General features: G+C 36.5%; 1 pseudogene; it reads right to left on the bottom strand.

The window, feature by feature from the left end:
* Positions 1–56,114: 56,114 nt before the first annotated feature.
* LOC127557163 (E2F-associated phosphoprotein-like) lies at positions 56,115–70,248 on the bottom strand (annotated as a pseudogene).
* Positions 70,249–72,089: the final 1,841 nt, after the last annotated feature.

The following is a 72,089-nucleotide window of genomic DNA, read 5'->3' as shown; positions in this document are numbered from 1 at the left end:
ATTCTTGGAACTTGAAAACTGGGGAAACCTGAACCCCAGGATTATTTGTTAGATATTGAGAAAATAATAATTACCTATTAAGATTTATAGTCTAACCTTCAAAGTTTAAAATTGGGAGGTATATAAAAATTGCTCATCAATCTGTATGGGACAGGTGCTAGACCCCCTTTCCCAAATTAACTAATCAGAGACATCTTCAAGTACAAAGAGAAAGTATTTAATCTCTGCAGGGAAAGGCCCAGACACAAACCTGGGAGTCATCCCAGTTCTTTCCATGTGCTAATGAACCTGACCAACTGGAAGTAGAACATCTGGTTAAATAGGAAAAGACCCAAGCCTTTTCATTGGATAGACTAAAAAAGATGTAACCATCCTTGACCAATGATCACCAATGTTGTCCGCTTCCCACAGGTTACATCACTCCCTGTAACTTCCTGTCACTTCCTGTAGAGATCATGTGACTTTCTAGGGTCCTTCTTGGACCCAGAGTCCAAGGCTTGATCTCCCAGATCTGGGAATAGGGATCATGTGACTTAGTCTCATAAACTGAGAAAGCTTCTTCCAATCAGTCACATTCAATTTTAACCGAGAATTCCCTCAGAATTCTACTAGAGAAATTCAGCCTCTGACATAGAAATCTAAACCTCTAGACCAGAAAGAAGAGTTCAAAGAAAAGAGTAAGCTTGAGGGCCTTATTTAGTTTAGAAGATCCAATCTTGGCTCTAAAGCAGTTGACTCAGCATAATGAAGATTTTAGGCTGGAGAAATGAAAAGTTTGGTGCCCAAGGCTCCATGTGAACAAGCAGAGACCAAGTGAGCACCAAGAGAGCAAGTGAGAAGATCAGGGGAGGCCTCTTTTTGGTTGACAAGGATTTCTGCATTTTTCTAAGAGAGATGGGGAAAATACATGGTATTTATGTTAAAAACAAAAGAACAAAATAAAACAACAAAACATGGCAGTAACAGCTCTTCCCTAAGGAAGAGCAAACCAAGGATTTCAGCTGAGTCAGAAGTTGGAGGCAATAGAAATCCTGTCTGAATGCAGTCAGAGAAGAAGCATCTGGCAATCTTTTTCCAGTGAAAGAAGGTCTGGCAGAAGGGCATCCAGAAGAGCCATGTCACACTTCCATATAAAAAGTGTCTTGTCCAGTGGAGAATAAAAGACCAGTGGGAAGCAGTGTGTTGCTAACATTAAAACACGTCAGTGGCAACACTGGAATTATTTGTTCCTCTTTCCACATGGCCTGCCCACACATATTCCCTAATGTGTATCACTAAACAATTGAACTCTAGTTATCTGTGTTATCTGTGTGTATACCTTCACATATCTGCTTTGTCCCCACATGTTCCTTATGTGTATGTTCTACTACATATGTTCCCTAAATGTGCCCACTCTTCTTACAGATGCCATGGAGTTTTATGGGAGAGTGCCTTTTAGAAGCAAGAGGGATGTAAAGGGCTAAAACTCTTGAGTTGATGCACTGGGGTTGAACAACTGAGTACATAAGGCTAATTATCTATTGGACAATACTCTATTAGCATATGCTTGGAAAATGGCCCTTCTCACTATTCTGTGCTGATTAGATCTTTTAGTATATACCTAGAATTGTGGGAAGGATTAGAGGGTGGAGTAAGACAAACCAGAGTCACTTTGGTGGTGGATGAAGAGAAGAAAGGTTGTGGACATCCTGAGTCCATTACCTCCACTTCTACCCCTAAAGACCAAGAATAAAGACCAAGGATTTTTGCTTATGCTGACTCCAGCTGATTCTAAGACATCCAGGAAGCTAACTCAGTCTTCACAGAGGGACAAATGTTTTGGTTTTTATTTTTTTATTGTCATTTCATTAAGTGCTTCTGTATAGAACTAATAATATATTATGGGATGATTATTAAAAGCAAGTATAGCAGTGGGGGCTCATGATTTAGGGAACAGAGATCCCAAGTGTATCTTGAACCCAGGGCAGTCACCTCTAAACTATTTTCCTTGATGATTAGAGTGACCCAAGACAATATATGTGGGAACTCATCTGGGATGTAAGAGACAAGTTTATTTCCAATTAAAACAAAGTGCTTAATTCTCTCTCTCTCTCTCTCTCTCTCTCTCTCTCTCTCTCTCTCTCTCTCTCTCTCTCTCTCTCTTTCTCTTTCTCTGTCTCTCTCTCTTTTTTTTCCCAAATTTTATACATCTTTGGGGTTTGTCTGTTTGGTTTTCTTTTCTTTTGAATTAAACAAGTTCTCCTAATATGGTGATGAGACAGAATTACTCCTTTGTACTTCCATTTGAAATACTTTATTACTGCATCTATCCTTTGAAGAAATTTTGTCTGGAATTCCATTTTGATTATTTTGTGTCTTGCAGAAATCCATTGGAATAATTTTTACACAGGACAGTTTGCTTTCCCACCTGAGGGTAAAAAAATCTCATGTTCCAAATTCTTAGTTGAGAGAATGCCAAGTACTTGGAGAGCTCATTTGGGACTATACTCCTTCTCTTGGGGAAAGGGAGGAGAATGGGGGAAAAGAACAGTCCTTCCTTTCCTTTTAAAAAATCTTTTATTGTGTTATTGTTATTTACATTTTTAATTTTTTTCCCCTTTCCTAATTATTCTGGATTAGGACAGACTCTTATATGAACCTAAATAGGCATTAACATATGGGAATTAAAAAAAAAAGACATCATTAGCTTGTTGAATTTGATAGTGTTCATAAATTCCAGACCTATAAGGTATGGGAGGTCAGGTACTTCAGAAAAGACAATGTTTAGGATTGTCTAAGAGTTATTCCTATTGAATAACTGCTGGAGCCTCCTTAGGCCCCCAGAGCACTATAAATAACTAGGGATATTGAGTAATTATCCCTCCAAAGCCCAGATTTCATTTGGTAGAAAAGCAAATATTCATAGAGGAAGAAAGAGTAAAAAGAGTGATCAAGGAATCCCTGGAAAATCTGATGATTTCTTCCAATTAAATAAATAATATTATAGTGCATAGATCTAAGTAGAAGGCTACCTTCTATAGAAAGACAACACTCCATTATCCCTTGCTGAGAAGACATACTTAACTCTTTGATTAGTTTCCAGTGGCTAGATTTTTTTCTCCTATGTTTGGTAACTGGTTCATAAGAGTAAGCTGCAAAATGCCTCACTTCTTTCTTTTCTTGGATTTTTTTTTTTTTCACTTTTAAACTTCCTGATTGGAAAGCAGCAAAAAAAGAGGGTAAAGATGAGAATGTTTTTCCTTTCCAATTCTCTCTTCCTCATTCCCCCATCTTCAAGTGTATAAAATATGGTGACTTTCAGGAGAAGCTCATGGTAAGTGGGTGATGCTGCTTCCTGACTGCTGTGAGCCCTCACTGCAAGCAAGTTCTCCCCACTGCAGTCCTTTTTCTAGCTTAGCCATCTCATCTCTATAGTCCTTATTTTGGATTTTTTTTTTTTAACATTTTGATTGCATTTTGTTTTCCTAAATACATGTAAAGGTATTTTTCAACATTCATTTTTGTAAAATTTTGTGTTCCAAATTTTTCTGTCTCCCTCTCTTAACTCCTTCCTCCCTAATTATTTTGGAATTCTTTTTCCATGCTTTTTCCAAGTGACCCCCACTGAAATACTCTGTGCATCATCCCCTTGGGATCTTGTTCTCACTTATCTGCTAGAGTTGGAAAACTAAACAATAAACTAATCCCCAGTGGTTTTGCCAAGCCGATCTTTACCATGATTGAGAATCCATGCATGAGGTCTTTAAAATCAATACCAGTAATGGCTGGGTTTCCATTGTGAAAGGTTTCACACATGTTTATTCTTTGTCTGGTTCTGATAGCAGACAGAGTTAGAAGTTAGGAACTTTGTGAATCAATTCATAATTTTTATCTGTGAGTCCCAATTGCTACTATTTTTATTTTTTTAAAATAAAAAAGTTTTTTTTTTTTTTATTATCTAAGCGGTAGTTCCCAAATCTTTATTTATATATACATATATATGTGTGTGTATATGTATATGTATATGTGTGTGTGTGTGTGCGCACACACACACAAAGTGCCTAAACTTGTCTTTGTAACCTCAGAACCTAGCACAATATTAGGTATACACAATAAGTGTTTAATAAGTGGTTGGTGAATATTCACTTAATGAAAATGCATGCATCAGAATCTTTACCTACTAATTGTTCCTGAATAGTCTTGGCAGGACTATTCTCTAAAGCACTATCATATTTTCTAGGTGAATTAGGTTTGTCTTAACTGGTTTTATATGTTTATGCTATATTTGTTGACAAAATATTTTATAGCAGAAAATGGAAACAGCTGCCATCATATTATCATACCACATTAGATATAGCAAGCCCCCATTAGCTAAAAATCTCTGGATTCTTTTCAATCCACAATGTAGACAGAGAAGGAATTAACAATAAGAAAAGCAGTGTGTTTTCATTCTCATTCACACCTGTCTAAGATACCAGTCATATGGAACTGATAAAGTTTATTGGGAGAGAAAATTCTTGGAAAAAAACTTGGAAAAAACTATGGAAAAGTTAAAAGAACAACAGATTTTGAATAAAACTTCTCTGGGCCTCAGTATCCTTATGTATAAAATGATAAAGCAGACTACATGACCTCTTAGATACTTTCCCACTCTAAATCTAATATCAGTTTCTAGGGTTCTCTAATTTTTTAAAGTATGCTTCCAACTACCAGGTACCTTATACTACTGCTTGCTATAGGCTAGGACTGATCAAAATGATCCCCGGGTACTTTAGGTTTAATATTAGAACAAAATGAGATATCTGTAGTCCATATGGAAGTTAACAAAAAGATTTACTAGACATTTCAGGGGAAGGATATTCAATAAGGATATACATCAGGAACATGATGTTCAGCTGAGTTTAGCTCTGAGTCTGTTTCCCATGGAAGTGTAGAGATTAATTAATAGAGGGAAGTTAGAGCTCCTCCTCTTAGTGTTTTTTCCCCCCTTAAGTAACCAGGAATCAGTATCAACAGCCAGAATTTTTAAGAGTATTGAGCCAATTAAATCTCAAGGATAGCTTCACTGCCCTTTAAGGAAAATAACTAGTCCAGCCCAAATGATAAGGTATTATTGAACTAAAACTCATACCACAACTTCCATATTTCCCATTTTCTTCTATCATAGTGGATTCACTTAATTGCATATTAGAGTGTCCTGAATTGGATTTTTGAATGAAACCCATCAAAAACGGTAAATTCTGTGTTTGTCTACTTGAGAAATGGTGGGACTGATGTCAAGCTAAGAATGAGTTTGGCTGAAGAATAGTTGGGTAGGGTCTATATTGAATCTAATATACATTCAAATTTTGACTCTGCTACACACTATCTACCTGTGTAACTTTGGACAAGTCTTTCAAATTCTTTAGATCTCAATTGTCTCATCTGTAATTTAGGAAAATTAGATTGGATAATGTCTAAAATCTCTTCCAACACTAGTTCTTATGATTCTCTAGTTAGCCTTGGTCTTCACTTCCCACCTTGCCTCTTTTCCTCAGGCGTACAAATATAGACACATTTAATACAGCAAAGACTCCTCTCTCACATAACCTTTCCCAGTGCATTCATAATTATTTATTAATGTGTCATTGATCAAGGAAAAGTTCAGTTGTATGGGGCAATGCTAGATAGAAAAGCCTCGATTTAAATCTCACTCGCTACTTGTGTAACTATAAGCAGATTGCTCTGGACCTCAGTTTCCTAACTTGTAAAGGGAGATGGTTGGATTACAAGACCTCCAAGGTCCTTTCAGCTCCAATTCTATGGTCTTATGATCCCTTCTTCTGTACACTTGGACAGTTGTTCTCCCTCCCACAGCTTGCTCCCAGCTGGTAATCTATCAAGGTCAGTCCCTCCACAAAGTTACAAAGTTCCTGACAAAGCAGAAACTTTCTGCTAATCGGTGACTATGATGTATCTATTCAATGTACTTCAAGCAGTCCTCTGTGATTACTTTATAGCTAAACTTCCCCTACATTTGTGATACTTGCATAGTATCTCTGTCATAGTATCTCATAGTATCACTATCCTGATTCCATTTCAGCACAATATTGGAGGAGGAAGCCTGACTCACTTTCTGAAGGATTAGTCTAGTAGTCACTCAAAACTCTTTTCATACACTTAAAAAAGTCCTACTTTTAAAAATTTTCTTAACTCTAGAATGGGAAATAGATGTGTAGACAGCAAGTCAGCAGTGTGAGAGAAAAGAGCCAATGATTAAAAGACAGTGACATTCCAAATGGCTACTTAAACCACTCTGTTTCTGAGATTCTATTTTACTTACAAATAAGATTGTGATTGTCAGGGAGAAGCTCACTTTCACCCTTGTCTCCTCACTGTTATTCATTTCTACTATAGCTATAGAGAGCACCGAAGGCTAGAAACAAAGGGGTTCCTTGCTCCACCATCTGAAGAGTGTCAGGAGAGGAAGGAAGGGAATTTGGAGTTAGAAGCATGAAATTGTAAAATCCTTTTTGATTTAATCCCTCCTTTCCCTTATCTTTACTGTTTTACCCTTACTTATTCTCATGTTCATTCTCTTTTATTCTCTTTCCTTTGTCTCTCCTCTCTGCTGTATTGTCATTCTTCCTTAGAAGACTTTTCTTTCATACTGGGGGTTCTAAATAGATTTTTATGTAACAGAGATACAAAGAGAGGGTGTGTGCATGTGTGTGTGTGTGTGTGTGTGTGTGTGTGTGTATGTGGTTGTGTGCATGCGTAAGTGTTCATGAATTCATGTGTTTGGGTATGTCTATGAGCATGTGTGTGCACATGTGTGCATATATGAGTTTGAATATGTATTTTGTACTTGAGTATGTGAGTATATATATGAGCATGTGTGTGTCTCTATGTGTGCATGTGCACAATATGAATGTATGAGCTCGTGTGTTTGCATATGTATATGACTCTGTGTGTGTGTGTGTGTGTGTGTGTGTGTGTGTGTGTTCATGGGCAGACATCTGAGAAGTCAGCTACCTCAGACCTATGGAAATGCTCCAGACAGAATAGCTCTCAGCTTCTGACATTTCTTAGACAGGCGATCAATAAGTGGGCAGATCCTGAAAAGCAGATGATGTCCTGAAAAGTCCCTGGGGAAACCTTGGGGACTGTCATAGCAAGGAAAGAACATCTAGGGAGGGTAAAGAGAAGAAAGCACAGATATCCTCATTATAGAAGAGGAGCGGAACTAAACTCTCTGGGAAAAAAATAGAGAAATACATATTCTCTGCCCCTCTTTCCCCACCACCTTCATTAACAATACCACTTACAAAATACTTTTAATGTGTGAATATCCATGTTTTGAGGCTGGATATTTTTGATGGGACCCCTGACACAGTATTTATAATCAAAATAACAATTGAGACAGTAATCAGAAGGGCCCACCATACATAGCATAATCATTCTCAGAGATGCCTCCTATCTCTTTTGTCTCCCAAATTGACCAAAATTGAAGGAATGAAAATACATGGTAAGCATGTACTAGCCCAAGTATTTCTCTGAAAGTGTAAATTTTCCTTAAATCAAACTGTAAGCTGCTTCTAGATAACCTTCCCCTGATGCTTTTAGTTCTATTCTCTGGAGCCAAACAGAAACTAATCTGCCATAAACTCAATCGTTTTTTTCAAATGTTCAAAATTTCCCTAACCCTGTTAAGTCTTCTCCATATTCAACACTCCCATTTCTTCAACTAAAGTTTGCATGACTTAATTTTGAAGCTACTCATCATCATATTTGCCCAACTTATTAAATGCTCTCCAAGTTGTCAAATGTCCTTCCTAAAATGGTTCTCACGTCAAACACAATACTCAATATATTATAGCCAAGGCAATGTATAGCAGGTCCATAACTTCTTTAGTCCTTCTTTTAGTTATACATTTCTAAATGCAATCTAAGTTTCCATTATTTCTTTGGGAAGTGGGGAAGAGGGGAGCTACCATATCATATTTTAAGCCACATTAAGCTTCTTCTTGTTCAGTCATTTCAGTCATTCAGTCAAACCCCATTTGGGGTTTTCTTGGCAAAAATACTGAAGTGTTTTGCCATTTCCTTCTTGAGATCTTTTTACAGATGAGAAAACTGAGGCAAATAGTGTGAAGTGATTTGGTCAGGGTTAATAATTGTCTGAGGCCAGGGACTCAAGGAGATGAATCTTCCTGACTCAAGGACTGGCAAGCTATCCACTGCAACACCTAGCTTGAAGTCCACTAAATGTCAAATCTGAAGTTGCAGGTTTTTTCAAATGAATTTCCCTCAAGTCGTGCTTCCCCTATCTTGTACCTGTAGTTTTTTTTTTTTAACTCAAGTAAATGAATTTATATTCATTTCTGTTACATTTTATTTTAATAGAATTTGAACCAAATTTTTAGTTTATTAAGATATTATGGATCTCACATGTAACCTATCCTTCCTTGCTTTGTATTATCAGCAAGCTTAGTAATCATACTATGATTTTATCTAATTCACTGTTAAAAATGTTAAATAGCATTGAACCTAGGACAAATCCCTGGAATATTCCATTAAATATTCTATTGGACATCTCTTTCCAACTTGGCTTCAGAAACCATTAATGGCTATTCTCTGGATCCAATTCCTCAATCTATTCCAAATCTATCTAACTATACTATTGTCTAATCCATATACCTCCAAATATGTATAGAATATACATATAGAATAGCATGAGATATTTTATCAAAATGCTTTTGTAAAATTTATGTAAGTTATATATGATTATATGTGTATAACATGTAAAGGAAAGAGAAAGAGAGGTATGCAGAAAAGGAAAGGAGGCTAGTCTGCTGTGATCTATTCCATACTGGGTCTTTATTCATTTGCAGTTCTGTGGAACCTACCATTTTTCACAATTAATACATGGGTTATATTTGTGAAGGCTCATCAAAAATTTTTTCTGTTGTAGCAGGAAATGGACTATGCCTCTTAGTAAAACTTTACAATATTAGGCTAAATTGATATTTGGAGGTAGTTAACCTTCATTGATGATGTGGGATCAAGATACTTTTTACTATCACTCACTAGCTTGCTACATCATTAGCAGTATGCTAATCAGTATAGATCTTGGGCCCCATACAATGGACTGTCCATCATTGGACCTTGCCTACCAGATGATGATGATGATGGTGATGATAATAATTATTGCTATTATAATTCTAACAATTAGAAACCACGCCTGGGGCCAAGAGGCTGGAAGTATCTAGCAAGTAACTAGGTTTTCTGCACTAGGTAAATCGGACAATTTTGGAAGTTTTTGAGTACCAGGCTAAAGTTTTAATTTTATAGAGCATTGAGGGGAGAGTAGAGATTGAAAGTATTTCCACAGGAAAGTAACAAAATGAAAACAGTGTTTTAGGATTAATCAGTGTAAGGAATGGATTAAGAGGAGAACACCTTATGAGAGGATATTATAATTATCCATAGATGAAGTCATGAAGACTTTGACTAAAGAAGCAGCAATGGAAATACAAAGAAGAAAATTCATGAAGGACATTACCAAAGTAAAATATGATAGTCCTTACTAATTGAGTAGATTTGTTGAATGGGGAAGAGAAAGCAGCTAGACATTTATTTAAGGTCTTCAGCTTTATAAACCTTAGAGGATCAGGGTATCCAAGTAGAATAAAGAACTTTAAAAGGAAAAACATTAAGAGTATGAATTATGATCCTGAGATATAATCAAAACCAGAAGTAGGGCGATGTGTTTGCTTATCACTACTTTAGAAGTCAACAGCACAGACTGTGCTGGTGTCCTATATCTCTCAATGATTCTGTAACACTATCACAAACAGATGCCTCATACTCATGCATGTTTACTTGTTTCATTTTACAGACAATTACACTATGTTTTTTATCATGGAGAATATAATTGGAAAAGGCATAGTTAAAATAAAAATTTTGCCTAATTTCAACATCAGCCAACTTAACAAGTCATAAATGTGTAGCTACTGTTCTAACTTAATTTCCACTATTCATTTACATAAATCTGCTGTTTTAGCCAGCATAGTATAATGGAAAAACACTGGACAGGCAGTTAAGGAACCAGGATTCTAGTCCTAAATCTGCTATTAATTAGTTGTGTTGTAGACAGTAGACATCAAAGAATAAATGAATGATAAAAAAAAAACCCTTATTAAAAGCTAAGTGGTGGGAATATCAATAGAAAAGTGGAGACAGCTCTTGTTCTCAGGGAGCTTAAATGGGCAAGACACCCAGTAGGCTCTTAGTAAGTGCTTATTGATTGATTGATTGACATATAAGAGATTTCAACTGCAACTCTATTAGAAATGAACCATTTTCTGTAGGGTACAGCAGCAAATCATAGGGTAATTAACTTGCTTTAATGTCATTTCCACCAAGAAAAACTATGTCTATTTCTAATATTGAACCAGTTGACAATACCAAGGAGTTTGGTGATTAGAACTTTCTTTTCCAAATTTTCAGTAGCTGTGGCTGTTGAGGAGGTGGAACAGAAGTAGTAATTGTATCATGGATGAAGTCCCAGGTTCCATGCAGTTGTATAGTTGGATTGGAGTTTAGATTACAAATTAGACTATAAATAAGTATAGACAACAAATTCCATATTATTCACTATAGAGATAAATTCTATGAAACTTAGTTTGGTTGAAAAGTATAGAGTGTGTTCAGTTATATAGTTTGATTGTGGCTTGGTCTATAAGCTCCATGTTATTCACTATGAAGGTAGATAATATAAAATAAGACTGTAAAAGAATACTGTTGCTAGGCCTCCAAAGGCTTTGAATACTAGGCAGAAAAATTTAAACTTTACTCAATAGGTGATAGGGAGCCACTGAAGATTTTTTAGAAGAATGATATAATTAAATGTGAGCATGGCAAGGAGTATTCTAGTGGTTGAATGATGCAGGGAGAATAGAAGCAAAAAGGCCTTATTGGAAGCAAGTACAACAGACGAAGCAAGTGATCATTAGGATATGTTATAGAATAGTAATTGAGGGGAGGGGATGTGAGAAACTCTGGAGAAGTAGAATTGACCCACATTTTGTAGAAACAGGTCAGAGATATTGGCCATTATGTTTGGATTTCGAGAAAATAAATGTTTCTAACTTGCAGACAACAAAGCTTTCTTCCCTGTGGGCTTTCTGATAAGACTGTGGGTGTCTGTGGGGAGAACACCAACCCTCACGGAGCTAAACTTGAGGCTCTTTGGCCTAGAGATTTTTTATTGTCAAAGGCTATCTCCAGTTTTATAAAAGAGAACATTAGAAAAAATAACAACAACAACCCAGAAAACCAATTTTAACCTCCTCGGTCTCCCCTTTAGCAAAAATATTCTGGAATAATTCAGGCTGGTTTAAAAACAACAGGGAAAACAAAAACAGCCTATCACTGTACTTCTCTGAATCTCCTCCAAACCTTGCACATGTTGACCTCAGCAGACAATCTTCCCTATTTCTGAACCCCGTTTCCCCCTTGTCCTTCTATTTCAGGGCCAGTATAGAATGCTGACTGCTGACTGATTGTGCCAGGAGAACAGAGCCACTCCAAGAGATACGGGCTCTGTTCATTTGAATCCTGCAGCCCCGATGTTTAAAATACCATCACTATTAACCTGGTGTGTGTGTGTGTGTGTGTGTGTGTGTGTGTGTGTGTGTGTACATTTTACTTTTCAAGGAACCCCCCTTCCCCCCATTCTCTTCCATATTTTTATTAGCTAGGGAGAGAATTAGACCAAAATGACCATCTTTTTTCTGCTCTAGCTCTAGCTCCCAGAATGTGTGACCCACACCTGCAGTCCAATAAGCACTTACCTCACCAAGGCACAGTAAAGATGCATTAGTCAATGCTTGCTAAATGCCTAGAAACCAAGAACCGCAATGTAATTATTGTCCTGGGCATTTCACTGAGTGAAAAGTAGGCTCTCGCTTATGACATCATGCTATTCAAACTGGGCTTTGGATGATTATTTGTTTTTCATGGGAACTGAGATTGCTTTTCCCTTCCCAATCAGAAGCTGCCATATACTTTCAGAAACTGCATATGAGAGCTTTGGGAAGGGAAGGGAAAGGGGAGAATTGGGGTGTGTGGTAAGAAAGAGGGGGGGATTTAGAGAGTTGGAGGGGAAACCTTCAAGTATTGCTAGAAGCAGAGGGTTTTTTTTTTTTTAACTACTTTTACCACACATCATCATTTGAATCCCATTATTTCTCTCTATTCCAACAACCATCACCTTAATTAAGGTCTTTATCAGCTTTCCTTTGGCCTATTACAATAATTTCCTATTTAATCTGTCTACCTTAAGTCTTTCTAACTTTCCTCTACACAGCTGTCAAAATTATTGTCCTTAAGAGGAGATTATGTGATGTCTTCCCAAGAGAATGGGAGCTCCTTAAAGGCAGAGAGACTGACTTTTGATCCTTTTCTTTCCCTCTTTCCCTCCCTTCCTCTTCTTCCTTTCCTCCCTTTTTCTCTCCCTCCCTCCTTCCCTCCCTCCTTCTCTTCCTCTTTTTCTCCTTCTCTCTCTCCCTCCCTCCCTCCCTCCCTCCCTCCCTCCTTCCTTCCTTCTTTCCTTCCTTCCTTCCTTCCTCTCTTCCTCTTTTCTCCCTCCTTCTTTCTTTCCTTCTCTCTCTCCCTCCCTCCCTGCTTACCTCCCTCCCTTCTTTTTTTCTTCCTTCATTCCTCCCATTCTTCCTTCCTCTTTTCTTCTCTCCCTTCTTCTCTCCTTTCCTTCCTCCCTCTCTCTTCCCCCCTCTGTCTCTATCTTTCCCTTTGTACCTTCATTTTTTTTTGTACCTGCTTGAGCACATGGGAAGCTTTTAATAAATATTCATTGACTATGGGGGTAGGAGGGGAAAAGTAGAGCTATCTCACTCTTCTACTTAATAAAATCCAGAATAAAATATAAACTCATCTTTTTGACTTTTAAAAGCCTTTTACAACTTGCCCCAACCCATCTTTCCCACTTCTAGTAATTACTCTCCTTTACCCAGATGTATAGTCCAAGCAAACTGTACTTCTCTCCATTCCATATACACAAACACTCCATTGCAGCCTGTGTACAGATTATCAGCCATACCTGGAATATGCTTCTACCCTCACTTCCTTCAAGATGCAGCTCAAATTGTGCATGAGATTTGCCTAGTATCATATAGCTAGTTAGTGTCTGAGACTAAACTTGCACTCAGGTCTTCTTAATTCCCAGCCCAGAACTCTATCCATGGCTTCCACAGTTCAGATACCATATTCTAAATGAAATCTTTTCTGTTTCTTCCAGCTATTAGTATCCCTCTTACCAATCTCCCTTGGACTAGTTTGTATTTATTCTGTATATGAATAAGTGAATGAATGAATCATTTATTAAATGCATTCTAGGGCCAAAGCATAGTGCTAGGAAAATTTTAAAAACAAGACAGCACCTGCTCTCAAGGATCCCACATTCTAATGTGGAAGACAACATATATAAGGGAAGGTTCAGACTCCAATTGGATGGGAATGATTCAGTAACAAAACAAAATATATTATTTCTTTTTTAGTGTCATTTTCACTGATAAAAATATATCAGTTTCTGATGTTGAATCTTTCAACAATGAGCTAGAAACACTGCTATTCCCAAGTCTCTTGGTTTCAAAGTCTTGGGCTATCTCCATCAGAGTCATATATAGATACATGCTACAACTTTTTGGAGCCATATGTGTAGAGAGAGAGATAGAGAGATAATTATAAAGATATGTAGATACACAAATGTATATATGTCTCTCTATATGTATACTATGTATAAATTATGTATAAATACACATGTATGTGTTGGATTCACACATAAATGTATAATAATATACTGGCATATTCTTATACCAATATACCAGTATATTATACTGGTAACATCTGGATATATCTAGGTATCCTGATGGAAAGACAGGAGGTATAATGGGCCACCACCATCATCTTGACCATGCTCTCCCCTCAGACTCTGATGGAGGAAGCCCAAAACTGAACCCAAGAGATTTGGAATTGCACAAAGCTGATGACTCTGTCTCCCTTAAATCCAATTCATGCACAAGTTAAGACATCACTCATCACATCATGATATCCTTCAAAAATGGAGAACAACAATGTACACATCATGTATATCACACATACACATATATGTTGAAAACTGTGCAAAGACTTTAGGTGCATCCTATATATGTTGTCTACCTCAATAGAATGTAAGCTCTTTAAGAGCACAGATTTTTTCCTTTCTTTTTTGGTTTTTATCATCTCAGTGCCTAGCACCATGCGTAACATATTGTGGGCATTAATAAATGTTTGTTAATGAATACATCAAGAATTGTCTGCTACTTTCTTTTGACAGATGTGTGAAATCTGTTGAAACATAGGAAAGCATAGGAAAAGAAGGCTTGTGTGAAGAAAAAATAAAATTTGCCATGAAAATAATAGTAATAACTATTTACTATATGATTTACTATATGCCAAGCACTGTGCTAAACACTACCAATATTGACACATGGGATCCTCAGAAAAAATATGGGGGGTAGGTATTATTATTATCCCTGTTTTATAATGGAAGAAACTGAGGCTGAGGGAGGTGTGTTTAACTTCCCTCAGCCTCAATTTCCTCAATATAAAATATAAATTTTATATTTTTATAAATAATAAAATATAAATAAATATAATATAAAAATATAAAACACACTCAGGCTCATCTAGCTATAAAGTGTCTAAGATTTAATTTGAACTCTAGCACTATCTGCTGTACTAACTGCTTCCTGACCTAAAGGGAAATTACCAATAAAAATTGCCTTTTGGTACAGCTTAGACAATTAAAAGTAAAATAAAATGATGATGGCTGATATTTATATGACACTTAAAAGCTTACAAAGCTCTTTATATAAAGAGTTAAACTCGTGTGATTCTTTCTATATGAGGATCTGGTTGAATAGGGGAGAGGGAATAGATGTGGAAATACTATTTTTAAGTTCAACCAAAAAGTGATTTCTCTTTTGGTTTTATCAGCAATGTCTTTTATTTTGTTCAAAATACAACTTATCATTTGTTGTTATAAGAAAATAAATTCTACTCTTTAGAGATAGAGTGAAGGTCTGATATTGGGCCCTTTTTCTATCTTCCATTGGCTTTCAACAGTGTGTGCTTCCCAGAACACTAACAGGATTCTGAATTCCATTTCAAGTTCTTGGGGGGAGGAAGGGGAGCATCAAAGACTTGCTCATACTGGGAAGTCAGGAAGGATTTTCTGTTTAATCACTTCTGTATGTGGGAACAGGGAGATGGGACACCCCAAAGGTGTTGAAGGTAATATAAGTCAATGGTCTGATGGCAAAGACTGACAAAGAAATAACTGTGAGCATATCACTCCATACTTTTACATTTGGGAGTTTGCTATCCTAGTTATAATCAGAACCAGCCCTAGTAAGAGGGGAGGGATGGGAGAGGGGGCAGGGATAATTACTTGTCCAACTTGTTGTAGAGGAGATGTTTGTTTCCGTTGTTGTTGTTTTTAAGAAGACCAATGAATGAAGGAGTGATGTCTTGACTTGTGGATGAATTGGATTTAATTCTGTGAGTATAGGGAGTCTCAAAGGGACCATCCCTTTGAAGGGGATAGCATTCATATGGAGAGAACTTTCACTTTTTTGTTTTGTTTTTTGCAAGACAATTAAGTGCCCAGGGTCACACAACTAGTAAGTATCAAGAAAGGAGTTTGTTTTTGAACTCAGGTTCTCCTATCCACTGCACAACCTATTTGCTTCCACATGGAGTTTTAAAGTCTATTCTGTGATCCTATGAAGTAGTTGACACCTCCAGCACCATTCTAATCCTACATATAAATGAGGTCTTGTTATTGATCATTCATAAGGTCACTTCTGTCTATTCTTTGTCCCAAAATTCCCAGCATTAGTCAATTCTTTGGATTATAGGGAAAAAGTGTCTCTACAAGGCTGTGGTTAAAATTCAATTAGAGATTCATTTGGGTTAACAACCAGACTCCTTTTAAATGCAAATACCCATGGGATGGTGGAGAAGATCTATAAGTCATTTACTTCAATACTACTAGTTTAATCAAATCACTTTCCTCTTAGCACCTAGAAAAGAAGTCCCACTCAGGAAATGGAATTGTTGATTGAAGAGTGGGAAGGAGAGAAGGAAAAGAGCTAAGGTTCCTAACCTGAATTCTTAAAACTTGTGGATTTTTAATTTTTTCTGATATTTCAAAGTGATTAATCTCCTTTGTAATCCTATGTGTTTTATTTGATGCATTTGAAAATGTTCTGAGAAAATGTTCATAGGCTTCACAAAAAGGGCTACATGACACCAAAATGATTAAGAACCTAAGCAAGGAGAGAGGTGTTATGGTGCAGAGCACAAGATGCAGGTCAGGAGACTTGAAGCTTGCCTCTAACACCTCATTGGCAAGTCATTTAACTCTGTTTGTTTCAGTTTCCTGATTTATAAAATGAGCTGGAGAAGGAAATGTGTAAACCACTCTAATATGTCATGAAGGAAGGAAAGAAGGAAGGAAGGAAGGACGGACGGAAGGAAGAAAGGTAGAAAAAAGAAGACAGGAAAGAAAGAATACATATGCATATATATGTATGTATATATTTTAGATACATAACATGAATATATTTTGATATTTGATATATGCACATATATCAAATATATTTATATCATTATATAATAGATATATGTATATGTATAGATATGTGTATAAATATATACATATATATGTGATATGATATATAAATTTCAATTTTGAATATTTTAGACGAGGGGATCCTTTTATAGTCAGTGTGAGTCTTAGGCCGCCAGAGGGCAGCATGAGGCTATTGAGTGTCCAGGGAAGCTTGGGAGTAGGGACTCCCAGAGATCGGAAAGAAGGACAGAAAGGGAGGTGAGAGGGCCCCAAGGACAAGGCTTTACAAACTTGCTGATTCTCTTCAAGACTCAGTCCCCTTGTCATTCCTAGGAAGCAGCTACTAAAAGTCAACCATCTTTAAAGTAGCTCCAGGAAGGTCTCAGGTCATCATGAGGTCTCTCTTCAAAGAATAGAGACTGTAGAAGAAAGGAAGAATTAATGTATGTATGTATGTATTTATGTATGAACGAATGAATGAATGAATGACACAGAATCATAATATTTGAATCTAGAAGAAAACCTTTGAAAGCATCTAGTGACTCCACCCTTTATTTAATGGATGAAGAAATAGGCTCAAAGTACTTAACTAGCTTGTTTTGGAGCCCATACCTAGTAAATAGTAGATGTAGAATTCAAACCCAAATCTCTACTCCTTAGATTAATTTCATGTACTAATTGTATGACCTTGGACAAGTAAGTGACTCACTTGCCTCAGTTCCTCATCTGTAAAATGAGCTGGAGAAGGAAATGGTAAACCACTCCAGTAGCTTTGCCAAAAAACCCAAAATAGAGTCACGAAGAGTTGGATATGACTGAAAAATGATGGAACAATATCTCTTTTTCTAGTGCATCATTATCCCAACTGTTGAAAGATTTGGTTCCTTTTGGAGTGGAAAGACGTGTTCATTGCTCACATAGGGAGCAAACCTTCTCTCCTTCAACTTCTCAAACTTCTTCCTGACCCCCCAACAAAAGGTCTCCATCACCTGCACCTGGTCCTACATGTTTTTTCCCCCTCATCTCTACTTTCTTCTGCTTCCTTCAAAAAGTCTCCTGCAAAAGTCTTGCCTTATGCAAGAAGCCTTTCTCAGTCTTCTTTAATCTGAATATCTTTTTTCTGAGATCACTTCCAATTTATCCAGTATATGTCTTATTTGTACAGAGTTATTGGTATGTTGTTTATCCCCTTAGACTGAGCTTCTTGAGAAAAGAGACTTTTTTCCCTTGGCCTTCTTTGTATCCTCAGTGCTTAACAGAGTACCTGGCATATGGTAGTCACTTAATTAATGCTAGATGACTGATTGACTATCCTGTGAATATTACATAGGTAAAAGTTCAGTGTTAGTTGTACATGGTAAACATAAAACATATGCACAGATGTTTGGAGTTACTTGTAGTAACAAAAATAATTTTTGTTGTTCAGTCATTTTTGACTCTTCCTGACCCAATTTGGGATTTTCTTGCCATAGATACTGGAGTGGTTTACCCTTATCTTTTCCAGCTCATTTTAACTGAGGTAAACAGGATTAAGTGACTTTCTCAGAATCACATAGTTGGTAAGTCTTAGTCTTCTTCCTGACTTCTGGCCAGGTACTAGCATTTATAGAGTACTTTATATTTGCTAGCATTTATATTTATAGAATTTATTTATATTTACTAGCATTTATAAAGTGCTTTAAAATTTGTAAAGCACTTTACAAATATCAATTCATTTTAGCATTATAACAATAATGGTATTATCATTGGCATTATTATCAAGACCAATTTACAGACAAGAAAACAGAGGCACATAGCAGGTAAATGAGTTGATTAAGATCATCCAGTTAAGGAAGTGTCTGACACTGGATTTGAACTCAGTCTTCCTGAATCCAAATTCAGCTACATAGATGTGCAGCTTTGAGACAGTATTTGTGTTGAATATTTTACAATGATTCAAAAAGCGTTTATTTCTATCCCAACCTGTGATCTCCTTGGTGTAGAGAGCTGAGAAACTATCCCTGAAGATGGAAATTGTTACTCATTGTTTTAGACAAGCGCAATGAAAGCTTACTTGATTTGCTCAGGGCATAGAGTCAGTATTTATGGCAAAATTTGAACCCAGGGCCTGACTCTGAGACCAATTCTACATCCACTAGGTCATGTTATCTCTCGTGACTTAAAATATTCATGAAAATACACAGAGCCTAAAAAAATTAGAGAAATTGAACAGTAGACCTTGAAAAACCTGGCACTTGAAATAAAACAAATTCAGAGACTTAGTGTCATTGGGAGTTGTTTGGTTTGTTCCAAGGGAATTTGTCTGGAGGAGACTGAGGGTGTTTTCAAAAGGAATCCAGTGCTTCCGCCTGCTCAGACAAATGTCCTGTACAGTACGACGACGGGGTAGGGAGGGCAGTGAGAAATGGGAGCAGTCCCATTGAGCCTGTGGTGAACCAAATTCAATTTTTATAGATCTAACAATTCACTCCTATGCATCATCTCAGGGCTGAGCTGAGCCGAGCCTGGCTTCCTGAAGACTTTGCCAGCAGAGCCCCAGCGCTGGCAGATCCCATCAGGCTGGAAACTCTCCAAGTACAAGCCCAATGACAGACTGTGTGTCTGGTGTCTAAGGACCAGCCTTGATAAGTGTGGAGAAACTCATCACCAGAAGGGGAACTACCAGGTGAGGAATTTTTTGGCCACAACAGCCCATAAAATAAACTTCTAAAGCTTGCAAGCATTGGGTCAGGGAAGGGAGTGCCCCCATTAATGAAATATTGGGCCCTTGGAACTAAGGATGGAAGGAATGTTTTTTCTAAGGTAATTCAATTAATTGTGATCTTTTGAAATGAGGACAAGATTATGGATCTGGATTTTCTATCTATCTCTGCTACTATTTTGCTGGCTATTGTTTAGTCAAATAATCTTATAATAACAATAATAATAATAATAATTGTGAATCATTTAATACATTTCCCTATTTTCAGGCTGGACTTAATGATTCCAGCCCATTCATCTCCCTCTGAGATTTCTGAATACATCAATCTACCAGCAAAAGGAAGAAGATGATGACATCTTAGTAGGGAAATTCAACTAAGCTACTCTGTCTGCATTTGCTAGGACAGATGCAGTACGTAGACACATTGTATTTTAAATAAGAGGGAAACTTCCACAAACCTTCCTTAACCTGAACACAGATCTTGAGTATCACATACATGCTAAACGTCTGATCTTCTTGGTCCTCACTTCCTTGCTTTGTATAATTTATAAGAACCCAGGGAGAAATGACCTCCTTAAATTAATATTTGATTCAGCCCACTTTCTTTCTACATCACCCTTCAATGCAATTGCAATAGCCAAATTAATCATTTTGGTTCTGAGTCAAAAATCAAACATCCTATTCTTCATCTGTATTTGATAGAGGCAAGCTCCTGGTTATTGTAAGGAGGTCCAAGAGGGATTTACAGATGTAAACGCAATCTGGTTGGGACAGCTTTCACCCCAATGATCACCAGGGCTGAGTCAGCAAGTCTGGCTGACTAAGACAGGTGTCCCCAGCCTCCTTCATGGCTTCCAATGCTATGTGCTTATTTGGAGATCATGGCCCTCCTTCCTTCCCCGCCTCCCCTTCCCAGCCCCATTGAGGGGCATCATCCTTCAGTCAAGCGCAAAGATGCTTTGGCAGCACAAATTCATCAAGGATGACAACAAGGAATACCCTTGGGCTCTGGGATGCAGACACTTGGTGGGAAGTAAACAAACCTCCACACACTTGATGGGAGCCATGCCTACTAAAGAATAATGGACAGCTGAACTAGCTGTCAATATGAAGAAATAGAAACCAAGGACAAAGGAACAGCAGGACAAAGAGGAGCTCTGCAGACGGATCAGTGGGAGCATGCTGCCATCCGCTATAGTTCTCATTGGAGGTAGTCAGCCTGATCCAAAAGGACCAGTGCTTGGGTCTTTGGACCTCTGACACAGACATGCTTTGCAGAAGAGGAAAGGTTTTGGAATGGGAGAAAGATGCTCATAGATATCTCTTCAGTATCCTCTTAGCACAACGCTTTAGGAAGCTTAGTACTCAAGATCCTCTAAGAGACCCTTCATAGCACATCTCCCTACTTTGCTGCAACAATGTACCAATCGCCTTTTTCTTTTGTAAGCTTCTCCAAGCCTTGCACAGTTCTGACCAGACATCTCCTTGCCAAATGCCAGGGGCAGAAGCCCTCTCTCTATATTAGCTGACTGCCGGTAACCACAGAGAAGCCAGGTCATCCCTCCCGGGTATTGGCAGCAGCTACTGCCTTCTTGCCCCAACAGTTCAACGGCATTGAGTTTCTTGCCGTTCTCTCACTGTCAAAGGCTACTCTTGCTGCTGGCAAGCTGCCTGGCAATCTTTCTTAGCCTTGCTGAAGAGGGCTATAATAAAAGAAAAAGCTCTGTGTGATGATGCAGAATACTTAGAGAGAACGACAGAAACCTGCAGGATCCACGATCCCTCCTCCATTTGACTCATTCTATGTGCTTGCATTCCCTTTTTTGGTCAGCCCATTTGGGATTTATATAGGGAAGCTACTTCTTTGTCTTTTTTTCAATCAATCAATATTCATTTATGAATTGCTTCCGATGTGCTAGGCACTTGCTAAAAAGGGAGATGTGAAAACAAAAATGAAATAATCTCTGCCCTCAAGGAAGGAAAAAATAAGGTCACATATAACTAGAGAGGGTTTATGATTTTACTGGTATAGGAAACTCCCTGGGGAGGGAACTCCCTTAACCAATGAAGGACAACACCCTTTCTGCAACTTACAATCTCAATGTAGTGGCCTAATGAAAAATGCTATCCCCACTATAGAACTGATGGACTAAGTGCATTTTGAAGCATTTTTTTCACTTTTTTTTGAGTTGTGTGTATGTGGGTGTGTGGGTGTATGTACATGCCTGTACGTGTGTTTTCTTTAGCAACACAGCTAATATGAAAACATGTTTTGCATGATTTCACATGGATGATCGATATATCACTTGCCCTCTTACAGAGTGGGGGATGGAGAGAATTTGGATATCAAAATGTTTTTAAAAATGAAAGTTTAATTTTTAAAAAATGTATTGGGAAATGTTTAAGTAAGATAAATAAAAATATGTTTAAAAAATAAAAGAATGGCTTAGAACACTGAAATGTTAATTGATTTGTTCATGATTACATGGTCAATATTTCAGAGATGATGGATAAATACAAAAATATACATATTAATAAAAAATAATTTTAGCCAGAGGAGTCACTAGTAGCTGAGACTTCAGAAAAAGCTTCATAAAGAAGAATGTCATTTGAGCTAGATTTTTAAATGTACAGAGGTGGAGGTCAGGAGAAAAGGAATTTCTGGCAGGAGAGAGCCAATGGAAAGTGTAGAGATGGCATTTCCTGTGTGAGAGATAGCAGTATGGCTGCAAAGGTAGTTTGGGATTGAGTTGGGAAGGTTTTTCAATGATAAAAAAGAAGAGTTTGGATATTATTTTGGAGACAGTAGGAGAGGAATATACATGGTCAAACCTTCTCTTTAGTATAAATCCTTTGGCTACTATGTTTTTGCAGAGTAGAGATCCCAAGGTGTAGATACTACTGGATTGTGCTTATATGTGTGGAGCAGGAGTTGGTATGATTGCTAACTGATGAGTACTGGTTTTGATTATGCTAAGTAAGTGCCTGTCTTCAAATGTATTATTGGGGCTTCTCTGCATCTACTGTGATGAGCAGTACCCTGGAAAGAGGACAATATCTCTGGGCATGGAAGGGGTCTCTTTCCTAGAACCATCTTAGATTCTATAAGACAATGCCTCCCCCTGCTCTCCCCCCCTCTCCAACTCCTTTGTCTGCTGATTTTTCATTAGAATTTCCAATTCTTGGGACTGTCTCCCTTCCTCCATCTGGCTGAGCAGCTTTGGGGGGTTGCTCAGCAGCTGGGATACCCTTCAAGGGCTTGCTGAAAGTGTCACAGCATTGGAATAATTTCTTGAAAATGCGTTTTAAATTTTTTGTGGGTAGGAACTCAGTCTTCATCCAGAAAATCCCTTAGCACAATGGATGCCCCTTCTATGTCTGCCAGTGTGAAGGGACTGGAGAAGTAAAGGGGAGACTTTGAGGGCAAAATGTTGGTATCATCTTTGTAAAACATTTGCCAGGAAGCTTAAAAAACCTTGGCTGGCCAGATGTGCTAACAAGCAGCTTGGAACCATTCCCCAGATTTGTGGCAGTCTTTCTGGATTCCTCCTTTGAACTGACAGCTCCCAATTTGGGTAATTTTGCTGCAATTTTACAAATGCACTTGGTCATCTGGGCCTAGGTCTTAAACTCATTCATTTTGTTTACTCTTCCCCTCCCTTTTTGCCTTTTAGTCAAAAACTGACTAGCTTGAGAGCTCTCATTAAATTTTTTAAAAAGCTGCTTGAGTTTTTTTTTTTTTCTTTATTTTTTTTAGAGGTTCTCACAGGGTTAGAAAATAACAACAACCCCCAGCCAAACTGAAAACCTCCCGGTGTCTTACTTGCCAAGTTCTTCACAAGCCCACGATTGCCTCAATTCTGAGTTCCAGCAGCATGAGAGCATGCTCTGAGTGGGCAAAGACATAATGTGAGTTCTCATGCCAAGCTTCCCCTTTGCTCTGGGAAGCTTTGGGGAGCTATTGTTCTAAAAGGGAGGACTGAGAGGTACTTCACAAAGAGACCTCTTGATCCGACCTTCTGATCTCACACTCACTTTGAGAAAGAAGTCATCCAGAACTCATAAGACAAGGGCACACTCAGGGGGCTGCTGGTAATATTTAACAATCAGGTAAGGGGACAGGGAAACAGTCATGAGACACACTTTTAAATTTAATCTGCATTATTAACATTATCCTCATTACTTTCTTAAGTCTAGACAACTAATAAAACACTAAATCAAGTTTTGATATATAGTCTGCTAATTTCTGAGGTATAAATGCTTATCGTGAAAATTTAACAATTGGTTCTGAGAACTGATTCCAGCACCTCATCTCCAGCCTTACTTCATTAGATCATAGATATGGAGCTAGTTGTAGATTGCAGAGATCATCTGATTAAACTGTCCATTTTACAGTCTATTGAAACCCCCCTATCAGCTCAATAGTGATCTTTGCACTAAATCAAACAGGTAATATGTTGTCAAGTAAGAATTCAAACTCAGGTCTTCTAGATGAACACTAGCTTCCGCCGTATCTCTATCAAGGACCTGAATATTAAGAGTTGTGGATTTTTCATTCTCTTAGAATAGGGAAAAAGTTCATTTCAACAAGACCAATTCACAAGGCAGCTTTCAGATTCCAACTGTCAAAATGTACTATTTTCAAAATCCAAGTTTTCCTGTCAGTCACTGGAAAAAGCACTAGCTGACCTTTGGAATAAACTGACCCTCTCCCCATGTCAAGAGGGAAACTTGTGATGAAGCAAAGTATGTGCCTTCCTAAGAGATTGGGGCTACCTAACTACTCTTGCTGTCAAGATCATCAATTTATTCAAAGTCAAATTGAAATATACTGAGATTCGATATGAAACCCAGGGGTTTGATTGACATCACTTTCCTTACTGTATAGAATCATAGAATTGTGGGAGGAACCTCAGAGGTCACCTAGCTCTGCTTCTCTCTAAGTCCCTCTAGAAAGTCCCAGCCACTAACTTCTTGAAAACCCCTAGTGATTGTGAATGCATTCCCCCATCTGCCTTTCTATAGTTTCTACTGGCCCTTATTTTAACTTCTGAAGTCAAGAATGCATTTCATATCAGTGTTTAAAAAATACTTGCAGATTAACACTGAGAACTACCTTTCTTGGCTCAAAAGGTCAGAAGTAGGACCAGTGGGTAAAATGTGTAAGAATACTGCTTGTTTTCAATTAAAAAAAAAAAAGTCTATATGAGAATCCCAGATCTACAATTTACTAACCATGTGACCTCCAACAAGTCTATTAAAGCAGTGATGTCAAACTCAATAAATGGATTCCTGTGAGCTGCATATTAACTTAGAAAAACACAAATTAATATTATCTATGTTATAGAAAGAGAAAGTAAGTGGTACAGAGAATAGAATGTTAGGATTGATGTCAAGAAAACTTGAGTTAAATTCCAGCCACAGGGAGTTACTAGTTATGTGATCCTGAACAAGTCACTTAACTCTGTCTCAGTTTTCTTATCTGTAAAATGAGCTGGAGCAAGAAATGGCAAACAATTCCAGTGTCTTTGCCAAGCAAACATAAGTGGGGTCAGAGAAGACTGAAATGACTGAACAGAAATAAATGCTTTATTATATTTTTATTTATTTTCTTAAACATTTCCTAATTATATTTTTAATCTGATTCAGGTGACACTTTTGAGTTTTGCTTAAAAACTCATGGGATCTAGGAGGTCATCTAGGTCAAATCCCTCATTTTAGATGAGAAAGCTGTAGAGAAAGTCTAGCGAGTTTTTCTAGAGATCACATAGAATCAATATTCAAACCCAAGACCTTAGATTCTAAATCTAGGATTCCTTGACTTCTCTTAATCTCAGTCCCCTCATTTATATAATGGACTTGATTTCCAAGGCCTCCTTTAACTCCAACATTCTAGGATTTTATCATTCTGGGGTAGAATCACCAGGGAAGACTTCCCAGTGCTAGTGCTTCTTTCTCTGGGGAAAATAGCATGGGACCCATGACCTGACAGAGGTGAAAGGGACTGTGCAGGGTCTACTTTATTGCCTATTCTAGCCTAAGGAAGTCAGAACCATCATCCCAATCCCCACACCCAATATATACATTGCACAGTCTTTAATAAACAGAGAAACTGAGATATAAGCCCTGAGGAAGGAGCCTATTCATTCAGAAAGCTACCCTATAAGACATTTAAAAAATGAGTCTTTCCTTGACAATCTGCCCCCACCCCCACTCCTGAGACATATGGAAGAATGAAGTATGTTGGTCCAAGAAAATGTCCAGGTGGCAGCCCAGCCTGAGAGAGGCCTTAATTTCCTTTCTCAATGTCATTAGATAATCGAGGGACTCACTGGGTTACCAAACAGAAAAGCCATGTGCCATCTGCATTAATGGTTCCATGAATAATATATGAAATCTGTGCAAAAAGTTCTCGTCTTTCCCTTGGCAACATGTGCCAGAACGTCTGTAGTGGAGACAGTTTATAAGGAGGGGTGGGAACACTCTCCGCCTGCCTTGCAGAGTAGTTAAGAAAAAGGTGAAGCATCTCAGGCAAAAAGGGTATCTCTGGGCACTATCCAGAATCAACCCCTCAGCTCAGTAGGGAGCTGCTCACATCCCAGATCTGTTTTTCAATGAGGTCAGAAAATACTTTGTAAAGTATTACAAGCCTGTCCAATGTCAGCTAGTATCACTGGGACATCAGCCTAAATAAGTTTGTTTCATCTTCTGATTATCTGTATGTCTTGCTCTGGGGTTAGAATTATTAAGTTGTTGTCTCTTCTTGAGTTATGACTTCATTAGCTCTAAATATTTGATAGAATACCTCTTCTTCCTCCTCCATGCCTTGGAATTTTGAAGCTTTTAATGAAACAGGCTAACGACTATTATTCTCTATTTGACCAGGGAAGAACTGGACATTGCAGGGTGTATTTGTCATCATAGAAAAAGAGGCAAAGGAGAAAGTTGGGGAAAAAGAAAGAAAGACAAGAAGAGAGCTAAATAGATGTTGGCTCAAGTTCTATAGTGAAACAATCTGATATATACTCTTGGTGACTAATAACAATAATAGTTGCCACCATGCACATATCCATGTATGTATATACATGTATATACGCATGAAATATATACTTGATTTTCACAAGAGCCCTATGAGGCAGATGTTATTATCCCCATTTTACAAATCAGGAAACAGGTTGAGAAAAGTGACTTACCTAGTGTCACACAGCTAAATAAATATTTGAGGCAGAATCTTTCTGTCCCAAAAGTCCAGTGAACTATCTACTGCACCACTTAGTTATACTTAAAATAAAAAAAATATTTTTTCTGACATTAATTGAGATGAAATTTAGATGAAAGATGAACTTTTCTCTAAATATTAACTGATGCCTTAGAGTCATGGGTATAGATTTTGTGGGCTCCATTCCCACAACTGCCATTAGTCATGGGATCACAGATTATTTAGATGTCTTGATCTAGGGGTGGAATTTCCAAAATGTTCTCTCCTCTTAAGTTATGACTTCCTTAGCTACAAGTACATTGATAGAAGAGTTCTTTTTTCCTTCTCCATGCATTGAGATTTCTTAAGCTTTTGATGAACCAGAGAAATAACTTTAGAGGTGATCAAGTCTAATCTCTTTGTTGATAAAGTTAAGTGATTCCCCCAAAATCACACAGGTAGAGCTGAGACTTGAGCTCTGGTTTTCTAAATGATCTTTCCAATGAACAACCTTGCCTCCAACTTTCTAATTTTATGGAAGATGAACATGAGAGAAGTTTAGTTAAGGTCATATAAGAGTCAAGATAGACACTCTGAAGATGCTGATAAGTTTTTTTCTTTGTGAAAAAAAAAATGCCTTTGGACAAAGCTTCTTAATAGCTCATGACCTCATGGGGTGTATGGATAGGTTTCAGGTGGTCCATGAACTTGAGGTGAAAAAAATTCTTTATTTCAATACAATTTTCCCCTTTGTACTCCTATGTATTTTATTTTATATACTTAAAAACATTATTCTAAGGAGAACTCCACAGTCTTTACTAGATAGCCAAAGGGGATCAAGACACAGAAACGATTAAGAAATTCTACTATATGTCTCTATTGAATCTGTATCCCAAAGTGATCCATAAAAAAGGAAAAGGATCAACATGTGCAAAAATGTTCATAAGTGTCATAAGTGACAAGGAAACTGAGTTTCCAGTTAGGAAATTGCTGAATAAATTATGATATATGAATGTAACAGAATATTTTTGTTCTATGAGAAACAATCAGCAGGATGATTTCAGAAAGGCTTGGGTAGATTTACTAAGTGCTAAGTGAAGTGAGTAAAACCAAGAGAACATTGTACATAGCAACAATAAGCTTATGAGATGATTAACTGTGATAGATTTCACTCTTTTCAACAATGAGGAGTTTCAGGTCAGTTCCAAAAGACTTGTGATGGAGAGAGCCATCTGCATCCAGAGACAGGCTTATCAGGACTGAATGTAGATTATAATATCATATTTTCACTTTTGTTGTTGTTTGCTTGCTTGTTTTTTCTTTCTCATTTTTCTCTCTTTTGATCTGATTTTTCTTGTGCAACATGATAAATGTGGAAATATGTTTAGAAGAATTGTACATGTTTAATTTACAATAGATTATTTGCTGTCTAGAATGTAGAGGGCCATAGATAGTGAAGGAACTCTGGATAAGGATAAGACTCTTTAGCCTAAAGGGAACCTGCTGACAATGTCTGGTTTGGCTCCCTACCTCCCTCTGGTGCTCTCACTCTTCCTGAGAAGTCAAGAAGGGTATGACCATCTGTTATCTACATGAAGCAAGGGATACTTACAGTGAAGAGAGTCATTTACATATCAATAATAGGGTGCTAATAGTTGGTACTTGCACAGAGTGCTGTGGTGATGTAATGCTATTATAGTTAGCACTTGCTCAGTGTGATGTGATGATGCAGTGGTTCTCTAGGTGGCACATACTTAGTGTGCTGTAATGATATAATCATACCAAGGTATTTAAGGGCTGAGAGAACCTGAAATAAGGACTCCATCTGTGACCATCCTCATGAGTCTCCTCCCTTCTTCACTCCTCCACTAAGACCAAGGCTGGTCCCAAGATCCTCCAGAGAGCTAGTCCAGATGGTATATTTTGGCACTCCAATTTGGGGGCTCTAGAAAGCACATTACATTTTGGTACCTAAACAGGGACCTCCAAAAGGATACTACAATTTGGCACCTAAATATGGGGCTCTAGAACTGAGGCCCTAGATGTGAGGTCCTGATTGCAGCTGGACTGATGCGATTGTTGAATTCAGTGGAGAAGTCCCTGTGACCCGGAAATAGGGTAAGTACAAAAATAGACAAGTGGCAAAACTTGGTAAGGGCTAAATTAGTCACTTTCATTTTTCAGTTGAAATGGGGCAAACACTAAGAAAAGAGCCTCTCCCACTCCGAGGGAAGTATGAAGCATATGTAGTTAGATTAATAGAGAAGCAAGGTTTGTTAGTAACTCAGAAGCAGATCACTGAGCTTTTAAACATATTAGAGTGCACGTTTCCTTGATTCTCTAAGAAAGAAAAATTAGAGCCAGATATGTGGGAAATAGTGGGAAAGCAATTAATTGAATATTATGAAGTTATGGGTCCTGATTCCCTTCCTGAGGAAACATTCCTTATGTACAATATAATACAATTGGCTTTAAAGAATTCCACAAGTTTTAAAACAAGGAAAGATTTTAATGTAGATGGCCAGACAAGGAAGTGTGAGGAGAAAGAGCAGGAGGGAGATGGTACTGACAAAGCAGCTGGAAGCCATGGCCAGTTGGGCAGAAAAAGAGTTAAGTACCTTAAGGACAGTGCTGATGAGCTTAAGAAGTGTGGTGCTTCTCACTTTCACAGCTCAGTTCCACTTTGCCTATACCCAAGCATTTGCCCTTAGGATATTCTCCATCTTCTGACTCTCTTCCCTCAACTCTGCCTTCATGGGAGGGAGGAAGAGGAGTGAGAGGGAAAGTGACACCATCAGCACCACCCATGCAGCAGTTTTGCCCACCTTCATACCATCATTACAAAAGGCATTAGTTAAAGTTAAGAAAGAAGGACAGGATACATCTGGTTTGAGAATAGAAGCATACCCTGTGATTGAAGAGTTTGACTCTTCAGGTCAAGTCAGGAGAAGATATACTCCTTTAAATCTGGAAATTATCAAAGATCTGAAAAAGGCTTACACTCTTTTATGGGTTTACATTGTCTTATGTTAAGATGGTATCAGAGAATTTGGCTTATGAAATTTTAACCCCTAATGATTGGAAACCTATAGCAAAGATATGTTTAGAACCTGGACAAAACTTGTTGTGGCTTTCTGAGTATAGTGAACTCTGTAGAATACAAGCCCCATGAAATAGGCAACCTGGAGTTAATACATTAATCACTTTTGACCAACTAACAGGTTTAGGTCCTTATGTAGACATTTTAGCAAAGATTAATTACCCTTTGGCAGCATATGAGCAAATTGTTTCATTGCTATCAAAGCATAGGGCACCCTCCCAGGAAAACAAGATAAAGGGGGTAGCCTTCATGATAATAGTGCAAGGTCCAAATAAACCCTTTGCTGATTTCATGGGATGTTTGCAGACAGCCGTTATATGAACTGTGGATGAAAATGTATTAACAGAAATTATGATAAGACAACTTGCTAGAGAAAGTGCTAATGAGGATTGTAGATGAATTATAACAGAACTAAAAAAGGATGCTCCTTTAGAGGAGATCATAAGATACTGTGACATAGTGAGCACAAATATCTTTTATGCCCAGAATATGATACAGGCTTTTCAAGATCTGAACTGGGAAGACAGGGTCTCTTTTGGGAAGAGACTTCCAAAGAGACTTATCAATGTTTTCAATGTGATAAGGCAAGTGGCTCCCATATAACAACATATGGCACCTGAACATGGGGCTCAAGACTTATAAGAAGAATAAGAAATAAAGAAGCAGCAGCACTTGAGAGCTGTTCATGAGTAGGATCCTCCCAGAGTTTCTCCGGTAACCCGCAGGGAAGGAAAGGGAGGAAAAACCCAGTAACCCGGTAAGACTTTTTTAGTTGGGGTAGTTAAATGGCCCAACACTTCAAAGGGCCAAGCCAGGAGACTGATGAGAGACTTATGAAAAATGCCTGTTCTGACTATAGTCCTCTTCTGCATTTGAAAGTTTGCTTCTATGACATCTCACAAGTTTCAACACTTGCTATAGTACTGTTTGCACTCCCTAGCATCTGGACTCAGATACCTTAGCATGTGGACTTAGATAACAGCTAATGCATAAACTTACTGACCATCCTGTGGGGGAAAAATAATCGCATTTCCATAAAACAAAAAAACAGGGAATTGTTAAGGGCCATGACTAAGTGAAGGGGCAGTTCAATTCTCCAAGAGCCTCCACAGCTGTGAATCATAACACTTGAAGAGGTTGCAAAACAGCCTTTACTAACACAGATGTTCCTTGTGGATTGGGAATGAAATAAATTCAAGGCAAGAGGGAAGAGGAGAGAGGTCAAGAATGCAACTGCCTCTCAGTCTCCTTGTATCATCATCCTCCTCTCACATGAAGAGATCCATTTTACAGGTCTGAGTTAGACCTCCAGCAGCCACTGGGAAGAAGCTCCCATATCACAACTTAGGGGAGAGAGGGAAGAAGGGAAAAAATTTGCAACACAAAGTTTTGCAAGAATGAATACTGAAAATCATCTTTGCATATATTTTGAAAAATAAAAATCTACTATTACTTTAAAAGAACTTTACTATAAGATCTTAGCTTTAGAGCTGAAAGAGAGCTCACATCATATTTCAAATGAGGAAACTAAGGCTGGTTAAATGACTCGCCCATGTTTATGCAGGGAATAAATGATAGCTAGGATTTGAATCCAGGTCAATTGACCTCAGAGTCATCATTTTTGTTGCTATATCTGCCATGATCATACTGCCTCTCTTTCTATGAGGTAGCTTCCTAAGTCTGATGCTTTTCAACTTATTAATGAGGTTTCCAGACTGGATACCATAGCGCCTTGCCACAGAGAACTAACAAGAGCACCACAGGATATTTAAAAATTTTGACCTAACAATTTAATAAATGGAACTATTTAGTATTTCTTTTGGCCTAGGGGAACCATGAAAAGTATGATTGAATCACTAATGATTCCATGAACCAAGAAAGTTTGGGAACTATTGGTTTGTAGAATTGATCTTTCAGCAAGAAAGGAGGGAAATAGAGAAATGGAGGGCAAAAATCCTTAAAAAATTACAGTATGTGAAACAGAAGCAAGATTGAAAAATAGAAAAGAAAATTCTTTGGTCAGAGAAGTAGAGTTCTATGGATATAAAATGGTGCATATACTGTCAGACCCATCATTACATAATATGGTTTTGAGAAAGTTTTCTTTTGCTCATTTGCAGGATTGGGGGTGCAAGAGAATAAGAATGAAAACAAAAAGCATCAATAAAATAACTTTTAAAAAAGTAGATGGGGGGGTTCATTGAGTTCAAAGAGAAGTCCAGAGTATTTTTAAGTATAAATCCCTTAACTCTCCTGCTTTTCAGTCCCATTAAAAAAAAAAAAACAACTTGGGATTGGAGAAATACTCTCATGCCTCATGCCTCCACTGTGTGTCCCAGAAGGTCATTGAAAAAGATCAGATACATTTCAAATGAGATGAAAAATGGTATCTTTCTTACTCCCTTCTGTGCACTCAAATGCTACACTTTAAGGTGTAGATCTAACACTACTCTATTTTGAGAAGCACTCCATTTTGTTCGCACATATATGTCTGTACTCTCCTATTAGTGCTTGCAATGCAAGCATCCCAAAATAGGATGTGCCATGCAATCCTGTTGTGCAAACTGTTCTGAGAAAAAGTCTATATATCCTTCCCCCCGTCCTATGTGGTTTTATGCAGAAACCCCTAATCCTCACTCTGGGTTAAAAAGGGTTATTGCATCAGATGAACCTCAAGCCCCAGCAACAGGGATCTTGACAAATCAGCTTTTGCTCCAAGCCCCTTACTCTGTTCCTTGCTTCCTGAAACCTATATAAACTTGTGTAATATTCATTCAGGGAATCTTTACATCTTCAAGTGTGACAACCCTGCTGGCAAACTCAATAAAACCTCATTGGTTCAAATTCTCAGCTGTCTGTTGTTCCTTGCACCAAGAAGGCTAAATCCAGCCTTATGCATGCACTTCTGTGACACACCAGGCTCACTCTCATTCCCCCCTTCTTTGAATTTGTATTATACTCACTCACTTTGGCACTTTGCAATATACCTTATCATGCAGTTCTTCAGTCAAGCACAGAATTATTCTTGAGTCAGCCACATTTATAGGGGCTGCCCCTTCCTTTCTCTCTTTGTCACTTCTACCCCAAGTACATTTCATGAGGGCTGCAATGGAGTAATATGCTTCTTCTCAACCCCCCATATTTCCTAGTATCTCGGCAGATCATCCATGCTCAGTAGTTGTCTTCAGTAAGAAAAGAGTGATCTGTTTGGGAACCTATACTCCTGAAACATGACTTTTAATCTCCTACCTTGAATCCAAAAGAAATTCAGAGGGCATGATCAAAGATTCATTAGGACATTTTTATAATAGATCTTCCACTCATTTACTCCTTCTGGATTGTTCTTCATCTTGACATGGGTCCAGGAATAATTTCTACTCATCCTGCTGAGAATGCAGCAAGACATAGGTAAAATTGTTTGCACAGTTAAAACATAATTTTAAAATTATTAAGACACTTTTGCTGTATATTGTGCAAGTATAGCAATCATGGCCCAGGCCAGGCAAAGTGTGAAGGAGAAAAAAGTTGTTAGCTCTTAAGCTCTGTGATAGGGCAGCTGGATGATGCAGTAGATACAGCACTAAGCTTGAAATCAAGAGAACGTATCATCATGAGTTGAAGTCTGTGGGGCCCTCAACAAGTCACTTCACCCTGTTTGTTTTAGTTTGCTCATCTGTAAAATGAGCTGGAGAAGGAAATGGAAAATCACTCTAGTATCTTTACTAGGAAAATCCCAAATGGGGTCACAAAGAGCAAGACTTGATTGGACAACAAAAAAGCCCTGTGATGCTGTTCTTCTTCACTGCTTCACCCTCAAATCTACAGATACACTGTCATTTTAATGTTGTCCTTTTACTGGTTAAGATGTCCACGTTAGTTCTCAATTTACACCTCTCCTATCCACCAGCTTCCAGCTCTCCCTTCACTTCTCATTGCTCCTCCAGTAAAGGAGGAGAATAAAACACTACTTGCTCTGAGAGAATTGTGGCAAGGGGAAGCACTTTGCAAACCCTAAAGGCTTTATGAGGTATATGAGCTGTTATCATTTTTGAAGAAGTATGTCTAGATGGAATTTTGTCAATCAAACCTTATTTTTAAAATTCTAATAGTAGGAGTGAGGAAAGCATTTTGTTAAACATTTTTAAGCTAAAGATCATTATTTATTTTATTTTTAAAATTCTTTGTTTTGTTTTTATTTTAATATGGGAATTCCTTAAAACAGGATACACCTAGAGAATAGGCGCTTTCCTTTCCTGTCATCAACCCCAGGCATCACTGCCTTTCCTTCTAGTGCTGGAAGAGCTCCCAGCAGGGTTTGTTTCTTCAGTGACTAAAAAAAAGCTGTTTTTGCAATTGAGAATTCTTTTGACTTGAAATCGTCAATTTATGAATTGGATCTGGCTTCCAGCTCCCCATTGAAACCTGACCTTTACTCCCTGGGGTTAGCAGGAATTAAGTGTATGACTTATGGTAGATTCTAGAGTCTGGGGTTCCCTTACTCTTTCACAAAGCACTGTAACTTGGCTCTCCCTGTCTGGGAGGTAAATGGACCCAATATAGTGCTGATTGTGGGAAAATCATAGGGAGCCAATCTGAGGGAATTTGGGAAAATGAAAAGGGGCTAAGAGGAAAACAAGAGAAAGTACCCTTCTTGTTTATCCCCAAAGGACTGAGTTCCTGTACAGTCTTGGTTGGTTCAAGCTTCTGTCTCTCCTTGAAATTGGGGATGTTCTAGAGAAGGCACTCTCTGTGAATTTGTATTATTAGCATCCTTGGGGCCTATCCTAGGCCTAGAATTAAAAGTCACCCAAATGACCTAGGATAATATTTTCCCCCCCATTCATCGTGGCCTCTGGCTTGAATAGATCATATTCTTTTCTAGCGGCTGCAGCTGTCAGCCAGCCAGGAGAGTGCTGACATTTTCTGAGTGCCCACAGGGTGTAGCACATGGTATGCAAGACTGCTGAGGGATACAGAGGCAGCCAAAGACAGTTTATTCTGCTCTCTCAGGTCTCAGTCCAAAGGTGGAGACAGGATGAGTAACAATACCAAAATATGACTAAACATTATAATAGTCTATATATAAGGTAATTGGAACCAAAAGACATTAGTCTTAGGTTATACTTCTAAGGAAGGAAGCCCAGAGAGCATTCTTGGTTAAAAGATGGGTTCCTGTAAAGAGTAAGAGGTTGGAGTGGGAGACTGGCAGCTGGAAATAAGAGCATACTGGAACAAGGGCGTTCAAGTGGAAAATGCTGGGCCTGGAGTCAGGAAGGTATGAGTTCAAATCCAGTCATCAGGCAAGTCTCCTGTTTACCTCAGTTTCTTCATCTGCAAAATGGGGATAATTTATTTTCCAGGTGATTCTGAGCATCAAATGAGAAAATAATTGTAAAACATCTGCTATTGTGCCTGGCACATAGTGAAGTTACTAAAGAATGCTAGAATTTTGGAGCCATGATAAGTGAAACCAATGATTTAGAAGACCACTGGGAAATAATGGCCATTGCAGTTTAAGTCATTTTGAGTTTGTCACCCAGAGAAGTTGAAGAGACTTGAGATTTTATTTTTTGTTTTCATGGGGATATAGCTGTATGGTTCACCATTGGATAGCAAGTTCTAGTGGAAAATTCACTGGATCTGGAAACCACAGAACCTGGGTTGCAATTCTGGCTCTGTTACCTATTAGCTTTGGGACCTCGGTTAATTAATTCACCTCTGAGTTTCAACTGCCCAACACGAAGAGGAGGATTTGGTGATCTCTAAGGTTCTTCCAGCTCTCAGGCATCTGATAGATCAAGATAAAGTCAGACGCTCTGTGTTCCTTCCTCAGGCCATTAAAAGGTTTCTTTTTGGTTTGTTTATTTTAATAAAGAATCTATAGCTGAAGGTTGGGAGTGGGGCTGGGGGAAAAGGATCGATTTTTAAAAACAATTCCAAAAGATAAATCTTGTATTTCAAACCACTGTGCAGCTGGCTTTTAAAAGTAGTGAACAACAACTTAGTCATCTCTCCAACTCTCTCCAAAATGCAGAATGCCATATGAACGAGAGAAATGTTACACAGCAGCAGCAATAGCAGTCACCTGGGTTTTGCCTACAGAGGTTGTGCAGCTCACGGGTTAAAGAAGGAATAATTGCAGGGGCTGGGGGAGGGACCAGAAGAAAAAGGAGGACAAGAGTGAGGAGAGAAAGAAGAGCAACCAATTAAGATTGCCATTTTACTTAATCTCCTGCCAGAAAGCGATGCGCAGGGACTCTCCGCATGCTCCAAGATTCTCAAATATCAGTGTGCTATGCCCTTGCTTGCTCCGACTGTCTTCCTCAAGCCTCTTTTGCCTTCTGCTCCCCGAGAAGGTCCCTTGTGACAGCAGCGTGTGCCTGACACTGCTACAGGCTTCCTTATGTTGGACGGCTGCCAATCAAGCCACCTCTTCCCCTGCACCCCCTCCCCCTAGTCTGCGCTCTTGTTCTCCGCCTTCCGCTATCGTCTCAGTTCTCCCGAAACCTCCTTACCAATGGGACTCTCTCCCTATCCCCTCTTTCACGGCTTCTCCCCGTTGTTTGCCCCTTTTCACCTCCCACACTCCTTGGCTGCTCTGCCCACTAACTTAGCTGTGCATCACTGCCCTGATACCATGACAAGACTTCTTCCTTTCCTCCCTTTACTTGGCACCTGGAGCTCTCATCACTTGGTTCTATTTGCATCTGCAATTTGTGACCTTCCAGAGAGCCTGGGAGATGGAATTCATTCTTGCAGCACACACAGTCATGATTGACAGGTCTTCCAAATAGGGGTGTGTGTGTGTGTGTGTGTGTGTGTGTGTGTGTGTGTGTGTGTGTGTGTGAGAGAGAGAGAGAGAGAGAGAGAGAGAGAGAGAGAGAGAGAGAGAGAGAGAGAGAGAGAAAGCTCCAGCACGAGAGAATAGGTGGAAGAGAAGGAGGGAGAATCAGATGGGTAACTGTTTTTGGTGGAATAAATTGGCCAGCCGTCAGGCACAAGAAAATTAAGGCCATTAGAGATTCCTCCCACCCCACCCCCCCTTTTCCCCTTGTCTCATCTACAACATTACAAATCCAATGCTCAAGGAGCACATTTGGGGGCAAATTCTGAGTGCTCTGTGAAACCTGAAAATCTCTGCTATGGAGAGATTGCCTGAAATTCTATCCTGCCTGCCCTTTCAGTGGGTAATAATAATAAGCGAATTAGTTAGCATACAGATGCTGTCTGTTCTCGCTCACATCACTTGGCTTTTTGTAATAATGGATGCATTTGAAATGGCTTAAGAAAAAAAAAGATCCAGTTAGTTTTCCCAGGCTTTTTTGAATTCAGAGTCAAATCAAGTAAAAAGTTAGAATCATATTTTGTTGTTTAATTTTTTTTTTTGGTATAAAGTCATTTTATAGACATTTTAAACAAATCTTGCTGCAACATTTAAAATGGACAGGAATAGAAGCTGACTCAATACCTGCTGGGTTTTTTTTTTTTTTAACTTGATGACTGAACTTATTTGAGGGTAGGAAATATAATCTCAGTCAGAATAGCAGGAAGAAAAAAGGCACAAGAGATGACAAACTAGAATTAGTTAAGAAAGCCTGAGTTCAAAGCTTGCTTCTGACACTTCCTACTTGTCTAACCAGGCAAAAAATGACATAATCTTTCTGAACCTCAGGCAACTCTCAAAAGAGATCTCTTTACAATTAAAAATTATCCAAGGATTGGGTTGTTTAGTGGCAGGCAAAATTGTGAAGCAGGCAAAATTAACCCTTGTGCTCTTCCATCATTCCTTCAGCCACCCTTCTTCTACCTCTTAGGGCTCTCTTTCTCCCTCTTCTGCCACCCCTGATTCTTTGTTTCATTCTCAGAACCTAAATTCCCCTCAAGAATCAGCAGAGAAGACATCTCTTGAATTTTTCTTTTAGACAAGGGTCTACTGATGTTCTAAAAGCATTCTAGTCTCAAAGGAATAGATCTTTAAAGGTATGATTTCAGAACTATAATGAGAAAGGGGGAGGGAAAAGAGAGAAAAAGGAGGAGAAGAAAGGATAGATATTTGGGGAAGAGGGCTTTCTTCTACTACAATCACACTCCAGAGCTGTTTAAAATATAGCATAAGGAAAGAGCCATGAATGAGAGAACTCAAAATTCTTTTATATTCTCTGTGATCTTGGGCAATATATATCTCTGAACCTTTCTTTTCTCTTTTGTAATTGTAAGAGGAGTACCGGATGACCTCTAAATTTAAGATTCTAAGCCAGCCCTGCCCAATGAATAGGACTTTTCTTCCTATCTCTTGTTTATTGATTCTACCTCATTTCCCACAATCACTCCCAGTAAAAGGGTAATGTTCTATGGGTCCACACTCCTTTCTGGCCAGTAAACACAGTTGCTGGGCCCACTTTGCCTCACATTCTGATGTAGCCTTTTAAAAAAAAACCCATTTCTCAGAGGACAGTCCCCCTGACAGTCACCTCTGATCTGGTGAAATATGTGGTTCCATGAGGGAGACTATGAAAAAGCACATTTTGGAGCCTGATTGGTGGTAAGAAGATTCCCCCCCACCCCCCTTATCTTTAATGCGGATCTAATTCTGACTACATAGCTGTTCTGTGAAATCAAATTAGGTGGTGTAAGGAGACTGGGAACCCCTTCAAGCATGATAAACTTTTGATTGCTTCCCCAAAGCTCTAATGAATCTGAGTAGACTTCGAGTAATAAAGGATTGTGTGGGGGGATTTTTTTCCCTCTCTGCATTTTTTTTTCGTCTTTAAAAAAATTGGAGATAAAGGAGGTCTTGAATGTAAGAGGTACATAGCTTGCCATTAGTGCAGGTGTTAGGTAGCCAATCCAGACACACAGCAGGATTCTTAATCAGATATAGCTAATGCTGCTGCTTGGCACCCTGGCTAAAGAACAGAGGGAGGAGAGGAGAGAAGAGTTGCCTCAAAAAGACACCTATAAATAAGGGATTAGGTGAGGGGAGAAGGGCCATAACATTCATTCATATTAGCTCATGTTTAAATCTCATCTTAAAAGTGAAAAAAAGCACTTTCTATACCATAATTCTATAAGTCACATAGTGGGATAAAGCCTAGATTTGGTGTCAGAAAACCTGAATTCAAATTCAGATTCAAAAATTTAGGTAGCTGTATGACCTGGATCAAGTATTTAATCTCTGCTTGAGGAGGAATTGAGGTAATGAGAATGAAATAAAGAATCAGGAGAGCAAAAGGAGGAGAAATAGGGACCCACGAAGTAGAAGGGTGGCCAAAGAAGTGATGGAAGGGTGCAAGGATTAATTTTGCCTTGAATATATTTAAATTGTAGAGAGAAGCTCTCTTTTGAGTGTTGCCTGAGGTTCAGAAAGGTTATGTGATTTTTCCCTGGTCAGGCAAGTAGGAAGTGTCAAGTTTTGAACCCAAGCTTTTTTAACTAATTAGAATTAGTCTGTCACCTCTTGTGTCATTGTGTCTTCTTTCTTCCTACTGTTGTGGCTGAGATTATATTTCCTACCTTCAGTTTCTTCACTTGTAAAATGGGGTAATAAAAGCCCCCATACCTCATCAAATGATAAAACGAGGTTTTTGTGGAGCATCTGACATAGTAGGTATTTATAAATGCTAACTATTATTATGATGCTCATTTTTATAGATGAGGAAAAAAGTTAGGTGGTGAAATAGAAAGAGTACTGCTTTGGCAATCCGGAAGACTCGTCTTTGTGAGTTCAAATGCAGGCTGAGAAATTTAAGAGCACTATAGACTTGACACTTGAATTGTGGTGCTGGAGAAAACATTTATGGAGAAGACTTGGACATCAAGGAGATCATTAATTCAGACTATTCAGTGGAAGGTCCAATACTGACACTGAAGCTTAAATACCTTAGCCATATAATGAGAAGGTACGATTCATTGGAAAAGATCCTGGATTTGGGGGGAAATTGAAGGCAAAAGGGAAAAGGGATGGCAGAGAATGAGATGGATAGATGATATCATGAAAACAATGAACATAATCTTGGAAAGACTGGGAGAGATAGTATAGAGAACAGAAGGACCTGGCATGCTGTGGTCCAAGAGTGATCTCAAAGAGTCAGACATGCCTGAACAACTGCAATTGATGAGGAAACAGAAACTGTGAAATATTAACAAGTCAGTACTAGATTCATTTTACAGATAAGAAAACTGAGGTCCAAAGTTATACAACCAATAATTCAGATCTGAGTTCGGATTTGAATCTAAGTTTTCTGCCTTCAAAATTGGTGTGTTTTCCACAAAGTGGCATCAGGAAACATTCCTTGAGTTCAGGGCTCTTTGCTGGACATTGGGACTAAAAAGAAAGTATAAGACATAGTCCCTATTCTCCATATGCTCTGGGAATTTTAGTTAGAGAAAAAAAAAGTTGTACTTCATCTTAACTATATCGTTTTTATCTAAGTCTCAGTTTTCTTATCTGCAAAATGGACATGATAATATCTGTTCTTATTTAAGTCATTTTTTTCTCTTATCTACCTATTTTAAAGCCTTATTATAAATCTCAGGCAAAATACTTTGTATCCATATATACATAGGTACATGTCTTTTTATTATTTTTATTATAAAGGAACTCACAATTAGGTTGCCTAGGTGATTCAAGATTAACGAGGACTTAGGATGTGTGGTTGCTCTGACACTTTTCCGCATTAAACAACATTGCCAAGGTCTAGAGCAATGGGCTTAGCCTTGAAACCTGCAATGTGGACCGTCTACATTGTACATAATCATTGGAGGAGGCGGGTTTGGGAGAGGGTTTTGTTTTGATTTATGTGTGGTTAGGGAATCCAATCACGTTTTGATTTGCTTTTCAATTAGAAATACCACATTTGAAATCTTATGGAGAGAAGCCATTTCTTCTCTTTAAAAACTGGGGGCAGGGGGCGGGGGAGGGCAGAACACATGAACCCCACCTCAGATGGGACTTTAAATCTTACATTTGGCAGCTTGAAAAGCAGACGCAGGGTAACTGGAGAATAAGGATTTAGATCGTGGAAGGCAACTCCTGCCTCTTTAAGGAATAGAAATTAAACCTAATTAGCATAGACTGGCTACAATTAGCATATAAGTCCCAGTTCTGGGATTTGGAGAAAGGAAAAGGACCAAGCTGAAACTTAATGGGGTTTTGTTAGACAAAATTAGCTTCCACAGAACAGCCATAAAAATATCTAAATTATGAGAAACTCTTGCCATTTACCATTAACATAGCAGGACATGCTAATATTTAGTGGCGTCATGTCTTGAAAATTAACTGCAGCGGAGAAAAGCCCAGGGGATATAAACGGGAGCAATCAGCACATGTCCACTTTCTTCCGTGTTATCGAACGGAGTTTCACTAAATGCTTTACAACAGCTTAGGTTCTATTCTATCACTTTGCCCCAACTGGCTCTGGGGAATGATTACAGAATGCTAAAAGAACATCTGGGTGAGTCATAGTTGAAAGACTGATGTTTTTTCAGAAGAGTATTTGGTTTATCTAAAAGATACCCAACTTGGAGCTGGTGGTAGATAGCCAAGGCTACCTCCTTCTTACTATCCCTAGTGAATGTCAAAGACCTCGTGTCAGTTTTTGTTTCTGCTACTTACTATTTGTGGTGACTTCACCTGTAAAAAGAGACAGGATGGGTCTAAATGAACTGTTGGTTCTGAATCAGACTTTCAGAGTTTATCTTCTCTTTCAATCTAGTAATCAAAACTCTTACTGAGAACTGATTCATACAGAAAACATTTTTGATGTATATGTAAAATATATTCTAAATATTGTAAAATATGTAAGTAAATTTATAAGTATGTAAAATATGTAAAATAGTTTACCCTCATCCTAATTTTAAGGGCAACTGGAGGGTCCCATAGTGCACAGAGTGGTAGGTATTGAAAAGATATGTTCTTGAGTTCAGATGTGACCTCAAATACTAACCAGCTATGTGAATCTGGACACATTATTTTACCTTGTTTGCCTCGATTTCCTCATTTGTAAAATGAGCTGGAGAAGGAAATGTCAAATCAATCCAGTATCTTTGCCAAGAAAACCCCAAATGGGGTCATGAAGAATCAGACAAGACTGAAAAACAAGTACCCTAATTTTCCATCTAACAAGTACTACTTTAACTTTTTTTTTTTTTTTTTCTGAATGAATCTAGCCTTTCACAGTTGCATTGAGCTTCTTTCTAAACAGACTCTCTGTTCTTCTTGGCAAGTCTCCCCACATATACCATGGCTCACTCTTCTGCTTTTCTGCACTCCTTTCATCCTAATCAAACATTTACCATTCTTTTTTTTTTTTTTTTAATTAAAGCCTTTTATTTTCACAACATATGCATTGGAATAATTTTTCAGAATTGACCCTTGCAAAACTTTTTGTTCCAAAATTTCTCCTCCTTTTCCTCCACTCCCTCCCCTAGATAACAAGTAATCCAATATGTGTTAACTATGTTAAAATATATATTAAACCCAATATATACATATATTTATGCAATTATCTTGCTGCACAAGAAAAATCAGATCGAAAAGCACGGAAGTGGATTTCTTTGACAAAGAGACCTGAGTTTCAATTGATAAATGACGGACAAAAGCAGCTACACCCAAAGAAAGAACACTGGGAAACGAATGTGAACTATCTGCATTTTTGTTTTTCTTCCCGGGTTATTTATACCTTCTGAATCCAATTCTCCCTATGCAACAAGAGAACTGTTCGGTTCTGCAAACATATATTGTATCTAGGATATACCGCAACATATCCAACATATAAAGGACTGCTTGCCATCTAGGGGAGGGGGTGGAGGGAGGGAGGGGAAAAAAAAATCGGAACAGAAACGAGTGTCAATATAAAGTAATTATTAAATAAAAATTTAAAAAAAAGCAAAAAAATGAGAAAGAAAGCAAAATGCAAGCAAACAACCACAAACAGTCTGCATGAAGATGGCTCTCTTCTCAAAATTATTGGAAATGGCCTCAATCATCTCATTGTTGGAAAGAGTCATGTCCATCAGAACTGATCATCATCTAATCTTGTTGCCGTGTATACGTTTCCCATTCATAAAGGTTCATTTCAAGACTTATCTCCTTCAGGAAGCCTTTCCCAACTACTGTAAACCACATTGGTCTCTTCTTCAATTCCTGTAACACTTACATTCAGTACTCCACACTTTACAATTTCATCGCTAGCATTGTGTAATAAAGGGTTTAGGGCACTAGGTAGCGCCATAGTGTACAGAGGACTGGGTCTAGTATCGGGAAGATATCTATCTGAGTTCAAATCTTACAAACGTCATACCCTAACTAGCTATGTGATCCTGGGCAAATTACTGATTCCTGTATGCCTTAGTCCTCCTTTGTAAAATCAGCTGGAGAAAGATATGACAAACTATTCCAAATTTCTTTGCTAAAAAAACACCAAATGGGGTCAGGAAGAGTTGGATACAATTGAAAACGATTGAACATAAAAAAGTAAAGGGTTTAGACAGGAAGGCAGCTAAAGATCCTGGTATTGAAACCAAACATTTCTACTTACCAACTATATAGTCTTGGACAAATTATCTACTCTTTCTAAATTTTGGTGTCCTCATCAGTAAAATGGGGCTAATAATATTTGCATAAACAACTTCTAAAAGTCATTATGGGCATGACACAGGATAATAGATTTAATCTATATAACTGAAAGCTATTATTTTTATTTTTTTCTATTTTCAGGTAATGAGTCATCCCCCAAATCAGTTCAGAAACTCCTCAATGGAAGGATCTAGATCTTATGTATTTTCTCCATCTTGGCTCCGCTATCTGGCACAGTAATAGGCACTCAATACATTTTGTTGACTGGCTTTGAGAGATGTTGTTAATTCATAAAATTAATTTTAATTTTTTTTAAAAAATCATTGTATTTCACATAATCCTTTAAAATAGGCTAAGGGAGTTGTTACAGAATTAATCATAAAAACATTTTAAGAACCACAGTTGAGGAAAGAAAGGCCAGTAATCAGCACAAAAGAAATATACCTCTGGTCTCTGATATGGTTCAAGTTACACCGTTTTATTTGGACATTGCTCATCTCAAGTTCATACAATTCATAACAACTATGAAAATCTGGATAAACTTTCACCTAACACAATGAATTCTGACCCTCCTAGAGTTTGCAAATGAATAATTTTTCTTTTTTTGCATACATGTTCTCAATGAAGGACTCCATGGCCAACCCTTCATGGCTAATTTTAGAAGTCATACTCTGTAAGCTTTCTCTTTCATTTCAGCAGATATTGGTAAATCTGGGATGGTGGGTTGGGTAGTACACAGGTGTTCTGGTGCTCCATGATAAATAGAATCTTGGAGCCTGTAGAAGAGATGGATTGGCAGGGAGCCAAGATAGCTGCCGTCAAATCTTTGAAGGATTGTAGTTAGAGGCAGTTTAAATATACAGTAGATAAAGGGCTGGACCTGAAGTCAAAAAAACTCATCTTCCTTAGTTCAAATGTGGCCTCAAATATTTACTAGCTATATGACTCTGGAAAAATCATTGCCTCAGTTGCTTCAACTGTAAGGTGAGTTGAAGAAGGAAATAGCAAAGCATTCCACTAACTTTGGCAAGAAAACGCCAAATGGGGTAATGAGGAATTGGAGATGACTGAAAAACAATCCAGCAAGAACATGTATAAAAAACCTAAAATTGTGCTGTTTGGCGTGGTCAGAACTAGGAGTCACAGGTGCAAGCTCCATAGAGACAGATTTAAGCTTCACATGAAAAACTTGCTAACAAGTAGAACTCTGCCAAAGTAACTCATGCACTTTTGAAAGTCTGAGCAAAGACAGGAAGGGATAATCCTGGACTGGTTTAGAATATTTAACACTGTCTCTTGTTCGGAAACAAATTGACTTTTGTCATCCCTTCCACCTAGAAGACCGTTCCAACCTGTGATTTTGTAGTAAGAATCCCCAATTCTTGGCTTTTTTGTTCAGGTTTTATTTGACCCTTACTTCTGACACAGTATACTTTCATGTTTATTTCTTGAATCAAATGAGATTTACTCTTAGAACTACTTCCTGAAACCAGAAGAAGGTCATCTTTGATTCCCTATTTTTCACTTTTAAATATGTAGTCAAGATATATTTAGCACATGGTTTTGTTTACTCCCCACTCTCTCCTTTTTTTTTCTTTCAAATGCAAAAACAGTGACATCACAGAAAAGTAATGCTTAGGTTCCAAGTTTTTATGTTTGAAGAAATGACAAATTGTTTTTAGATGCTTTCTACTGCTTCTGATAACTAGGGATCAGAGATCAGAGGATCATGGGATCGTAGTACTAGAAGATATTAAATTGTGTTTTTCATTGAAGGATATTTTTGATGACATGAGAATCTATTGTATCTGAAGCAAGACTAGGAAACTAAACTCATTAATCATTAGATCATTCTACTAACAGGCTCTTATCAAATGCCTACTATGTGGCAGATACTGCTGGGATGGAGGATACAAAGATGAAAAGAGGGTAGTTTTTACACTCAAAGATCTGACATTCTATTAGCAGAGGCAATATGTATATAAATAAGTATATTAAAATGTATCTAAAATAAATACAAGGTTATTTGGGGGAGATACAAGTAGCTGAAAGAACTTAAAAATGTTTATGTGCATGTTTGTATATGTTTTTGTTCAGTCATTTTTCAGTTGCAATTGATTCTTTGTGACCCCATCTGGTATTTTCTTGGCAAAGATTCTGCAATGGTTTGCTCTTTTCTTCTATAATTTATTTGATGTGTGAGAAAACTGAAAGAAACAGAGTTCAGTGACTTGCCCAGGTTCACAAACTTAATAAGTATCTAAGACCAGATTCGAACTCAGGAAGATGAGTTTTCCTGACTCTAGACCTGGAACTCTATACACTGCACCACCTAACTGCCCTATACTGAACCATGGTTTTCTATGTGATTTTGGTATTATTACTCTCCACTCAGCTTTGCCCAGTCAGTTTTCCAATCATTGTCAAATCCTGTTTTTTCTTCCTTCATAATATCTCTCAGATATGCACCTTTCTCTCTTCTAACAACCATTATATTGGTCCAGGACCTCATCACCTTATAATTGGGATTATTTTAATAGCGTATTGGGAAGTCTGCTTTCTCCAAATCTGTCTCCATTCTAAACCATTCTCCACTCAACAATCAAAGTGATCTTTCTAAAGCACAGGACTTACCATAGCACACATGCGCGCGCACACGCACACACACACACGCGCGCGCATGCCATTCTATCAACCTCACTGGCTCTCTATAACCATGAAGATCACCATGTAAATGCTTTGACTTTAAAAGCCCTTTATAACCTGGTCCCTTCCTAACTTTACAGTCTTAAACTTTCCTTCCATCCCCATGCTCTGGGATCAATTGACACAAAACTTCTTATGGTTCCTCATACACTGGCTATCCCTTATTCCTGATTCTCTCTCTCTCCTACCTCTTAGCTTCTGTGGCTTCCTTTCAAACCTTAGAAAAATTCTTCTGAAATAAACCTTTCCTATTCTTCCTTAAATACTTCCCCTCCAAGATTATCTCCAATTTACCCTAAAAATATCCTATGTAATTTGCAGGTTTTTTCTCTCCTTAGACTAAATTCCTTGAGAATACAGACTGGTTTTTTGCTTTCTTTGTAACTCTAGATCTTAACACAGACCCTAATACATAGTAGGAGCATATAAATTCTTTGTGACTTGGCTTCAACTCTTGTCCTTTATTTGATTAATGCATGAAAATAAACTAATTTGTTTCAATTCTATCTAGCCATCTCTAGTCATGGCCCTCCCCTATAGTTATTTTCCTCATGTCTTTCCTGCCATTGCATGTAGCACTCACTTTTCTTTCATCTGGTTTTAGCAATCAAAATCAAATTGATATTAGTATTGCTTCTTGAAAGGGCCTGCTGGTCTATTCTCCTTATGTCTCCACTAGACAGCCTTGTGATTTCCTTAGACCATCACACATTTCCTTTGAAACTACTTCCCTATCTCTATTTCTGTCCCTATCTCCATCTCTCTCTATCCCTGTCTCTATAGCTATAAGTATCTTTGAAATGTAAATGTAAGTGTAGAGATCTACTCACTTTTGTGTTCTCAATTCTTAGTATAGTGGTTGACATCTGTCTGAGAAGTACTTTAAAATCTCTCATTCATTCATTTATATCTGACCCTATCACTTCTCTGCTTAAAGATTCTTCCTCATTGGCTACTTTTTTTTTACTCTTTGAATTTTATCTGAAGCTTTTTTTGCATCTACATGGAGGAAATCCTGATGCAGAAACTGGTTCCTCTCCCCATGTTGAAATCCCTCCACCTTGATATATATCAGCAAGTCATCTGATACTTAAAGAATGAAAGGAAATTACCGATCAATCTTTAATAATAATTGTAGGGGAAGAAAAAGTGAATATAGTCCTTGGAACATGAAGTCAAAAAGATCTAGAGATAAAAGAGGCTCTTGGATACCAGAAGACAGAAGCCACTCTGATAGGACCATCACTAGGGGAAAGAGCTGACATTGTTGTCACAGAAAGAATTAGACCATCTGGTAACCACATGTTTTAAACTAATTATTCTTACTGACTAGGTGCTAAACTCTGTAGTTTCTGCCTTCTGAAAAAGGACAAGTGTGGTCAGTGTCCTGGAATCTCATGCAACTGAGGCAAAACCCCAAACATCCCACCCTAGTTAGAGCTTTGTTATTATAACATTCTGTCACTAACCATATTTGTACACCATATATAGAATATGAGTTCTCTGAGGACAAGAAACTGCTTTTTTTTTAAATTTTCATAACCCCATAGCCTAGCACAGTGCCTTGCATATAGTAGGTGTATAATAAATGTTGAATTGAATTGAATGCTACACAAGTCCAGCTACATCTGTGAGAAAAGAAAACAGATGTACCAATATCAATTTTTAGACTTGGGGATAAGAATTTTGTCACCTTTTGTGTCCCTGTCATTTAGTATGTTTGTAGCGTGTGGTTAGGGTGCGTGAGTCTGAATCATTGGCTGTGTGCAGCCTTGATGAGAGTCCAATTTACATATTCTCAATTTAATCTAAAGTAGGTACTAATTGATTACTGCTGAATGTCGGCACGCTCTGATTATCTGTTCAAGATGCTGTGGAGGAAATAAAAAAGAGAGAGATTTCATTTGCCGGTAGGAGTTTATATTCTGGAAGCAAAGGAAAAAAATGTATCTTAACAACCCTTCATCCCACCTCCAAAGCCCAGTGAATTTACGCCACAGACCAATATTAAAAATAAGCAAATCAATATATTTTGGAACTAAGAGAGAGACCAGTCACCTGTTTTAGGTTGAACCTCATAGGGTGGTAGGAATCACCAAAGACCCAGGTTGTAGTCTTCAGCTTTTGAAAGTTCAAAAATACCAATTTCATCAGTTTGCACAAGAGTGATTAGGCTTTGAGAAATTGATTCATGTTAAACAGACTCCCACGAGACTGATTCTTGTACCCGAAACACATGTTGGACAGGATAACTGGTAGCAACCATTTACTGAGGGCATTCCCTCTGTTGGGTAAGTATATTTAGAATATTAAAGTATAGATCAGAAAGTTGCCTGGTTAGCCCACAATTAAAACAAAGAGAAGTGGATGTTCTTAGTGCATATTTCCATCAAACCATGTAGTGAGATGAAGTGCCCTTCTTTATTCCAAGGATAGTCCTGTCTAGATAATCTGTATAAGTCATTAAAATTAGGGCACCCTTTCCCCTGGGGTGATGCTAAAGACAATGATTTGCCTTTAAAAAAAAAAACAAAAAACTTTTTGACTTAAAAAAAAAACTTTATACAAAACAACAGTTTCCCAATTTTGTTATTGTTTATTGTTTTACAGTATGGTCCAATTAATTTGATCATCTTGCATCTTCTCCATGAGTTTTTGTTGTTGGAATTTTAAGAGATTTACTAGTCCTTTGATAAGCTCTGAGAAGCATCTCAATGCCATTAGTTCACAAACTAACTCCTACACCATGTCCCTGTTGCAGATGGCTAATCTAATCTATTTTATGCTGATTCTCATTAGCTTTTGTTTCTGATGATGGCTTTTTGTGACCTTGTTCCTTAATTTTAGGTTGCAGTTTGAAGCTTGCAATCCTCATGAACTAACTAATCCATCCAGTCTGATAGATCCCTTTCAGTAACCAATTTAATTTGGTTCTATAAATGACTCCACACCACTTCCTTTTCTTTGTATTATATAGACACCTCTCTTACTGAAGGTCCCATTCTTAGTGAATGTAAAACTCTTTCTCCATCTCCTCCTCCACAACACACACATATTACACACACACACACACACACACACACACACACACACACGCTGCTATGAAGGTATTTAATGAAAGAAAACAAGAGCATAAGAATACAGTTAAAACTCTTCCTTTCATGCAAGACATACTGTGAAGCAGGCTGTCAAACATTAAACCAGGAGGGAAAGATGAACACATGGGAATGGAAAGGATGAGAAAAAGTAGTAGAATTCACTGTAGAGCATAAACAGCTGAGAACTCAGGTTAGGGTTCTGACCTGATTATTTTCTTGCTCATCCATCAGACAAGTTGTTATTGTGAAAGGTAATGAGATCAAGAAAGGAATATTTAGAAGATCAAAAGGATTAGACACCTCTACCTATAAAACATTGTATATTTTCCCTCTCTATTAACTTGTCTATTTTCTTATTATGAGGGGTGGAATTTGAAATAACTGAGGAAGCAAAGGTTCAAACTTTTGAACATATCAGTTCATTAAGCAATGCATGTCAATTGCATAACAAATTGAGACCAGGTTTCCTTAATTTTACCACTAGACCCCCCCCAGATATGGGGGAGACATATTTATGTACTAAACAATTCACAGGATAGAAACCAAGATACAAGACTAGGTCATCTGCTTTTTAATTGGAGAAGATTAGTTGCTTTCCAAACTAGGAGATAGAAAGTAAATAGGTGCAATTCCCTAAAATTAAAAAAAAAGAGATGTCCTACTTCCTCCAAGCATCTGTATTCAATCAAAAAAACCAATTAAACAGTAATTGATTGATCCACACAGGGTCAGTTTTCAGATAAGACATATTGCTTCTCACACTTTATTGTGAGAAAATTCCTTGTATCAGTCTTCAGATCTAGCTGGGTTTCTGGTCAACAGAACACAGGTCCTTGGTTAAAGGTCTTTAAAGCAACAGGTGGAAACAATTAGATCATTCAGTGGATGGAACAGGGCCTAGAATCAAGAAGATGTGAATTAAAATCTGTTCTCAAACACTTAATAGATGTGTGACCCTAGGTAAATCACTTACCCACTATTTACCTTAACCTGCTGGATACCGGAATCCAGTATCTTTGCCAAGAAAACTTCCTGGACAGATACAAAGAGTCAGACATGACTGAATGATTGAACAACAATAACAAGCAATAGATAGAGGTAGTCTAGCTTCCCAGACATGCAGGACTAGATTCAAAGAATGACATAGTTTCTCAATTCCCATAATTGAATAAAATTTTATCACAAGACAGAAATTGGACTAGACATATAATTGAATAGAAAAGGAACTGAGTCCATCACAAGATGGAGTGAGTGTTGGTTCATTCAATTCCCACAATTCTCACACTATACAATTTTCTTCCATTTTAGATCAGCATCTCAAGGACACTAGATATTTCTAGAAAAATAAGAATCTTGGATCCTCGATGTCCCATATAACAAATTATAGGCAACTAGGAACTTGGCTTCATTCTTTTAAAAGAAAGTTGCCTTTTATAAGGACTGGTCCCAAGATAGATTTGTTTCTCTTCTGATTCAGTACTCCTTTTTATTTTATTTGCTTAAGTACAAGAAACTCTGGATATCAACACTAACTTTCTGCTCAGAATCACTTAAACAGGAGCTTTGTTTCTGTTCAACTATAAATCCTTTCCCACACCTCAGTCTTACATGTTGTTATTTTGTCTTAATATATTCTGAATTAAGAAACATGTCTATGTACAAAATAAGTTTATCTGACATGAATTATAGATACAGAGATTGGTGGGAAGAAAAATGTTTGTTGGAAATTTATTCAATCTGAAAAATAGGATTTTTTTCTTGTATTACCTATGAGTCTACTTCATTTATGGATTTGCATGGATTGCTTCTGGTGGCTCAATCAAATATGGATGTATTTGCTTTGGTTAAGAAGCAAATACAAGAAGCAAAAATATTCTCTTATCCAAGAGGATGAAATTATTACAGAACAGCCACTACTATGTGAGCAAGGAAAACTGTCCACATGTTACTGTCATTTTCACTGGTAAGTTAGACTGTTTAGAATGTCCACCCAAATGTGAACCTGGATTTAACTTGCCCATTCTACACTTATTACTGTTTGTAATCTGTGATTTTATGTAAGTGCATAATACCCTTTTCCTCCCCAAAACTGGGAAAAACTTTTTCCCAGTTACATTTCAAGAAAATTTTAGCATTCATTTGTACAAGATTTTGAGTTCCGTATTTTTCTCCCCTCCTTCATTTCCTCCCCTTTTCTGAAAATAGTGATTAGTTTGATATAGTTTATGCATGTGCTATCATGTAAAACATTTCAAAATTAGTCATAGCTATGAAAGAAGAAATAGATCAAAAGAAAAAAAACAAAAACACAAGAAAAATAAATTAAATGAAAAATTATACTTTAATCTGCATTCAGAGTGCATCAGTTCTTTATCTGAATATAGATAGCATTTTCTTTTGTGAGTCCTTTGCACTTGTTTTGCACCAAGAAGATGAATTATCCATAGTTGCTCATCACACAAGGTTGCTGATAATGTATATCGTGTTTTCCTGTTTCTGCTCATTTCATTTTGCATCAGTTCCTACAAGTCTTTTTAGATTTTTCTGAAATCATCCTATTCATAATTTCTTATTGCACAATAGAACATTCCTATACCACAGTATATTCAGCCTTTACCCAATTGATGGGCATCCCCTCAATTTCCAATATTTTGCCACCATGAAAAAGATTGTTATAAATATTTTTGCACACATGTAGGTCCTTTTCTCTTTTTTATGATCTTTTGGGGATATGAGCCTTGTAGTGGTATTGTTGAATCAAAGGGCATGCCCCTTGGTCATAGTTACAAATTATTTTCCAGAATGGTTGGATCAGTTCACAATTCTATGAATAATGTATTAGTGTCCAAATTTTCCCTCATCCTCTCCAACATTTATCACTTTTCTTCTTCTTTTTTTTTTTTTTTGGTCATATTAGCTGATTTGATAGATGTGAGATAATATCACAGAGTTGTTTTAATTTTCATTTCTCTAATCAAAAGTATTATATCATCTTTTCATACGCCTATAGAAAGCTTTGATTTCTTTATCTGAAAACTGTTCATATCTGTTGACCATTTATCAACTGGGAAATATCTAGTACTTGGATAAATTTGACTCAGTTCTCTATATATTTGAGAAATAAGGCCATTACCAAAGGCACTTGCTATAAAGATTGTTTCCAAGCTTTGCTTTCCTTCTAATCTTGGTTGCATTGGTTTTGTTTGTACAAAAGTTTTTAAAATTTAATATAATTAAAATTATTTATTTTAAATTTTGTAATGCTCTCTAATTCTAGTTTGGTCATGAATTCTTCTCCTCCCATAGATCTCATGTGTAGCCTATTCCTTGATCTTCTAATTTTGCACATTCACCATTATAATTACTACCTATGTATTTCCCTCTATCCTATTCTTCCTACTGTTTTTCCTCTCTCCTTTCATCTGTTCCCTCCTTACCAATGTTTCTGTTTTGCCTCCTCCCCTGATCTGCCCTCCCTGTTATTAGTACCCCTCATGCCTTTATTTAATTTCATTCCTTCCTACTTCCCTGTTGGATAAAAGAGATTTCTATATTCAACTGATTTTGTATATTATTCCCTCTTTGAGCCAATTCAAATGATGCCCATCAACCATCCTCCCATCTTCGCCTCCTTTGCAATAGCTCTTTCAAACCTCTTTATATGAATAATTTATAGCATGCTACCTCTCCCTTCCTCCTGCACCCAGTGTAGCCCTCTTTTTCATCTCTTAATTTTTTATGCCATTCCTTTAAATTCACCTTATATCTATCTGTATCCTCTGTCTATTTATATTCCTTCTAACTGTCCTATTAGTGATAAAACTTTTAAGAATTACAAGTATTATCTTTTTGGATAGGTATGTAAACAATTTAGTTCTATTGAATTCCTTATGTTTTCTTTTCCCTTCTTAACCTATTTATGCTTTCTTGGGTCTTGATATTGGAGGTCAACTTTTTAATTTAGTTCTGGTCTTCTTTTTGTGAAAGCTTGAAAATCCTTCGATTTCATTGAATGATTATTTTCCCCCTTATTGTATTACACTTAACATCACCTTACCTACACATAATCACTTACCTTTAGGTAGGTGATTCTTGGTTGTAGTTCTAGTTTCTTTGCCTTCCAGAATGTCATGTTCCATGACCTTTGGATCTTTAAAGTTGCATCAGCCAAGTCCTGAGTAATCCTTATTGTGACTCCCCAATATTTATTTCTTTCTGGCCATTTATAGTATTATTTCCTTTACTTGATAGTTCTGAAACATGGCTATAATGTTCTTTGGAGTTTTCATTTTGGATTCTCTTTCCTAGGGTGATAAATAGATTCTTTCAATGCCTATTTGCCTTCTGGTTCCAGGGCATCAGGGCAGTTTTCCTTGATCACTTCTTGAAAGATGCTATCCAGGTTCTAATATTGATTATGGTTTTCAGGTAGTCCAATGATTCTGACATTGTCTTTCCTGGATCTATTTTCTAAGTCAGTTGTTTTTCCCACTAGGTATTTTATATTTTCTTCCATTTTTCAATCTTTTGAATTTATTTGATTGATTGTTGATGTCTCATACATCATTAGATTCTACCTGCCCAATACTAACTTTTAAGGCACCATTTTCCTCAGTTTTTGTATTTTCTTTTCCATTTGTCCAATTGTACTCTTTGAGGTATCATTTTCTTTAGTAGATTTTTGTAACTCCATTTGGCCAATTCTATTTTTTAAGCACTTTTCCAGTTTGTTGAATCTTTTTTTTTTTCAGAATCCTTAAGTTCATAATATCATAAACAGCCAAGAGTTAGAAGGAGCATTAAGGATCCCATCCATTTTATCATTTTATAGATGAAAAAAAATCTATAGGTCTATAGAAAATCTATAGATGGAAGAGGAAAAACAGTAGGAAGAATGGGCCCAGATGAAGAAATAGGTCCAGAAACAAACATTAACTATCTCTTGTCTTTGTTATATTTCTTTACTATAGACCCGAAATTATCTTTGTGCAAGTGTATATTTGTGTGCAGGCCTATTTGTGTTTTGTCTCTCCAAATATCCAAACTGAGAGAGTTAGCCTTGATTATTTTACAGATTCCTTTTAACTCAAAATCTAATCCTTCATATATATGTGTGTGTGAGTGTGTGTGTATGTATATATACATTTGTGTATACATCTTATATGTGTTATATACACATTATAAATATATGATATATGTGTGCATCTATATATACATATGTATATATAAGTCCCATTTTCCCTGACTAGAAGTCAGAGACTATAATTTGCTTTTCTTGGATTATAACCTCTCTTTTTCTTTCTGCCTGCCCCCGATACTTTTTATAGACTTTGACCCTAGTAGGTGTTTAGTTGCTGGTAGTAACTGCATAGAGGTACCCAAATGGAAATTGTCCTGCTTGACTTCTTCTCCCCCCTCAACATTTGCTGTGTCTGACAGTGATTTTGAAATGATTACATGTAAACAAAGATTGGTTGTAGGAGAATTTAGCCTCTAAGTAATTTCTTTCAGAAGAGAGGCATTTCCCCTATGATTTTGAGTGATATGGATTCATAATGAGACTTCATGATAAAAGTAACATGAAGAGTAAAATCCATTTCACAATAGATAAGTAGTCAAGGCATAGGAATAGTTTTCAAAAGAAGAAATGGCCTTATTTTTTAAATGCTCTAACACATGAGTAAGGGAAATGTGAATTAAAACATTTGTAAAGTTTCATTTCAGTTCTACTATATTATTTAAGTTGGTACAAAAGAGAAATAATCACTATCAGAAGATTTGTAAAAAGAGAGATATGTCAATCAATCATGTATCAAGTTTTTATTAAGCATCTACTATGTGCTAGGCATTGTACAACAGTAGTTGGGTTCCTCCTATAAGTGAACTGTTACTTTGTGTTCTAGAGATAACTCTGTGAGTCTATAGTTTGAATGCTATAACTCACAAATCCCTATCTATATCCTTCTATAAACAATCTTTAGGTCTTAAGAAAGACATTTACTAAGATGTTCTTGAAGAACAATTGCTACAAAACATTCCTCTCACAAGCCTAAGGTTAGAAGGGTGCTAGAGCTAGCCTGAGCTATCTGTCCAGAGAACCAATTATTAAATTTTTGCTGAGAACATTTATACCTCAGAAATTGGCAACATTATAAATCAGGGCTTGGTTTATTGTTTTGTTGATTGTCTAGACTTAAGAAAGTAATGGAATAAATGTGAATAATAAAAATTAAATTGGAAAATATGTCTTGCTTTTTGGAGAGCCAAGTTGTTAAATATGTACTAGCACACCTTGCTGAAACACACTCTTCTGATACATACAATATTTGGGGGAAGCCTAATGTGAAATGATTAAATTAACATGTACAAAGGCAGCTCACAATTCCTGATGCCTTAAAGTCTAGAAGTTCCCACTCCCTCCTTATAGTATTCATGACAGATAGTTCAGTTGGGATTCCAGAATCTGCTACTTGCTTTAGTTCACCCAACTCTCAATTGCCAGATTCACTTACATGTCATGGTATCATATCTTTGATGTCATAATCCTCTTTGAGAACGAAGTACAAACAACAACAATTGCCAGGTAGCATTATCCCTCAGGTGGCTCTATTTACGTATCCATGTTTATCTAGAGTCTACATCTTTCTCCCTGCTAGAAGTGATATTTCTTCTAGATTGAGTAGCTACACAACTAATTTGGGGAAGAGGGATGGAATAGAGAGAAATTTCTCTTCCTTCCTCTCCCTCCTTCCCTCTTTTTTTCCTCCCTTCCCCCCTCCCCACCAGGAGCCTCCTTGAAAAGCATCTCCTAGCTTTCAGTATTCCCCATTTTTTTTCTGAAACTCAGTTCTAATAAGGTTCTAATAAATACCAAGCTACTTGCTAAATAGCATGACTTCCAAAGTATCTTTCAATCAAATTGGCCTAAAAATTTTCACCTCTTCTTAACAAAATTAAAAAAAAATATTTCTTCAACTGATAATTTTAGGTTTTCTTACATATGCAAACTATCAAGAGAGTTTAAATCCCATATTTGTATTTTATATAGTAGCAGGTGTGCAAATTGTCAACTGTGCTTTTATGTATGGCTTGCTAAAATGTTGATGAAATGGAAGATTTCATCCTTATTAAATACTGATACTTCAGTTGAGCATTCGGTACATTTTACTGGGTGATCTACTTTTTCACTCTATGCTTGAATTGTGAAATTTTCACTGTCAGACTTCATTTTCTTATGACCCTGCCTTTTCTTCTGATTCACTGAGCTTTTATATTTTAGAACCTCCTCTATGTTGACAAAGCAATTTATCACAAACATAGCTTTGTATTGAGTTTTGTAGTATTCATGCCTCTGGCAGTCAAGGCACAGGGCAATTCAAGAAAGCATCACTATTTGAAACAGCCTATTATTGGTGAGAGAGTTGCACTCTAAAACAATGGTTTTCTCTTCTTTAAGCATTCACCAAGGCCCAATTTCTGTTGTCTTTTTCAGGATCATCTAATAATTCATCATTTATTGGAATCCAACTCTGCTACTTTTTCTTCTTGTTATTTGTGATATTACTATGTCTTCATCCTCAGAATCAGAATATAGATCATTGTAATACTTTGAGCAAATCATTCCAGTTTTCACAGTTCTAAGGAAGAACCTGTTCTCTAGTGATGACAACTTATCTTTAATTGTTTTTATGATAGAATTTAATTATGAAATTATGAAATTTCATTTCATTTTCAAATTCAACTTCACCAGATGATTCACTTTTGCCAGTAAGACATTCTCTGATATGTTTTGGCTTTTGTTCAAGAGTGCCATGAAAAAACTCATCTGCTACATCTTTTGAACCAGATCAAAGGTTGGTTTTTCATCTTTGCTGAACTCTTCGACTATATAGAGGTCATCGTCTTCAGAAAGTTATTTCATGGCGAACCTTCAATAGTACAGCTGGTCTAGCACAGCTGATCAGAGTGAATCCATGAAGTTACCAGATTGCAATTCTATTTTCTAATAGCAGCATTTAGATTACAGAGCTTGGCTATTTAAAGTCTTTAGAAATAAGGCTAATTTGTTTGTTCAGTCAATCAAGTTGTTCCCTTCTGGACTCAACCAGAAAGGTGTTCACTCCTCCTAAAGGAATTAAAACATAGATTCAATTCTACAGGCAGTTTAATACTTCATTAAAATCTTGTGATTATATTCTAAGTCTTCTTGTACTATGAAAAACCAGGTGAATGGGGAGGGGCATATGGGAAATGAGAATATCCTCTCTTACATAAACAATAAAGTAATTAAAGTGTATCAAATTAAAGCTGTGCTATTTTGGCTAAAGAAGGTACACAAGGAACAGGTATTTTTTTGCTTTCCCTACAAAGGATAAAAAAAAGTATTCTACTTAGCTGATTATTTTTCATTCTTTTAAATAATTTTATTATTTTTTTGTTTTCATATCACCTACAATTTTCAATGTATCTTTCTGCTTGACTCCTTGTATACAAAGTATACAAAAGGAAAATAATTTTTCTTTTTTTAATGAAAGAAAGGCATTTATTAAATTATTTTTATTCTTATTCAGTCACTTAAGTTATGTTCAACTGTTCATGATCCCATTTGCAATTTTCTTGGCAAAGTTACTGAAGATATTTGCCATTTTCTTCTCCAGCTCATTTTTACAGATGAGGAAACTAAGGCAATAGAGCTAAATGACTTGCCCAGAGTCACATAGCTAGTAAGTATCTGAGATCAGATCTGAACTCAGTTCTTTTTGATTTCAAGTCCTGTGTTCAATCTATTACACCATCTAACTGGCTCTTACTAAATTCTTACTATATGTCAAAAACTGTATTAAATGCTAGGGATACAAACAAAAAAATTGTGAAAGTCCCTGTTCAAAAGGAGTTCACATTCTAATTGGTATAAACAAAACCTAAAAGAAAGCTCATCTCCCTCTTTAATATATATATGTACATATATAATATATTTTATTTTAAAATTATTTTTTCTCAATTACATGTAAAAACTGTTTTAAATATTTACCTTTTTAAAATTCTGAATCTTAAATTCCCTCTTTTTCTGTTTCCTCTCATAACTCCTTGAGAAAAAGCAAGCAATGCATTTTTGTTTTTCTTCCCGGGTTATTTATATCTTCTGAATCCAATTCTCCCTGTGCAACAGGAGAACTGTTCGGTTCTGCACACATATATTGTATCTATTTAACATGTATAGGACTGCTTGCCACCTGGGGGAGGGGGTGGAGGGAGGGAGGGGAAAAATTGGAACAGAAGTGAGTGAAAGGGATAATGTTATAAAAAATTACCCTGGCATGGGTTCTGTCAATAAAAAGTTATTTAAAAAAAAAAGAAAGAAAGAAAACATGTAAAAGGTTTTGAAAACTATAAAATGCAATATAAAATGCTAATAATAAAGTCATCTATAATTTAGGGTAATCTCTGAAAAAAAAGAGAGAAAAAACAAGCAATTTTATAAAAACTATACATCTTCAGACATGCAAAACATATGTTCATATTAGCCATGTTATAAAAGAAAACACAAACTCCCCACTACCTCCTCCCCAAAAGAAAAAAAAAAGATACCAAAAAAAAAAAAAAAAAAGCTTCAATCTACATCCAGATTCCAATCAATTCTTCCTCTGTAAGGGGATAGCTTTTTTTTTTTTTTTTTTTTTTTTTTTACCATAAATCTTTTGGTATTGTTGTGGATCATTGTATTGCTAGGGACAGCTGAGTTATTCACATTGATCATTGTACAATATTTTGATATTGTGTACAAGGAAGTATTGTGTATTTCATTTTATATCAGTTCATATAAATAGCTCCAGGTTTGTCTGAAATTATCCTGCTCATCATTTCTTATAGCACAATAGTATTCCATCACAGTCAGCTATCATAACTTTTTTAGCCATTTCCCAGTTGACGTGGCCTTCTCTCAGTTTCAAATTCTTTGCCACTACAAGAAGAGTGGCTATAAATAGTTTTTGTACATAAAAGTCCTTTTCATTTTTTCTTTGATCTCTTCAATATATAGACTTAGTTGTAGTACTGCTAGGTCATAGGGCATGTACAATTTTATAAGTCTTTGTAATGTAGTTCCAAAGTTCTCTCCAGAATGATTGGAGCAGTCTACAACTTCAACAATGCATTAATATTCTAATTTTTCCATATTCTCTCCAACATTTGTCATTTTCCTTTTTTGTCATATTAACCAATCTTATAGGTATGAAATACCTATAAGGTATATAGGTATGGTTGTTTAAATTTGCATTTCTTTGATCAGTAGTGATTTAGAGTTTTTTTCTTAATACTATAGATAACTTTAATTTCTTCTGAAAAGTACCTGTTCATAGCCTTTATTTATCAATTGAAAAATAGCTTATATTCTTGTAAATTTGAATCATTTCCTTATGTAATTGGGAAAAGAGGCTCTTATCAGAAAAATTTGCTGAAAAATTATTTTTTCCAATTTCCTCCTTTCCAATCTTAGCTGGATTTTGTTTGTGAAAAAAATTAATTTAATATATAAAATAATTAAGGTTATTTTATATCTTATAATGTCTTTATTTCTTATTTCATCATAAATTCTTCCTCCATTCATAGATATTAGAGGGAAAACATTCCATTCTAGCTTAATTTGTTTATGATATATGATATCACCCTTTATGTCTAAATCATCTTAGTATACAATGTGAGCTATACCTAGTTTCTGTAAACTATTTCCCAGTTTTTAGTCTTTTTTTTTTTTCTTGGTCAAATAGCAAGTGTATTCCATAAGCTTGAATCTTTGTATATATCAACTATTAGATTACTATGGTCATTTAATATTGTATTTTTGTTGTTCCAATAATATCCAATTTCTCTGTGACCCTATTTGGGTTTTTTTTTTAGTGAAGATACTGGAGTAATTTGCCATTTCCTTCTCCAGTTCATTTTATAAATGGTTAAATGACTTTCCCAGGATCACATAGCTTGCAAGTGTCTCAGGCCATATTTGAACTCATGAAGACAAATCTTCCTGATTTGTGTCCCAGTACTCTATCCACTGTGCCACCTAGCTGACTTTACTACTGAGTGATGTATATTCAATCTATTCCACTCTTCTACCACTTTATTTCCTAGCCAATACCAGATTATTTTGGTTATTGCAGCTTTGATCTTCCTTCTAATTTTCTTCATTGATTGCCTTGATTTTCTTGACCCTTTGTAATTCCAGATGAATTTTGCTACTAATTTTTTCTACTGTAGTAAATAAGTAAATTAATTTTTTTTAGAATTTTTGTTTTATTATATTGACTCAACCTACACGCGAACAATTAACTTTTCTCTAATTGTTTAAATCTGACTTTATTTGTGTGAAAAGTATTTTGTAATTGTGTTCATATAGTTTTTGGGTTTGTCTTGGCAGATAAACTCGCAAGTATTTTATATTGTCTATAGATGTGGAATTTCTCTTTCTATCTCTCCCCATTACACTTTGTTAGCAATTTATAGATATGTTGATGATTTATATGGATTTATTTTATATTCTACAACTTTGTTTCCAATTAATTTTTAATTTATGTTTCCATGATCCTTTACTGAATATAATTTTTAATTCATTATGCATTATGCAATGAAAAGGAAGCATATAATATTCCTATTTTTCTGCATTTGGTCGTGATGTTTTTTTATCTAATATGTGATTCATTTCTATGAGGGTGCCATGGACAGCTTAGAAAATAGTATACTCCTTTCTATTTCCATTCAATTTTCTCTAAAGATCCATCATATGTAAGTTTTCTAAAATGTTTTTCCTCTCTTTAACTTTTTTCTTGTATGTTTTTGAGTAGCTTTATTTAGTTCTGAGAGAGGAAAGTTGAGGTCTCTCGCTAGTTTAATTTTACTGTCTATTTCCTTCTATGACTGATGTAACTTATCCTTTAATAATCTGCATGCTACTATTTAGTTCATATATGTTTAATATTGATATTACTTCATTGTCTGTGATATCTTTTAGTATAATGTAGTTTAATTTGCTTATCTCTTATAATTAGATCTATTTTTTGCTTTTGCTTTCTATGAAATCATGAGTTCTATCTCTGTTTTTTTATTTCAGCATAATAGATTATGTTCTAGTCCTTTATTTTTACTCTGTGTTTGTTTCTTTGTTTCAAGTGTGCTTCTTGTAAGCATCATATTGTCAGATTCTGGTTTTTAATGTGCTTTGCTATCCACTTCCATTTTATGAGTGTTTATTTTATTCACATTAACATTTGCAATTACTAACTGTATATTTCCCTCCATCCTACTATTTCTCCCTCCCCACTTTTATCTCTCTCTTTCCCACTTTCCCTTCTATTTTTTATCATTTCCTCCTCTCACTTCCCCATAGAATAAGATATATCTTTATATTCAATGGAGTGTATATGTTATCCCTTTTTGACCAATCCTGATGAACTCAGGGTTCAAGTGTTATCCTTCAACCTTCCATCTTCTTCTTAACCATAAATACTTTCCTTTTGCACCTTTTATGTGAGATAATTTCCCCCATTTTACATCTCCCTTTCTCTTTTATCCAGTGAATCTCTATTTCTCACCCTTTAATTTTTTAAAATCATCCCATCACAATCAACTCACACCCACTTGTTCTAGCTGCCCTAACAATGACAAGTATTATCTTCCCATATAAGAATGAAAATAGTTTAATTTTATTGAATCCCTTATGATTTTTCTTTTGTGCTCACCTTTTTGATTTTTCAGGAATCTTATATTTGAAAGTTATATTTCAGTTCTGCTCTTTTTGTCAGGAATGTTTGGCAGTTCATTTGATTAAATATCAATTTCCCCTTCTATTCCCCCCCCCCAAAAAAAAAGAATTAGACTTAGTTTTGCTGGGTAATTTTTCTTAGTTATATTTCTAGTCCTTTGTCTTCCAAAATATCATATTACAAGCCTTCTGCTCCTTTAATGTGAAGACTTTAAATCCTGTGTTATCCTGATGCCACATTTGAATTGGTTTTTTGCAGTATTTTCTCTTTGATCTGAAAGCTCTTGAATTTAGCTGTAATATTCCTAAGAGTTTTCATTTTGGGATTTTTCAGGAGGTGACAGGTGGATTCTTTGAATTTCTATTTCTCCCTTTTGATTCTTGGATGTCAGGGCAACTTTCTTTGAATATCTTTAAATGTGATATTTAAACTCATTTTAAAAATTTCAGCTTTCAGATAGTTTAATAATTCTTAAATTATCTTTCCTTGATGTATTTTCCAAGTCAGTTGTTTATCCAATGAAATATCTTACATTTCTTCTGTTTGTTTTTTTTTTCATTCTTTTGATTTAGTTTAGCTTCCATTTATCCAGTTCTAATTTATAAGGAATGATTTTCTTCAGTGAATTTTTCTAGCTTTTTTCATTTGACCAATTCTGCTTTGTAAGACGTTATTTTATTCAGTATTTTTTTTTGTACACCTCTTACCAAATGGTTGACTCTTTTCATAATTTTCTTGATTCTCTCTCATTTCTTTCCCCAATTTTTCTTTTGCTTCTCTTATTTGATTTTTGAAATTCTTTTGTGGCTCTTCCAGGAATTCTTTATGGATTGGTGTTCAATTCATATTCCTTCTTTCCTTCCTTCCTTCCTTCCTTCCTTCCTTCCTTCCTTCCTTCCTTCCTTCCTTCCTTCCTTCCTTCCTTCCTTCCTTCCTTTCTTTTTTCCTTCCTTCCTTCTTTTCTGTTGATTTTGTTTGTAATAGTAATTTATTTTTAAATATATGTAAAGATAGTCTTCAATATTCATTTTTGTGTTCTAATTTTTTCTCTAGCACAGTGATTTCCTTCCCTCCCCAAGAGAGCAAGCAATCTGATATCACTTAAATATGCAATCCACATTTTTCTTTCAGACTTTGCATGTAACTGTTGTAACTTTGTGATTTTCTTTTGAGATTGTCTTGAGCTTCTCTATAACCACAATAACTTTCTTTTGGATTCTTTTTTTTTGTTGTTGTTCACAGCCATTTCTTGACTTTTCTGTTGAACTTGGTCTCTCCTCCCAGAGTGGATGGACCACTGTCTATGGCTTCAGGTTTTTTATGCTGCTGTTTTCCTATTGTTATTTTTAAGAAACTAAAAGTTTTAGTTCTTCTGAATTAAACGGAGTATGATCTAAGGAGATTGTGGTCATTGTTATCCTGGCCTGTACTCTGGATTACGAGCAATCACAAACACTCTTCTCCACTCTGAAGTTGTGACTTGAGTCTTTGCTAATACAAACTGGATTTCAGAGACTTACTATGTGTGTGACTCTAAGCAAGTTACTAAACTTCTGTCTACTTCACTTTCCTCAAGTACAAAATGGGGACGATAATAGTATTTGCTTCTTAAGGTTGTTGTGAAGATCAAATACAATAATATTTCTAAAGTTCCTGGCACATAGTATATGCTTGATAAATGTTTGTTTCCATCTTTCCCTCCTTCCCATTTTACTTCTGTCCTTCTTTTCTCCTCTCTTTCCTCCTTTCCTTTCCTCTTTCCTTCCTTTCCCCTTTTTTCCTTCTTTCTTTCCTCCTTCCTGCCTTCTCTCCCTCCTTCCCCCTTTCATTCCTTTCCCCTTTTCTTTCTTCTTTCTTTCCTCCTTCCTTCCTTCCCTTCTTTTTCTTGCGTGCTTTCTTTCCTTCCTTCCTTTCCTTCTTCCTTCCTTCCTTCCTTCCTTCCTTCCTGCCTTTCTGCTCCTCTTTGTTCCTTCCTTCTTTCCCATAATACCCAAAGTAATTCCTTACACAAAGTAATCATTCAGTGAGTAAAGGAACTCTTGCCTAATACCCTTAACTTGTTCCATAAAAACATGATGTTAGTTGAAACAAATATTGGAGCAATGTCTGAGATGGAAAAATATGTTTCTGGGCAACCTAAATTCAGAATATGAAAACTTAAGGCTGGTCTGTACAGAGAAATGAGGGTACATTAGAAAATCATGGGCATGGGGATAGGCTGAACTGGGCTAGATCAGGCTTATTAGACACCTAATAGACCAGAACTATGGAGCTATGATGCACCAAGTTATCAAAGATTTATGGTGAGCAGCTGGGGCAATATTGAGGAGAAAGAGATAAAAGAAATCAGGTGACTGGCTCAAGGACAAGAAGCAAAGAATCTAGAATGAGGAAAAGGCTAATTTTTTCTTTGCTATATTTCCTGAGCACCTTGTTTTAATTCAATCAATCAAGAAGTACTTATTAATCACCTACTATATATTAGGCTACATATATATATATATCAATACAAAATTAAAAAATCAAACGACCCCTGACTTCAAGGAGCAGACATTCTTTCAAGGGAAATACATATAAATGGAGTCCAAAGATTTTGAGCAAAATTCTCTTAGTCTACCTTCTTGAAGAGAGAGGAAAAATAAGAAGTAGGGCAAATAATGACAGAGTGACCTTGAATTATAGACTAAAAGATTGCATGTATATAGTATGTAATATAATATATATATATTTCTAGATATGCACACATGTGTGTCCATATACATGATATATATCCATGTATGTGTGTGTGTGTGTGTGTGTATATATATATATATATACATATATATATATTATATATATATATGTATATATATATATATATATATATATATATATATATACATATATATATATATATATTGTATATCTATATATATGTTTATCCTTTCCTCTTTGATTCAGAAGCAGTTAGATGGGTCAATTGATGTGTTTTTCTGATTTTATGTACTTGGATAAATTTTATTTTTCTAAATACATGCAAAGATAGTTTTCAACATTCATCTTCCAATGTTCCAAAATCTTGTGTTCCAAATTTTTTTCCCTCTCTTCTTCCTCCACACTTTCCCAAGACAGCAAGCAACCATATAGATAGATAGATAGATAGAATATGTGCAACTCTTCTAAACATATTTCCATATTTGTCACACTGTATAAGAAAAATTATATAAAAATGGGAAAAAACAAACAAACAGAAAGATAAAAATACTATGCTTTGATCCACATGCAATCTTAATGGCTCTCTCTCTCTGGATGTGGATAGTACTTTCCATTACAAATCTATTTGAATTGCCTTGAATCACCTTATTGTTGAAAAAAGCCAAGTCCATTAGATAAAATTCAGGAGCAATATCTGACTCCACTTCCATGCAAGTTAGGTTCATTTTTTCCCCTTAAAATACACTGAAACAACCCTTAAGACCTAATAGTAACAGGTTCAGGTTATTGATATCACTGATTTATCACTGAGTACCAAAGATTCACAAGGAGCTTTAGACACACACAATGGGCAACTCTGAGTAGCTTCCATCTGCTGAATCAATTCAGAGTGTCCTCAGTGCATATGTTTGTTGATTATCTTTCTCTTGGTATGGCTAAGTAATGACCTACAAGTGTCTCATTTCATTTCATTATCATCCAACACAAGCTATCAGGGGACTGAACTGAGTCAGGCATAGCCTAGAAAAATCTTGTTAAATAAATTTCGTATCTGCCTTAGAACTTAGCACAATACTCTGCAAGATACCGTGTTTCCCCGATAATAAGACCTATCCCGAAAATAAGCCCTCCCCTTACTGTGTAAGATTCCTCTAAAATAAGCCCTCCCCCGAAAATAAGCCCTATTGAGATTGCTACTGTAGTGAAGGTGATCCCCTGCGCTATACGCTACATTATGGTACTCTCTGTATGCACTGTCTCCTCCCCCTTCCCCCCCAGGTGAAATGCAAGCCATGCTCCGAGCTTCAATCAGAGCTGCAGCAGTGAGCACATCATCCTGTTCTTCCCCAGTGATTTGCTTGCTGGCGCCATTGAGAGCAGTGCCGCGGAGGAGAGCTTAGGCAGGACAACATAAAAACTCGGTATGTAAGCGGGAGTGAGGGAGCATGATGGAGGATAAAAGGGGCATGATGGAGGATAAAAGAAGAACTCAGGGGGCATCATGGAGGATAAAAGAAGAACTCAGGGGGCATCATGGAGGATAGAAGGAGCACTCAGGGAGCATGATGGGGTTAAAACATCATTGAGGGGCATGATGGAGTGAAAAGAAGGACTAATGGTCATAATTTTATTATTCTGTCTGCACGAGTCACCTGTGTTTTGGCAATTCGTTTGGATGGAAAGAAAGCCACACCTCTAATCATCAGTAAGGGCAAGAAAGATAAGATTGAACATGTATCAGGCATTTACGTTCTTGAAACCGAAAAAGCCTGGTATGCACAAGCCCTTATAAGAAAGTGGGTTAATTTAATGCTACCACTTGTTATGCGAGGTAACCAAAGAAGTCTGATAATCTGGGATTCAGCCAGCACTCACCACTCTAAAGAAATGAAGAACTTCCTTGCAGAGAGAAGAATAGATCAAGGAATGATTCCTGAAGGAATGACTGCCTATCTCCAGACCCTTGATATTGCAATAAACAAGCCATTCAAGGACCATTTGCTCATGGAAGTCAATGACTACATTGAAAATAGAATGGAAAGAAATCAGCGTGGAAACTTTGTGAAGCCCTGTATGCAAGAAGTCGTGACGTGGGTGAAGAAGTCATGGGATAAAATTACTGACAACTGTGTCACCAAGGCACTATGAGCAGGTTACCTGGACAAGACATGTTCATTTAAGAGAGCTATGTTGCTGGACATGACAGATTGGGTCCACTTCTTCTGAAAGAAATAGAGGCGCAAGACATCCAGGACGGAATTCAGGGTATGGACACTTATGACGATGTTGTTGAAGAAGATGACATGATCATTATTGAATAAAGGTACTTTTTTTTTGTTCACATTTACCTGTTTATTAAAATTGCTGTCAATATTCATTAAAATAAGCCCTCCCCTGAAAATAAGCCCTCTGGCATTTTTCTGTCCCCCCCAAAAAAAATAAGACAGTGTCTTATTATCGGGAAAACACGGTAAGTATTTAATTAGTGTTTTTTGGAATGGAACTAAATGGAATTTGTGAATGGCACCACTAGGGATAAATGAATTGTTTATACCCAATACCTTTTTGTGATATTGACTTGGCTGACTGTGTCTAGCATTGTAGGTAAAATACATAGTCCATAGACATTGTGATATTGACAAGGCTGACATGGCTGTGTCTAATACTATAGGCAATATACACCCATAATGCATCACTTCTCTGCTGAGGGAAAGGTAGTATGGCTCATCATGGGTTTTCTGAGACCAAGATAGATCATTGTTAAGTTTAACATGAAATCTACTGTCTTCTACTGTTTTCATTTATATGTAACGTAGGGCATAAGCCTAATCAGTTGCTTAAAACTCATTGACAGAGCAAGTAATTGCCCATATTTCATGGCTCCAAAAGGGGAAAGCTTTGTTAGAACTTGAAAGAAGAGTCTTCTTCTATTTTCTGGAGAGGACAGACAGTTACAGGCTCTCTTAGGGAGAAGTATCTGGAGGGTAAGAATAATTTAGGAAAGAAGTCAAGATGTCTTCACCTACACTTATTACACTAGAAACTTCAAGGCATTTGCTTTTGAATGAATTGGTTGAATTGAGATCCCAGTGAGAGAAATCATTCAATCTCTTATTGCCTGGCTTGTTCTAATCTATATATTTTCTCTAGTTTCTGTTTGTTATCATATTGGATAAATGAGCTTCTTCACTATTCATAATGTGTGATGGTTTTTATGTAAAAGGAATTTGGTGGGATGGGAATCAAGCCTTCAGTTCTAGTTTGGGGGTACTATTTCCATAATTATCATGCTGCACAAGAAAAATCAGATCAAAAAGGAAAAAAAATGAGAAAAAAACCAAAATACAAGCAAACAACAACAAAAATAGTGAAAATACTATGTTGTGATCCATACTCAGTTTCCACAGTCCTCTCTTTGAGTATAGGTGGCTTTCTTCATCAGAAGACCATTGGAACTGGCTTGAATCACCTCACTGTTGATGAGAGCCATGTCCATCCGAATTGATCATTGTATAATCTTGCTGTTGCCATGTACAGTGATCTCCTGGTTCTGCTCATTTCACTTAGCATAAGTTCATGTAAGTCTCTCCAGATTCTCTGAAATCATCCTGCTGATCATTTCTTATAGAACAATAATATTCCATAACATTCATATTCCATAACTTGTTCAGTCATTCTCCAACTGATGGGCATCCACTCAGTTTCCAGTTTCTTGCCAGTGCAAAAAAGACTTCCACAAACATTTTTGCACATGTGGGTCCTTTTCCCTCCTTTATGATCTCTTTAAGATACAAACCAAATAGAAACACTGCTGGATTAAGGGGTATGTACAGTTTGATAGCCCTTTGGGCATAGTTCCAAATTGCTCTCCAGAACGGTTGAATCTGTTCACAACTCTACCAACAATGTATTAGTGTCCCAGTTTTCCCGCATCCCCTCCAACATTCATTATTATCTTTTCCTGTCATTTTAGCCAATCTGAGAGGTGTGTAGTGGTACCTCAGTGTTGTTTTAATTTGCATTTCTCTGATGAGTAATGATTTAGAGCACATTTTCATAAGACTAGAAATGGTTTTAATTTCTTCATCTAAAAATTGCCTGTTCATATCCTTTAACCATTTATCAATTGGAGAATGGCTTGAATTCTTATAAATTTGAGTCAATTCTCTATATATTTTAGAAATGAGGCCTCTATCAGAACCCTTAAATATAAAAATTTTTCCCAGTTTATTACTTTCCTTCTAATTTTGTCTGCTTGGTTTTGTTTGTATAAAGATTTTTTAACTTCATATAATCAAAATTATCCATTTTGCATTCAATGATGTATTTCAATTCTTTGGCCACAAATTCCTTCTTTCTCTGCAGATCTGACAGGTAAACTATTTTTTGTTCTTCTAATTTGCTTATAATATCACTCTGTATGTCTAAATCATGAACCCATTTCTATCTTATCTTATTTTAAAATGTTAGGTGTGGGTCAATGCCTAGTTTCTGCCATACTAATTTCCAACTTTCCCTGAAGTTTTTGTCAAATAGTGATTTGTTATCTCAGAAACTGGTGTCGTTGGGTTTGTCAAATATTAGATTATTATAGTCATTTTGAACCTAACCTATTCCACTGATTGACTATTCTATTTCTTAGCCAGTACAAATGGTTTTGATGACTATTCTTTTATAATATAGTTTTAGATCCGGTACAGCTAAGCCACCTTCATTTGCATTTTTGTTTCATTAATTCCCTTGAAATTCTTGACTTTTTATTCCTCCCAATGAATTTTGTTATTTTTTTCTAGCTCTGTGAAGTAATTTCTTGGGAGTTTGATTGGTATGGCACTAAATAAAAAGAATAATTTAGGTAGTATTGTCATTTTTATTATATTAGCTTAGCCTAAAACATGAGCACTTGATATTTTCCCAAGAGATTAGATCTGACTTTATTTGTGTGGAAACTGTTTTGTAATTGTCTTCATATGATTCCTGATTTTGCCTTGCCAGATAGGTTCCCAAGTATTTTATATTATCTACAATTATTTTAAATGGAATTTCTCTTTGTATTTCTTGCTGCTGGACTTTGTTGGTAATATATAAAAATGCTGATAATTTAGGTGGATTTATTTTGTATCCTGCAATTTTGCTAAAGTTGTGAATTGTTTCTAGTAGTTTTTTTAGTTGATTCTCTAGGATTCTCTAAGTATCTCATCATACCATCTGCAAAGAGTGATGATTTGGTTTCCTCCTTACCTATTCCAATTCCTTTAATCTCTTTTTCTTCTCTTATTGCCAAAGATTACATTTCTTATACAATATTGAATAGTAATGGTGATAGTAGACAACCTTGTTTTACCCCTGATTTTATTGGGAATGGTTCTAGTTTATCCCTATTACATCTGATGCTTGCTGATGGCTTTAAATAGATGCTATTGATCATTTTAAAGAACATTCCATTTATTCTTATGCTCTCTAGTGTTTTTAATAGGAATGGGTGTTGGATTTTGTTAAATGCTTTTTCTGCATCTGTTGAACTAACCATATGATTTTTGTTAGTTTGATTATTGATACAATCAATTATACTACTGGTTTTCTTAATATTGAACCAGCCCTGCATTCCTGGTATAAACTTTATTTGGTCAAAGTGTATCATCCTGTAATCTCTTTGCTAATATTTTATTTATTTAAGATTTTTGCTTCAATATTTATTAGGGGAATTGGTCTATAATTTTCTTTCTCTGTTTTGATCCTACCTGGTTTAGGTATCACCACCATGTCTGTCATAAAAAGAATTTGATAGGATTCCTCCTTTCTCTATTTTTCCAAAGAGGTTGCATAATATTGGAATTAATTGTTCTTTAAATGTTTGGTAGAAGGCAACTAGGTGGCACAGTGGATAGAGCACCAGCCCTGAAATCAGGAGGACCTGAGTTCAAATCTGGCCTCAGACGTTTAACTCTTCCTAGTTGTATGACCCTGGACAAGTCACTTAACCCCAATTGCCAGAAAGAAAGAAAGAATGAAAGAAAAAAGGAAGGAAGGAAGGAAGGAAGGAAGAAAGAAATATAAGGAAGCTGACTAATACCTTGTTCAATTTCTTTTACAAAAATGCAAATATTTAAGTAATTTGTTTTCTCCTCTGTTAATCTGGGCAATCTATATTTTTGTAAAATTCATCCATTTCACTTAGATTATCATAGTTATTGGTAAAAACTTGGGCAAAATCATTCCTAATTATTGCTCCAATTTCCTCTTCATTAGTGGAAAGTTTCTCCTTTTCGTTTTTTGATAATAACAATTAGATTTACTCCTTTCCTTTTTCTGATCAAATTAACTGAAGGCTTATCTATTTTATTGTGGTTTTTTTTCATAAAACCAACTCTTAGTTTTGTTTACTAGTTCAATACCTTTTTTTTTGTACTTTCAGTTTTATTAACCTCCCCTTTTATTTTCAGAATTTCAAAATTTGGTATTTACTTGTAAGTTTTTATTTGTTCTTTTCCTAGCTTTTTTAGTTTCATGTCCAGTTCATTCTCTTCTCTTTCTCTATTTATGTAAGTAAGCATCTATAGATATAAAACTTCCCCTAAGAATTGCTTTGGCTGCATACCATAAATTTTGGTATATTGTCTCATTACTGTCATTTTCTTGGTTGAAATTATTGATTGTATCTGTGATTTGTTGTTTCACTCACTCATTCTTTAGGATCAGATCATTTAGTTTCCAATTAATTTTTTATTTATTTTCCCTGACTCTTTATTATATGTTATTCTTATTGCATTATGATCTGAATAAGATGCATTTACTGTTTCTGGCTTTCTGCATTGGACTTTGAGGTTTTTATGCCCTAATATATGGTCAATTTTTGTATAGATTTCATGAATAGCCAAGAAAAAAGTGTAATCCTTTCTGTCTCCATTCAATTTTCTCCAAAGATCTATCATATCTAACTTTTCTAAAATTCTATTTATCTTCTAACTTCTTTCTTATTTATTTTGTGGTTTGATTTATCTAGTTCTGAGAGAGCAAGGTTGAAATCCTCCACTGGTATAGTTTTGCTGTTTATTTCCTCTTACAATTCTCTTAACTTCTCTAGGAATTTGAATGCTACACCACTTGGTGCATATATGTTTAGTGTTGATATTACCTCATTATAGTACCTTTTAGCAATATATAGTTTCCTTTCTTCTCTCTCTTAATTAGATGTATTTTTGCTTTTGCTTGATCTGAGATCAGGATGGCTACCCCTGATTTTTTTTTTTTTTTTTTTTTTTGCTTCAACTGAAGCATAATAGATTCTGCTCTAGCCTTTTACCTTTAGTCTGTACGTATCACTCTGCTTTAAATATGTTTCTTGTAAGCAACATATTATAGGATTCTGGCTTTTAATCCAGTCTGCTATCTGCTTCAATTTCTTTATTTGAAAATTGTCTGTTCATATTCTTTGACCATTTATCAATTGGAGACTAGCTTGAATTCTTATGCATTTGAGTCAGTTCTCTATATATTTTAGAAATGAGGCTGAGTACAGTACTTTAACAGCATCATCTTTTAGAATTTTAAATAGTTCAGTTGGAATTTCATCACTTCCACTAATTTTGTTATTAACAATGCTT

This window comes from Antechinus flavipes, chromosome 3 (assembly GCF_016432865.1).
Source record: "Antechinus flavipes isolate AdamAnt ecotype Samford, QLD, Australia chromosome 3, AdamAnt_v2, whole genome shotgun sequence".
Lineage (NCBI taxonomy): Eukaryota > Metazoa > Chordata > Mammalia > Dasyuromorphia > Dasyuridae > Antechinus > Antechinus flavipes.
The sequence above is the reverse complement of the archived record's forward strand: the minus strand, read 5'-3'. Positions and strand labels throughout refer to the sequence as shown.